At 45.4% G+C, this 72,089-nt stretch overlaps 1 protein-coding gene across 1 annotated transcript; it reads left to right on the forward strand.

Annotated features, from left to right (window-relative positions):
- Positions 1 to 5,692: 5,692 nt before the first annotated feature.
- On the forward strand, positions 5,693 to 12,510 carry LOC117871767 (pyroglutamylated RF-amide peptide receptor-like). Its single transcript, XM_034759532.1, has 3 exons — positions 5,693 to 6,126; positions 9,268 to 9,475; positions 12,492 to 12,510. Exons 1-3 carry the CDS (start codon positions 5,784 to 5,786, stop codon positions 12,508 to 12,510), a joined length of 570 nt encoding a protein of 189 aa, XP_034615423.1. The 5' UTR covers positions 5,693 to 5,783.
- Positions 12,511 to 72,089: the final 59,579 nt, after the last annotated feature.

Consider the following 72,089-nt stretch of genomic DNA (forward strand, 5'->3'; position numbering starts at 1 on the left):
GCCGGCTCTAGGTTTTTTGCCGCCCCAAGCAAAAAATTTTTTGGCTGTCCCCCAGCCCAGCCCTGGGCTCTCACCCCCACCACCAGTGCCCTCCCCCACCCACACCCCCTGCCGCCCCAGTCCTGGGCTCTCTCTCCCCGCCCCACACACCCTGCTGCCTCAGTGCTGGGCTCTCCCCCCCACCCCACCCACACCCCCTGCCGCCCCAGCCCTGGGCTCCCCCCCACCAGTGCTGACTCCACCCGCTCCCCCCTCATCTCCAGCTGGTCGGGGGCTGGCAGGGTCGGGGTAAGCAGCGGGGCTCCCGGACCGTGCCTCAGCCCAGGGTCCCTCCAGCCAGGGCTCCTGCCTCCAGGACTGGCCGGGACCCAGGAGGGCAGAGCCGGGGGACCGCCCCGGCAGGGGGCTGAGGAGCCAGGGCAGGGTAGCCCCAGAGGGAGCAGAGCCCCGGAGAGCGGGACGCGGACCCCGCATGGCAGCACCCCGCCCTCTATGGCCCCGCTGCTGCTGCTGCTTCTGGCCACCCTGCCGCAGTCCCTGGGTGGCTCTGGCCGCTTCGCCCAGCCCCGGCTGCGGTGCTGGGGGGCGGCTGCCCTGCAGCATCTGCAGGCGGCTCCGTGTGCCCCGCAGGGCGGCCCCCAGCCCGAGTGTTCCCTGCTCGGAGCCTGCCCGGCCCAGCCACAAGTTGTGGGCGCTGCTCCCCCACGGCGCGAACTGCAGTGGCCCCAGGGCACCCCCAACGCATGACGCGCTGCTGCTGCCAGGGCCGGCTCTAGGCTTTTGCCGCCCGAAGTAAAAAAAAAGGATGGTGGCCGGAATGCGGAATGCTGCCCCTGAAAATGTGCTGCCCCAAGCACGTGCTTGGTTTGCTGGTGCCTAGAGCCGGCCCTGGTTGGTATGAACATATAAAAGGAGAAGTCATAGGAGGAGCATCTCTGTTCTTGCCGAGGGAACAGCACCCTCATGTGCTGATTGAGCTGGTACCATTGTCGTAAGCATACATGCATTAGTATACTGTAACCACTGAGCTGGGGCACTAGTACTGTGCTTCATCAGCAATAAACTTGGCCAAGTGCCTTCACACCGAACGGAGCCTGTGGTCTTTCTTTATGAACAACACTGAAGTCTGCTGAATCAGCCAGCTGCACTGTCTGCTAGTGCAGCTGACAGCGGAACGCCAAAGACAACAGCACTTCGCATCCTTAACTACACTCTGCAGCACTAACCACAGGCAGCATTTGCCAAAGAAGGGTGGTGGTAAAGGCCAACTGAGAACATGCTGATTCAATGACTCTTGGGACTGACCCACCATTGTGTGACTCCAGTTTAAGAACTAGAGTCACAGCAGTGAATGAGTCTTCTTTTGAACAATCTCTACTTTGGGGCCTGCTATGGAGCTCTAGCCATCCTATAAACCTTGATAGGAGACTGGGAAGTAAGCTGGAGGTGGTATCAGTTTATCCTCTTTGGAGTGAATCCCAGTCTGCTAGGATGAGGGAACCAGACTGGCATGGAGAAGTTTAGTTTACAAGCCTTCCTGTGCTAACTAGTGAAACTGGCCCAAATACTTATTTTCTGAAGGAAAAGTCAACCCTTTATCAACAACAATTCATATTCTAACAGGGCAAGCCCTCCAGAGCATCTCAGTGTGGTCAGAGGTGGTCCTGCAGTACCCCTGCCTTTGATTCTCTTCCGCAGAGCCTTTTATCACACACACACACACACACACACACACACACACACACACACACACACCATAATATTTCTTGTGGTTGCCCCATCCACCCCTGCCTGGGGCCGGTTTAGTAAGTGCAGCAGTTCAAAACTAATTCTCAAAGTCCCACAAATAAAGTCCATCATCATAACACAAAGATTCATACTCAGCTGCGGTGCGCCTCCCAGACACAGAGATATTCTCCTGTCCCAGTTTGCTCTTCGCAAACCACCACTCCCAGCCCTTTTTACTTGGAGGCCAGCCTTCTGACTCCAGCTCCCTTCTCCTGCCTGCATCTCCCCTGTTCAGAGGAAGAAGGAAGCATATACACTGCTCACCTTGGGAGAGCTCCTCCCACTTGGATTCTTTTACATAATGGATCAATAGGGCAGAATGCTTAAGAGAGATTTAAAAGCAGTTTGACAAGCTATAGTAAACCACAGTTCTGTCATATGATTCTTAAATGCTCAAGCTGCCTGTGTTCCCTTTAAGTGTCCGTAATTTTAAGGCGCTGACATGATCAAATTCTCACCTGTGATAGGAGGGTTCAATTCCATTCAATAGAATGTCATTGGCTTACACCAGGTCTGAATTTGATCCATAATGGCCAGAAACTCTGAGCTAAATCTTAGCAGGTGTAAATGAAGCTAATTTAGGGCCTACCTCCTGTACTGCTATGGCTGCCAGTCAAAACAACAACGAAACCCTACCAAAACAAACCACTCCACTGCATACACTATTCTCACCCTGAGGAGAGAACAAACCGTATGACAGATATTAATCACATTGCTTTATGCATGACTGAAAGAAACTCAAATACTACAATGACCAGGGTGGCATTAGAACCTATATAGAACAGATACCTTTTATTCTGAAATCAGAAAAATAATTGAAATATTATTTTAACATAATTTTCAATATTTATTTTTTAAAACTTTTAAAATAATAATCAACACTTGGGGCTTGATTCATTACAGTGTTACCCCAGTTTTACACTGGTATAACTCTACTAAAGTCAGCGGAGATACACCAGTGTAAATCTGGAATGAAATGGTGTAACACAGGCCCTTGATTCAGGGCATCTGAGCAAAATGTTTTGCATTCAGTGTCCCTAGGCTACACGTGAGACTAGCTGATAAAGAGGAGTGAAAGATGGATTTACAAATCAGGCTTTATTGCAGAGCAATAACCAAGCTAATTACCTGAATGATTTGTTGGGGGAAGTCATTAATAAACCTTTAAGCTAAAAACAAAACAAAACAAAATCAATGGCCATGCAGGGATTATTCATGATGCAGCTCAGAAAATATTGTCCCCATTGCCTGTGTGTTAATGGAAGTTGGAGGCTGGAGACTTTATAGAGACTTTTAAGACTTTTAATTTGATGCCCTAAAACTAAGCTGTGCAAGCTTTTGTTAATTCCGGGCTCGGGCCAGAAGTTGCAGTGAACTGTGAGGTCTCCCCCAGGAGTTCTCACAACAAAATTTTTGGTCGCCTCAGAGTGCGACAACCAACTCTTGCTGATGGCCATTATGACAATTTTTCCTAAAATACTTAATTAACTTTAGGTAAAACAAATAAATATGCACATATACATGTCCAAATCATTGTAATTGGGCTATGTAGGGTTGCTTTTTGCAGACTCAATGTCAAGGCTGGATCCCCACTTTGAACTTTAGGGTACAAATGTAGGGGCCTGCATGAAAACTTCTAAGCTTAACTACCAGCTTAGCTCTGGTTCCGCTGCCACCATTAATTTTCCCTCCCTGGGAAGCCTTGAAAAACCTTCACCAATTCCCTGGTGAATACAGATCCAAACCCCTTGGGTTTTAAAACAAGGAGAAATTAACCATTCCCCCTCCTTCCTCCCACCAACTCCTGGTGAATACAGTTCCAACCCCCCTGGGATCTACAACAGGGAGAAATTAACCATCCCCCCTCCTTCCTCCCACCAACTCCTGGTGAATCAAGATCCAAACCCCTTGGATCTTAAAACAAGGAAAAAATCAATCAGGTTCTAAAAAGAAAGCTTTTAATTAAAGAAAAAGGTAAAAATCATTTCTGTAAAATCAGTATGGAAATTAACCTTACAGGGTAATCAAACTTAAAGAGCTCAGAGGACTCCCCTCTAGTCTCAGGTTCAAAGTACAGCAAACAAAGATAAACACTCTAGTAAAAGGTACATTTACAAGTTGAGAAAACAAAGGAAAACTAACACGCCTTGCCTGGCTATTTACTTACAAGTTTGAAATAGGAGAGACTTGTTTAGAAAGATGTGGAGAACCTGGATTGATGTCTGGTCCCTCTCAGTCCCGAGAACGAACACACTCCCAAACAAAGAACACAAACAAAAGCCTTCCCCCCCCAAGATTTGAAAGTATCTTGTCCCCTTATTGGTCCTTTAGGTCAGATGCCAGCCAGGTTACCTGAGCTTCTTAACCCTTTACAAGGAAAAGGATTTTGGAGTCTCTGGCCAGGAGGGATTTTATAGTACTGTACACAGGACAGCTGTTACCCTTCCCTTTATAGTTATGACACTCAATAATAAAAATAACGTACAGTTGTCTCTATTCTTCCTGGACCTAAACAGAATAGAAACACAAATAAGGTGCTTTGAACGTTCTTGTCTTTTAGATAGATAGATAGATAGATAGATAGATAGATAGATAGATAGATAGATAGATAGATAGAAGACAAGAACGTTGTATATTTGCTAGCTATAAGTGAGTCTGCTGTGAAAAGTGATATTTGTATGTTTAATATCACTTTTCACAGCAGACTTACTCAGCCCCAGCAAGCCCAGGACAAATTAAGCCCTGGAGGGGGAGGTGGGTACAGAGGCAGTGGGGACCAAGGGCGATGGTGCACTGGGGGAGGCAGCAGGGCCAGAGGTGATGGGGGGTGAGCTCAAGCCAGAGCCTGGCTCCACACAGCCAGTGAACGGAGCCCAAAGCCGCACACCCAGGGGACAGAGCCTAGGGACAGAACCCAAAACCCCCTGGCTGGAGCCTGCCACCCGCCACCCCAGGGATGAAGCTCAACTCCAGCTCCCCCGGGAAGGTGGGGAACTCACTGGTTGCCTGCTCCTCTGGCTTGTGTGTCTCCAGAGGGGCCCAACCTCTGCTGGTGGCCCCTGGGGAGGGGCTGCTGCTTCCCCCTCTCCCCCAAAAAATCACTGCCCAGGTAGCTGTGGCTGCAAGAAAATCCCTGGTGGCTCCATGTGGCCAAGGTGGCTGCATTGAGGTTAACTGAAAGGAGAGATTATTCTAGCCCTGCTTTCTTTTTCTGACTGGAGTCTAGAGGTCTGCACGTTTAATGAGCCAGGATTGACAGCTGCCTACTCTATCATTTGCCTGTGATCTCCTCTGCCTCAGAGGAAACTCCTGGTGCCACCAACTTGCCAATCAGCCCAGAGCGCATGGAAATACCATGGGAATGTGTCATGCAGCAATTTCTGTTTCAGGATGGGAATGAGGCTTACTCTGTGTCTCCCTATTCCTGGGAGGAAGAGAGAACTGCTCTGCCAGAACTGGAGTGATAAGCCATCACTCACGTCTTCAGATCTCAGAAGCGAGGCTACTAAAGGAGAGAGAGACACAGAGACAGAGAAAAGCAGGCTGCAGAGCACCAAGGCAGTGCTGAGTCCAGCAGCACAACTCCCTAGCAAGCTGCAGCTGCTCAGGAACTCTTCTTCGCCTGACAGGGTGATGATTTTTGCCCAGGGGGCAGTGGCAGGAGGTGCTGTTTCAATCCCAGAGCGCACGCTGGAGCAGAAGGCAGGGCGCTTACAGTTTGGTTCGCTGGCTGCGCGGAGCGCACAGTTCGGCAGCATGGAGTGAAGAGCGAGCTGAGCAGCCAGGGGAGAAGACAGATGCGGGCAGCAGCACCTTGGACAGGGTTGGGACGCGGAGTCACTCCAGAGGTCAGCACCATGGAGAGCGCACCGGTCCTGCGTTAGGCAGCGGGATACAGCCCTGAGCTGAGCGCGCTGGGCGCCTGGATTCAGCACCAAGGACAAAGCTCCGGCGTGAGAGCCCCATGCACCGGGATCCCACCAGGGACCAGCACCATGGAGAGGAGACTGAACGTGACCCCGGAGGCGCTCAACAGGCTCCTGGAGGAGCACAACATGACCAGGGAAGAGTTCATTGCCGCCTACGGCCTCAAACCCCTCGTGTACATCCCAGAGCTGCCTCCCAGTGCCAAGGTTGTCTTCCTGGTGATCTACATCATCATCTTCGCACTGGCTCTTCTGGGCAACAGCCTGGTGGTCTACATCATAATTCGGAGGAAAGCCATGAGAACAGCTACCAATATTTTCATCTGCTCCCTGGCTTGCAGTGACCTGCTGGTCACTTTCTTCTGCATCCCTTTCACTCTCCTGCAGAACGTCTCCTCAGAATGGCTAGGTGGTAAGTCTGTCCAAGTGGGCTCACCCCCACACTTCTCCTTGCTTCTTTCCCCAAGACTTGAGACCTGCCACAGGTTGTCTACTGCCCATTAACCAATCGCCCCTTCCCCTGCCTTATAGCTAAGTTGTAGACCATGTCCATACTTTGCTGTTTCAAAACCAGATGTTCCTTCTCTTTAGCTGAGTAAGCAGAATCATTTTAAAAGTTGTTGGAATAATTCAGTTCCTTCCACACTTAACAAATCATTCCATCAGCCTCTGGGTGTGGGAGGGAGTTGTACTCTGGCAATTGCTTTTGCAAACTCTGTCACAACGCTGTCATATTGCAAATGGCTCAATAAATTGTGGCTATTTCCCGTTTTTAAAAGAAATTATGGTCACATGCAGAAAAATGAACCTTCATAACCTTTAAAAAAAATAAAAATGCAATAAACTCACACAAGACGGTTTTGTGTTTTGCTAACAATTTGGAATTTCCACCTCTTTGTTTTCTGTTATCTTTGTCAGCTTGTAGTTTTCTGAGTCTCTCTTTGTAGTTGCAATTAGGAACCTGTCACTTAGCCTGGGAAAACATGTTATTGGGTCACAAATGACTTATGCAGGGTATGAAAGGTAATGCTAGTATCCACATTTTATCATTTTATCATTTAAATGCGCATGTATGTGACTATGGTGTTGTTATATTATTTATTTGTATTACCAGAGTACCCCTGAGCCCTACCCACATATTAAGACCTCATTGTGTTATATGGTACCTAGTTATACAAAAGAAAATGTGACATGCTCTGACATTCAGAAAGGAGGAGTAAATAATCAGCAGGACACTGGTCAAAGGGTGGTTAATACTCACTGAAATCAAGCTATGTGTATAAGGCATGACAAGAATATGATAACTGAATCAATACATCAAGATACATCACACTGGGGTCTTCACAAATGGGTCTAGAAGTGAAGTTTTCATTAGGCAAGACCAGTCACATTGCTATTGCTCTAAGTGGCATGCCCACAAGTGATAACATTTTCTAGTTGCTGCTTACTGTCAAAAAGTATTTCCCTTTGAAAGCATGAGGGAAAACCAGGGGAAATGCGGCCAATCTGACTGTTAAAATTTGAATGCCCCACTGTTGGACTGAGGAGCAAAAGTGTAGTCATAAAGTTAGATAGATATGTAACTGAATAATCACTACAGGATCAATGAGGAGGACGTCATCACTAAAACCAGACTCCAGGGCATCCTCTTAGATTCATTGGCCTGTTCTACACTACAAAGTTAGGTCAACATATGCCACGCTAGGTTAAGTTAATAATGTGTCTACACTACCGAGTCCTTTCTGCCAACCTAAAGGGCTTGTAAAGTCAACTTCTGTACTCCACCTCCACAAGAGGTGTAGTGCTTTAGTTGACATCCACTCGTCAACATGGGAATAGTGTAGACACTGCGCTATGTTATTCAAAGGAATTGGCCTCCAGGAGGTGTCCCATAGTGCTCTTCTGTGACCGCTCTGGAGAGCACTTTCAACTCCACTGCACTTCTGCCAGGTACACAGGAAACAACTGCCCACCTGTTAAAGCACTGGGAACTTTTGAATTTTCATGTCCTGTTTGATCAGCGTGGAGAGCTCATCAGCACAGCTGACCATGGATACTCAAGGCCGCAAACGTGCTCCAGCATGGAGCACACAGGAGGTGGTGGATCTTATTGCTGTGTGGGGAGAAGAGTCTGTGCAGGCAGAGCTCCGAATCAACAGAAGAAATGCTAATATCTATGCCAAAATCACGCAGGGCATGGGGGAGAAGGGCTATACCAGGGACACACAGCTGTGCCCCATGTAAATAAAGGAGCTTCGGCAAGTGTACCAGAAGACAAGGGAGGTGAACAGTCGCTCTGGTTCTGAGCCACAGACATGCTGCTTCTATGAAGAGCTGTATGCAATTCTAGGTGGCAACCCCGCCACTACCCCAAAACACTCTGTGGATACCTCCCAGGAGCCCCAGGCGACATTGGGCAACAACGAGGAGGACATTGTTGACAAGGAAGAGGAGGAGAATGCGCAGCAGACAAGTGGAGGATCCATTCTCCCTGAAAGCCAAGAACTTTTTTTAAACTCTGGAGCCCATCCCCTCACAGGGCCAGTTGGCGGCAGAGCATGATGCTGGGAAAGGCACCTCTGGTGAGTACACATTTCCAATCAAACTGTAGGGATGAAATGCTATTATTTTAAATGTTGAATCTGATTTTAAAAATTGGGATAGTGGTTATCGGTGGCCATTCCAGCTATGCAGAGGGTGTGCTCCAAAAAAGACTATTTATGTGCCCGGGGATGGCCCGGGAATCTTCCATGGAGATCTCTAGGAAGCTTTCATGGGGGTACTCTGCAATTTTTGCAGAAGGTTTCTGGAAAGGGCTGCCTTATTTCATCCACCACCCTAGGACACTTTCCTGCGCCACTCCAGTATTAACTCTTCTGGCATCATTGCGGCACCCAGCATTGCAGCATAAGGACCAGGTCTGTACCCAGACGCTTGTAGCATCTGCTCCCTTTCTGCCTCTGTTACCCTTAGGAGAGTGATAGCGCATATGGTTACCTAAGAGAAATGGGGGAAGTTTTCAATGCTAACCCTTAAACCGCAAGCAATTTGATAAGTAATCCACCCCTGTTTGGTGAATTCTGGGTCACACAACCACACTTTCCCGAGCGTGCCCTGGTTGTGGTTGGAAGGAATCACTGCGTACTGCAGCCAGCATTTAAAGAAGGGGAGGCAACACTTCCTGTTCGTCTCCCTTCCACCCCAACCCTGTGCTGCTTTTGTAACAATGAAACTATTTGCGGGGCTTTATGCTGGTGCGTGTCCTTAAGCATCATCCAGGTTGCTATGGGAAAGGGGGTTGTGCTGAGGTTGGAACCACTGATCCCAAGGATTTCTTAATAAAAGATGCAGCACAAGACCTCTAGCCAATGCCTCGAGGCCTTACCATGGCTGGAGCAGCAAACCGACTCTTGCAGTAGCCAGCAGTTCTGCTTATGTTGTGGCTTGCAGGGAAGTGCATTGAGGGGTGTTTCTTTTATAAAAAGATTTAACCTTGCACCAGAAACAATGTATGCACTGTCAATGCTACCCTTGTGCTTTGTATTCTTTGCAGCTGAAACCTTGTCCGCCGGTGCATCCTCCAAGCCGGGACAGAGACTTTCCCAGATTAGAAGGTGTAAAAAGAAGACTCAGGAGGACATGTTCAATGAGTTAATGTGCACCTCCGAGAGTGACAAGACGGAGCTCAGCGCATGGAGGATTGCATTGTCTGACAACCTGCACAATGACCACATGGACAGGAGACCATGCAGGGAACACAGGTGTGACATGCAGGATGAGATGGTGTGGATTATGAGGGAGCAAACAGACAAGTTGAGGCATCTGGTTGATGTTCAAGAAAGGAAGCTGGACACTAGAGTCCCACTGCAGCTTATGCTGAACCTGCTTCCCTCATCGCCAAGTTCCACATCCTCCTCTCCCAGACATCCTAGGATGCAGGGGGAGGAGGGGGAGAGTCTGGTATCCCTTGCACTCAACTCCAGCGCTTCAGGGCTGGGGAAAGCTCTTCGCACAGTTCCATGAAAGTGGCCTTGCGCATTCGAAAGTTCTGTAGCCACTGCTCGTCATCCCATATCTGCATAACTAGGCGTTCCCACCAGTCAGTGCTTGTTTCCCAGGCCCAGAAGTGGTGCTCCACCGTGTCAAGGTGATGTGTGACTGTCACCAGCATCTGCAAATTGCTCCACTCCAGGGCTTCCAGCAGGGCTGCTTGCGTGGCATCACTTTATTCTGCACGGTGGCTCCTGCTTCGGCTGAGTAAATACTGCAGGGTAAGGCATGAGGTGTTTGTAATGCTCACAACAACAGTGTACAGCTGAGTGGGGTCCATGCTTGCCGTGCTATGGCATCTGTGCGGGTAACCCAGGCTTAGGGGAAAAGGCGCAAAAAAGGTGTGGTTTGTTTGCTGTTGAGTTCAGGGAGGGAGGGAGGTAAGTGCATCATGGGAGGCTAATGCCATGTTCCCATAACCACCCACACAAATATTTTGGTCCCATGAGGCACTGCAAGCCCAACCCAACATTCCACTTGGCTACTGCTACCCACAGTGCAGCGCTCCGTGAGTCGATGCAAGCCCTACTAGGAGTACATGTATAACACTCTGCCAACACAATGAGCATAGTGGGGACATGCAAAATCGACTTGCTTAAATTGGAGGCTCAATGTCAACTTAAATAAAATGGACATAATTTTGTAGTGCAGACATACCCATATATTCCATTGTGATCATCTAATCTGACCTTCTGTATAGCACAAAGGATAGAAATGCCCTAAAATAATTCCTAGAGCATATTCTTCAGGTTATAAATGTGATCAAGTCATGATCATTTGTACCTAAATTACTGTTGATTTTTGGTTCTATAATCAGTTCCTCTTTATCTGTTAAGACAAGGTCTAATAAAGAGTTCCCCCATGCTGGCTCCACAACTTTTTGAGTTAAGATATGGTCATCTATTAGTATGGCAACACCCATTTTTTCATGTCCTCTGTGTATATATATCTTCCTACTGTATTTTCCACTGCATGCAGCCGATGAAGTGGGTTTTAGCCCACAAAAGCTTATGCTCAAATAAATTTGTTAATCTCTAAAGTGCCACAAGTACTCCTCGTTCTTTTTGCTGATACAGACTAACGCGGCTACCCCTCTGAAACCTGTAGCCAGTGTGTGTTATACATGTACTCCTCTGTATCTGATTCACAGAAGATACGGGCTTTTACAGCCCAGAGCTACAGAGCCTGGCTTTTCAGCTATAGCTGGAGAGGCTAGGGCTGGCAGGCAAACAAGAACTCCATTTGGTGAACAATGCTGAGATTTTGGAATATGTTTTCATGCTGATTCAGAACGAAAACTGAGACCTTTTGAAAGTGATGGAAAAAATGTGAGAGGGGGAAAGAGACTCCAGCAAGCTCACAATAACCCATAGCCTGGTGGTTATGGCATTCACCTAGGATGCGGAAAAAACAGGTTTATGTCCTAGCTCTGCCTGATTTGAAGCAGGAACTTGAAGCAGAATTTTGACATCTCCAATGAAAGCCTTAGCCACTAGGGTAGAAAGTCAGTCTCTCCTATTGGAGCTGTTCCACTTTGTATAAAGAATAAAATATTTATTGGGGCAGACCCAGAGACTGATGTTTAGGGCATTCATACAAGTTGTAAGAGACCCAGGTTCAAGACCCTGCTCCAAATCAGAAAGAGCATGTCTATGGCTAGGGCAACTCCAAATCAGAAAGAGCAGGGACTTGAGTCTCCCCCAACCTGGGTCAATATCTTCACCACTAGGCTATTAACTATTCTAGGGTCCCTCTCCTTCCCCACAGAAATTCCATCCCGGATGTGAAAAACCTTCATCATGAACATTGGTGGAAAGAGATATGTTTCCTCACAATGTTCTTGTTTTGACAAATTGGCATTTTCCAATGGAAAAAAACACACAGTCAAAAATATCCCAGCCACTCCAGTAGATACTCATGTCCATGGTCCCCAGTTCATCCCCACTTTTGGGCCAAGATGCCAGTCATCCCTGAAGAGTGCCTTGACACAATGTTCCCTGTTCATCTCTGCTTAATAGTGACAATGTAAATTGCCTTAAAGGGCCTGATGTACAGGAGTTTACTTCTGCAACGCCACTGATCATAACTGAGCTATTCCTGATTTACTACAGTGCAAATGAGGGAGAACTGGGCCCAAAAAATTGCCTGTGTTGGTTATCTTTCCACTCATTTTGTTTCAGGGATGAATCACAGAGAGAAAAACTGTATTTGTTTCTTTTGTCTAGGCAGTATGGGAAGTGAGAACACATTTTATGTTTATGCATCATTCACTTTCACCTTTCATTTTAAGTAGCAGTCCATGTGAGTTACTCACTACATCTTTTTATTCTATTCTGGGGTTTGATTCATTCAGCAAAGTGATGAATGTATAATTCTGATCTGGTGACATTTTACACCCATGACAAGGCAGGCAAGAATTAGTCTCAGATTCCTGTCCTAGAGTTGCATAGACCTCTATGACTAATTTATATCACTTGTTTGCCAGATCTTCCACTATTTCTAGCAGTTGTTTCAACATGGTCAGGATTTTTGATTTCTCCCTGGGCTTCTTTCTGATCCATGTAATTATTTGGTGTTACTGCTGTTTTATTTTGCTGAAAATAATGTTCCCTCAATATTTCCTTTGGATAAGCCTCCAGGGTTTTCCAGCATTGCAGGTACGGTAACAGATTGGTACCACTTTTCTAGATGCCTATATTCTATTTTTATATTTTCTTTTAATTCCAGATTAAAGATAGATAATTAAGAAAAGTCCAAGATAGTTTGTGGACTTAAGTTAATGGGACTATTTACATGAGTGAGACAACAGAATTTGGCTGCTGATCAACATGAACAGGGAGTCCTCACATGTGGGTCCTTATCATAGTCCTGAATTCAGCAGCCCATCGTTCAGCAAAGAATATAAGCACATTTTGACCCTTTAGCTTAATTGACTTCAATGGGACTTAAGACACATGCTTATACTTAAGACACACACTTTAGTGCTTTGCATCTCTACTTGAAGGGTACCTCTATACTGCAGTCGGGGGGAGACGGGGGACGGTGAATGGCAGCCCATGTCGATGTACCCAGGCCAGCTCACTAACAATAGAAGTGAAGATGCCACACGCTGGCTGAATAAGCCCACCTGGGCCTCCAGGTATGTACTCACTTGTGCAGCCCACATTGATGCCTACACTTCTGCATCCTCACTTCTATTTTTAGCAAGCTAGCACAGGGACTTCTACACCAGCTGCCATTCAGACCCCTGGCTGCAGCGTAAGCATAATACCCTGACTGAGATCCTCACTTTCTCACCCAAGCTATATCAAAAAATTCTGGGTGAAATTCAACCCCGTACAGAAATCTATGCACCACACAAGTCCTTACGCTGGTCTTCTGCACAGGAGTGAATTCCACATTCTCAGTATCATCTCAATAATGCCTTCATTCTCCGGTGTTTCCCGAAGTCCCATCCATCAACTTTAAATGGTTTCTCTTCTTTCCCTCAGTTCTCTGTCGAACGTTTTCTCCATGTTGATCTTAAGCTGGAATGACCTGTGCCAAGGTTTCCTGCTGCAGAGGAAAGACTCAGCTGTTTTCTCTCACTTTTAATATCTTTGATCAATGGTGCAGTAGTTTCAACTGTAATAGTGCTCGGTACTATGATCTCTTCTTTGGCAACTGGCAAAACAGTTTCTCTTGTTTTCATTATCGGTTCTTTAATCCCTTAAGGCACATAGAAATATCATAGAATTCCTTAGGTTTTAATCAGGCCTTTGTAGCCTTGTCTACAAAAGGTATATGGGTGAGATCCCCAGCTAGGGTAAATCAGTGTACTCCAATGAAATCAATAGTATAATGCCAGTTTACGCCAGAGAAGTATCTGGTGTGTATGTGTAGCTAGGCATTTTATTTATATATATATATATATAAAAACCCGTGTATATATACACATACACACACACACACACACACACTTTTCATATTAATCCAGGAGAGGGAAAAAATGGAGATAACCTAACATCAGGAGAACATCTTAAAACATCCATTGTATCCCACACACCGCCTGCTCATCCTCCAGTCCAGAAAGGCCCCAAACACAACTGAACCACTGGGACTCTGCTGCATCCTGGAACAGGATGCTAGGAATCCGTGCTCTGAGTTTCTGCACTCCCTACGCAGTATGAGGGATTGCTCCTTGAAAGGCTCCTTTAAAGGACAGTGCTGGGCTGGAGTTTCTCCTGCCATTGGGGTTCTCTGCTCCTCTCCTCCAATGGAGGGGGCTCTAGGGCTGCAGAGACCTCCCCTTCTCCAAATTTGAGGCTGGAAAGTCTGCAGGTACTTATTTTCTTGTATAATTCGATTCAAATCAGGTTTTTTTCTCCCTATTGCTCTGAGTGCATCATCAGAAAGTAGCTTCCAGCCCATTTGTTCTCTGTTTATTACTAAATGAGGTGATGCATCTCATATGTGGAAGCACAGCTCTCTCCTGTTTAATCATGCAGACCATGTGCATTTTTAGGGTGGTAAATGAGTCTTGGGAGCTGGTGTTTCATCTGAATCATCGTAAGTAACGCTCTAAATGAGCAAATCCTGGAAATCCTCTCTGGTCCTTATATCTAAGAAGAATGACTGAGGATCAATTATATTTCCCACGACTAGGAACTCTTATTCTAGTGCCCTCTGTGGAGCCCAGCTGTAGATTGTGGATTGCAGGGCTGTTCCATCCCATAATTTATCTAGTCTGATTTTCAATCACTCAAGTGTTGGGGTTTCTAGCACTTGAGAAAAGGAAGGGTAGGTAAGGCACAGGACTAGGAGTTCTGTTATTTGCCTAATCACAGACTTCCTGGGCCTGATCCACTTACCCTGCACTTTTGGGGTCATTCGCACAGTGCAAAGTAGCACACTAGCAAATCAGATGGCAGCATTTTAACTGCACAAGGCACAGGGCAATGGTGAAACATGCCCCTTGTGAGGCCAAGTCACATCACCTCTTTCTGCTTCAATTCTCCCCTCTATAAAATGGGATACCACCTCTCTTTCTCACAGCAGTGTCGTGAGGCTAGATTCATCAACATTTGCCAAGTGCTCTCAAATCTCTGCTGCACTGTGCTAGATAACTACAAACCACAAATAATATTATTCCCTTGGAGAAACTATTCCACCCTCTAACAGATCTAGATTCTCTCCCATACCTATTGCAATGATACAAGTTGTTATAAAACTCTTAGCATAGTTGTAATTAGAAGGGAGTCATAAAGGGGATCTAAGAGTTCAAAAGACACCAGTCGTGACAGCCAGAGCATGAAACGTTGGCAGGAGAAGAGGCCAAACCCAATTTTCACTGCCTTGAAGATATGTGGCACAAGACATCTGTTGCAACTAGTTTCCCCAAGCAATAATACCCAGGGCCTAGTTTGTCAGGGTTGCTAAGCACGTCGGCTTCAATGGGAGCTGCAGGCGCGTGCAGGAATTCTGAAAATAGCCTTGCCCCAATTCAGAAGGAACCAATCACCAGCTCTCTCACAGGGAGAAACCGAAGAGGAGAGTAACGTATTCTAGGAGTAAAGGCTGAACCTTTAACCTTGCAAGTTACTCGGATACTACGCTGACAAGTGCCATTGAAAGAGGGAACAGATGTGGCTGTAACAAAGGCCGCGGCTCAGCGATATGAAGCTCAGCTTGTCTTTTGCAGAATGTCAAGTTCAGCATCTCGATCAGTTCTTCAGCTTGAACACACTCTCCGCACTTCCTATCTGCTTCCCCCTCCTGCCCAATCACACATCCAATTATGATGCACACCTGCAGTGCCCTGAGCCTCAGCCCCCTGCACCCTAGGTTTTGCTACAGCACATGCATGTCAGCTACTGTTTGATGAAAGAACTTACTTTTGATTCCTCCATGACCGGTAGATCTTCTCCCGAACTGTAGCTTGTCCCCACTGAGAACAATTTTTTACATCTTTTCTAAAACGCATAAAAATCCACTTAGTCCCCAGGGGAGAGCCATTTTCTTTGGCACTGGTTCACTCGTGCAGTTCGTTTGTTTTCTCTGTGTGCGTGAGAGAGACAGAGAGAATTGTTGTTGGTAAAGTCTGCTTGCAAAACTACTATTTCCCCTTGAGTATGAAGGGAATTGAGACTGTGTCCTTGGGAAACAATCGAGTCCTAGAAGAGTAGCAAAGGCTACCAGAGAGTGCACCTCCTCCAGTATCCCTGGAAGGCATTATTATTTCTCCTGACCTCTTCAGGCTGCCTCCAGCTAGTGTCTCAGGCAACGTATCCCCTTCAGCCTGGCTCTGGAACTAAGTGCCACTCAAGAGCCCTAATTCAATAAATATTATTTCAAGTTTGATTTATTTAATGATTGGGCTGAGCCAGAGATCCAGAGGCTCTGAAATTAATTATTCTTTTATACAAACCCCAGGTATTATATTAAAAGTACACACTATTTTTGTTTGATTGGCCAAATAGACTAGTTTAAAATGTCTAGTGCCTCTGAAATATTCTGTTGAGATTCAGCTGAGCCAGGGGAAATGTCTTTTTAAAGCAGCAGCTGATGTTTTATAGAAATGTGTTGGGGAAAAATGCTTATGCAGGAACAATGCTGCTTTCGGTTATGATATATTTTCTTCTCGGTCTTCATTTTTCTCTTCTCTGTCTTAGAGCTTATTTACATGGGGAAAGTAGTGCAGAATAAGTTAGGATATGAATTTAAAGCACAATAGCTATTCCAAAGTGGACTAAACTAAACCGAACAAATGCACTCAGTGCAGAATAGCGTGTCCACAAGGAGAGGTAATGCAGAATAGCTATTTTGGGCTATCTCCCCATGTAGACAAGCCCTTATTGTTGTATAACTATTCCTCCAGGGGAAGGAGAATAAGCTGAATAAGCTATGCTGGTATAGGGCACTTTTATACAGGTATAAATGCATCCACACTAGTGAATTTACTGGTTTAGCTATATCAGTAAAAAAATCATACCCCTTACTGACATAGTTATACTGGCATAATTTTTCTAGTGTAGACTAGCTCTTAGGCTCAGGAAATCATAGAAATGTAGGGCTGGAAGGACCTCAAGAGATCATCAAGTCCATCTCTCCCCCACACTGAGGCCGAATTAGGGATACCTAGATCAGTGATACTCAGACTGAGGCTCGTGAGCCAGAAGTGGCTCTTGAATGTGTCTCCTGCAGTTCTTTGCAGCACATATTAAAACACTGTGTGATTGAATTATTAACCCAAGTTATTAACCAGTCAGGAGGCTTCTGCTATGTTATTAACCAATGGTACTTGATAAAATACTTGATCAGTCATTTTATTGTGAGAATGAATATATATAGGTAAAGGAAACAATGAATTCACACAACTGTGGCTCTTTTGGGTAATGCTGATTGCTAATTTGGCTCCTGAACCACTGAGGTCTGAGTATCACTTGACCAGTATCAGTCTAACCTGTTCTTAAAAACGTCACACACTCCCAACAAAGCACAGCTTCATCGTTCACAGGATCTCTCCTGTCCTGTTACTTCCATGAGCTAACCTTACCTATATCCCGTCCTCTCACTTAAGATCAGAACTGGTTGACATTTTTTGAAATTTCAAAACTAGTGGTGCGGGGGGAAATCAGGAAAAATACCTATGACAGTTTTGTGATTTCCTCACCCTCTTTTTTTTTTCTACTTAAGATTGTCTGGGTATTTTTTTCTTCACATCGAAGCAAGAAGAAGTTAATACCAACTTTTATCTCCACTTCACATCCAGCTAACTCAAACCCCACAAGCAGGCATCTGCCATCTTCCCTGATGTGCATTTGCAGAGCCCAGCACTGCGTGTAAATGGTGAGCCCTGAACCCCTCCAGCCACCTCCCACACCTTACAGTCAATAGTAGCTACTTCACACAAGTGCCTGGAATTGAATTTACCAAGAGGAGCTGCAAAGATTGCCTGTAAGAGCGCTCTGAACCTTCAGAATGCACTCTTTCAGGGTAGGTCACTAAGGTCCAGGTTAGGGGCCATCAGGTCACATGTATTGCTGCTGACGTTGGATTAGTTTATTTCCTCTCTGTGTGTTCGCCTTGCCTTTGTGTCACTCTGGCTGGTGATATTATAAGGGATGCAACAGTGAGAATAGTTTTGCAGTCTGTGACCTCACATACGCTTAAAATTTAGACCGATCTAGCTACGTTGCTCAGGGGTGTGAAAAATTCTCAGCCCCAAGACACATAATTAAGGGGACCTAAGCTCCAGTGTAGACAGCGCTAGGCTGATGGAAGAATTATAGCTACCGCCTCTGGAGGGGGTGGATTTACTACAACGATGGAAAAAACCTCCCGTCGCTGAAGCAAGCGTCTAGGCTGTGTAGGTGCAGCTGTGCCACTGTATTGTAGACGCAGCCTGGGTCTATTTTAGGTAGCTTGCCCCTGCTTGTAACTAAGGTTAGTGAGAGATACACATTCCAGTATTAGGCCATTTATACATTGGTTTAAAAGTCTGAGGATCTCAACGACATTTAAAAGTGGAAATCAATAAAAATAAATAAGCCAACTGATCTTTGCCAATAGAATATTTTTGTTTCCCTGGAGGCACCAGCGGTTGCAAAAATCTATATTGGCAACAGTAACTTCACTTTATCTGAACCTTTCCCAGCTTGAGGAGAGCATCAGTTAAAATGTTTGGATTGGTCTCAGGAGGAGGGTCGTGAGTAAAATGCAGGGGGGTAGTAGCTCCGAGCTGTTGAAGCCGATTAGCACTTTTGAACTGGGAGCAGCACGTTTTTATCCAGCATTTTGATCCTCTTTGAACCAGAATCGCTCAGCAATTTGGAAAAAAAATATTGTCAGAAAATTGCTTTGCTGGCCAAGGTATCTCCAGCCATGAAATCCAATTTCGGGGGAGTATTAGAGACTTTGAAAGATCAGATAAATTGTGACTGGGCCCTTTCTCTGGAGGAGTAACCAAGTGGACTCTTGATATAACAGATTACAGTCTGAGTAAGGACATACAGCACAAGTGGTCTCTAACTCTCTGTTCAGTGGCAGATTTAACTCAACCTTTGCGGTAAAGGATCAATCCACTTTTGTTTCCAAAGCTCCCATTTAAAACATCGCCTTACTGGACTGGGAAAATGCATTAACTACATCATTTGATATAATGAGGTTAAACATGATTTTGCCCTTTGTGTGAACAAGGATAGTTGCGTTTCAGTGTGGTTAACTCCAGAGACCCACAACCAGCCAAAACATTTTTAAACACAACAGATCCCTGCCTACACTAAGAGTATGTCTACACTGGAAATAAAATCCCACAGTGCCTCAGAGCCTGGGGCAATTGATCCGGGTCACGGGGCTAAAATTAGCAGTGTAGATGTTTCAGATGAAGCCCAGTCTCTGAAACCCAGCGAGTGAGCATCTATTCCCAGCTTGGCCACTGGCCTGCTGGGTGGCCTTGACAAGTCACTGCCCCACTCCATGCCTCAGTTTCCCCACTCTGTACCTCAGTTTCCCCATCTGACAAATGGGATAATGACGTTAACCTCCTTTATAAATTACTTCGAGCCCTATTGATGAAAAGTGCTATTTAAGAGCTAGGGATTATTATAACATTAAGCACAGATGTAGTAACAGTAAAGTCAATGATACTGCTCATGTGCTTAACGTTAAGTATGTGCTACAAGGCTTTGCTGGATTGCGGGGGAGAGCAGGAGGGTCATGAGCCAGATTTTGAAAAGTATTTAGGTGCCTAAAGAAGCAGAAGGGCACCTAATGGAATTTTCAAAAGTTCTTAAGACCATCCATGGGGAGTTAGGTACCTAACCTCCTCTGATGCTTAGGAAAATCCCTCTAGGTGCCTCTCTGCATCTTCAGGCACCTAAATATCTTTGGAAATCTGGCCCCATATGACCAAGGATAAGTTATTTAACTGCTCTGTGCCTCTGGAAGATTCTACATCACAGAGGTGTTGTGAAACTTAGTTAACTGCCTATCATGCTGGCCACTATTGTCTTGATTCCTTGTAGTCCCCCATCTGTCTGCACCCATCTGTCTCTTGTCTTGTACTGAGGTTGTAAGCTCTTTGGATCAGGGAAGGTCTTCTGTTTTATATAGTACCTAGCACAATAGAGTCCCGATCCATGACTCAGGCTATGATAATACCATTAATTGTTTGCAAAACACTCAGAGATAGGTAAGGAAAGGTGCCAGAGACATACGGGTTATTATGAATTTATAATTACAATATTATCTGTATTCATATTTCTCCACTCTGTTCAAGATTTTTTTCCCCTTGTACGCTGACAATGTGTTTTTATTTCATCTTTTAATTTTTTCCCCCTCAAATACGAAAAGGAACAAAAGAAGCAAAACCATAAATAGCACAAAGGCAAAAAACTGCCTGAGACTAGGAGATGGAAGATAAGAGTGCAATTCAAGTTTCCAGTGCATAGTTAGAACAAATGACGTACACCGAGGACAGCTCTAGAGCAAAAGTTCCCTAACTTTTTTCAACGTTGCCCCTTGGACACCCATGCCCATGCATGCTCTGCCGCACCCCCAGCCTGGCCCCACCCAATCCCCAACGTTCCACCCCCTCCTGCAGCCTCAGCCAGTTTCCCCTGCCTTGCAGCCAAGCCCCATCAGACTGCACCCGCTGCCCCCAGCATTCAGGGTGGGGTGCAGGGCAGAGGGGCAAGAACAGCAACAGGCAACCATGGGGACTGGCCTGCTCCCCAACGACTCCCCGCTGGATACCCCTGGCCAGCATCAGGCCATCAACAGGGCTGACTTGTTCCCTAGCCACTCTGCTGGATGCGGTTCCCCAGAAAGCAGCAAGGATGCGGAAATGCTCCATCCCATGCTTGAGCCCTGTCAGCCCAAGTCTCTTTACCCGGGCTGGGAGCTTCACGCCCAGCTGCAGTGCAGACACTCATATAAGCCCACATCCAGCAAAAGTTCTGCACGTGCTTTCCTCTAAGCCATTATTAATATATTACTATAATGCCCGGAGACCAACTAAAAACTGGGTCCTATTGTGCTAGGCATTGTAAAAACATACTCATAGACAGTCCCTGACACAAAGAGCTTATGATCTAACTAGACAAGGGGTCAGGGAAAGGGGGGAATACCATGAGTAATCCCACTGATTTCAATCAGATTTCAAGTTAAGCATGTGGCCTGAGTCTTTGCAGGTGTGAGACCCAAGTGCCTAACAGTAGGTATAAGAATGTGGGACTGATGACATCCTGAAGTTAAACATAGGGTTAAATGCTTTTCTGGGTCAGGACCATGCTTTCTGTAACCCATGCTTTGAAACAATTGTCTCTTAAAGGCATCAGCACTATTAGCATATAACAAAAGCTGATTCTGCTCCAGTCATCTGGCAAGATAATGTAGGGACAATTTTCTATTGGGCACACATAATCTATCATAGACCTTAGTTCCTCCTGCACAGCTGACACATCAGGCCGTCCAGTTCCTCCACTGATTACGATTGCTCACTACTTGTGATACTTCTTCCCAGGTAATGCCAGAGCATTCACTATCCTCTGTCACTGTCTACTGCCAGTTCTGCCTTGGCCTTCCTCGCTTTTTCATTCCTCCCTTAGGCATCCAATTCAATGCTTGCTTAGCATGTCTCCCATTTCCATAGAGTACATATCCCTCCCCCCTGAGCCATCTTTCTTTGATGATGTTTTCTAACATGGCCTGCTCCGCCAGCTCCCTCACCTCTCGCATTTGTTATTTCGTCCTTCCATGAAAGGTATTCTATCTTCCTTGACCCTATGTGGCAGGCAGCTTCCAACTTCTTTTTGTCACTGGCCTAGTTTCTGCTTTGGCCAGTAGCATGCTCAGTACAATTGTACTGTATAATCAGATCTTCAGTTTGGTGTGGAGACCTCTGTTTCACCAGATGATGTTCATCTCTCCAATGATGATGCTTGCTTTTCCTGATCTCACATGAACATCTTTATGGCAGCCACCTTCAAATGTCATCACACTCCACAGGTATTACCATTCCTATAAATTGTACCCTGTCTTCCCTGCCAAGTTCATGAAAAATTAACCCCAAGATCCTGTTTTTATCCTTTCCCCTCCTTCACCTTTTCTTACCCTTAGTCTACTCTGTCCATTATGACAGACCAGCTACATTTGCTAAAGTGCATTCTTTGAGCAGATCTTTATCCAGGTTTATAAAAGGGTTTAGCATGGAAACACACATTGCAACAAAACCCACATGGCTGAGAAGCTGGATGACTTTCAACTCAGTTAGTTTAAAACACACACACACACACACACACACACACACACACACACACACACACACACTCTGAGGTGCTGTGTTGTGAGCTGCTAGCACAAAGTTTGTTCCAGCTAGAAAGCTGTTTTTTTTTTTAATTAGCTGATTTAAGACAGAGAACACGAGACCCTACTCATCAAGACCCTCAGCAGGTACAAATTGGCATAGCTCAGCTGAGCCTATTGGAACTATACTGATTTATACAAGCAGAGAATCTGGCTCTAAAGTGTTTTGGAGAAGCTCGGTGAAAATTCAAAATGTGATTCACTCTTCTTCTTCCTCCCTTGTTACTACTAAAAGTGAAGAACAGGTGCTGCATTAAGTGTTTGAGGCTAGGGATTAAGGGCTGGATTCTGATCTCAGTTACTCTGATGCAACTGCAGAGTCAGTGGGATGATTCTGGGTTTACACTGTGCTCAGGATCCAGTCCCTGCATCTGCAGCATTTGCCCTGTTTCTTTGGAGTCTCGGCTAATTGTACATGATCTCCTGCCTTGAGAAAAGAACCTGTAAGGTACAGAAGTACGCAGTGAGGGCTCTGAGTTTTATGGAGAACTCCGAGGTTAATAACCTTATCTCTAGTGCTGCTTCCCCGCCCTGAATGTCACACACTGGGTTGAAAGTATCTATTTACACGGTGTTTAGGGAAATAGATATTTGCTACCTGCTGAAACTTGGTCAACAAGATTCTCTGCTAGTAACACTGATTGTTATTTTGGCGGCAAGAGTACGTGGCCATGTCATTGGGGTGCCTGGCCCACTGCCCTGCTCAGAACAATGCACAGAGTAATACTTCTGTTCATCCCGGTTCCATGTACTTGTCACAGTTATTAACGTTAGCTGTACAATGCACATGGCCCTAGGGAGCTCCCGAACAGCCGTGGCAAGAATCCAACAAACAGCCTTGGCAATAGAGCTTTGCTAAGCCAGGAGTCTCCACACTTACAACGTTTGCTTTCATTCCAAAGCAGAATAAGACATCAACATTTGGCGCCTCCCACAAGATGAAACCTTCCAAGCGATCGCTTTTGGGGTCAGCTGAATCATTTTGTTTTGACATCAGCAAAACATTTTGCTTCAATGGAGACTTTTTATAGTACATTATAAAGAGGATATAAATGATCATACAAATATTAAAGTCGATGCTAAAAAATCATTTTGAAATGGAAAAAAGTCTAAAATGAAACATTACAGGGTTTTTTTTCCCTAAATGAAATGTCAGTAGAATTGACACATTCCCACAGAATATTTAATGTAATTGAATCAGCGTTTTCCCATGGAAAATTTTCAGCCAGCTCTACCTACTAGCAGATGATTGAGAGGCACTTCCAAAAGAACCCTTAACTTGGGACAGATTGCACCCAGCCTCCATGAAAACGGGGTGGAGTCTTCATGCACCTGCCCTATTTCAATCTCTGTACTCCCCCAAGTACAAGGACAGCTCTGCAAAAGGGGTGGGACCACGATGGCCACCTCCACTACACGCTTGCCAAGAGAGCAGGGCACACTTCAGCCTTCTAAGTCCCATGGTGCCCCAGCTACATGATTATTTTTAGTACACGAGCTTGCTGAGAGCTAGTACGAGTCTGTCTATGTGAGCTGGGAATCCCAGTCCTACCTCATAGTGTAGATGTAACCCATGAGCTGGTACAGCAGGCATGCTCCCCTAGAGCTCAAAGAGTCTCTAGGAGGTGTTCAGCTTGCTGGTGGCATCATCTCTCCTGAAGCTCACCCTGGGGCAGTACAGCTTCATGCCACCCACAGGGAGGGGCTGTGTATGAATGTCACAAGTAGGTCCTTAAAGAGCTTCTTTGGCTATCCCTTGATGCAAGGATGATGTCTGCCAAGGGGGTTCACTGGTGAGTTTTTAAGTGGCTGAAGAGCCCAATTCTTGCCCTGCAGATTTTCCCAAAGAAGTGCCAGGTGTGATCTTGGAGGAGACATAGTTATCGTCTGGAGTGTTGTGCCTTTTTCTTTCCTCCTTTGTTGCTTCTCTGTCTCATGAGCACGTCTGTTCTCCTCAAAGTGAGCTGTGGCTTGGTGTCTGGTGTGGCATCACCATATTCTGTTCTGCGCTGAGTCCTCCCAGTTTGTTGGGTTGATGCCTCCCTTTTTAAGATGTACTTTCAGTATGTCTTTGAAACACTTCCACTGCCCTCCGCAAGCCCTTCTCCCCTTACTTAACTGAGAGAAGAGTACTTGCTTCGGGAGGTGAGTGTCAGGCATACGTACACAGTGGCCAGCCCAGCAGAGTTGGTATTTCATGACCTGCACTTCTATACTGTTGGTGTTGGCTGCAGAGAGAACACTGATGTTAGTGTGTCGTCTTCCCAGCTGATCCTGAGAATCCTCCTGAGGCAGTGCTGCTGGAACAACTCCAGCTGTTTGAGATGTCGTCTGTAGGTTACCCGGGTCCCACATCCATAGAGAAGGGTGGGGATGACAACTGCCTTGTAAACCAAGATCTTGGTACCTGTTTGTAGATCCCTATCATTGAGTAGTCTTCCATAGGATGTGCTGGCACAGAGGATCCTGTGTTCAATTTCTGTGTCAATGCTGGCTGTTTGGGAGAGGTGGCTGACAAGGTACGGAAAATGATCCACATTTTCCAGGGGTTCTCCACTGATGGTGATTTGTGGAGTATGAAGAGTAGTTTGTGCAGGTGAGGGCTGGTAGAGTACCTTGGTTTTCCTGATGTTGAGAGAAAGACCCAGGCTGTGATAAGCATCTGCAAAAAGATTTAGGGTGCTTTGCAGGTCGGCCTCTGCATGTGCAAGAATGACACAATCATCTGCATACTGAAGGTCAGTGATGCCAGTTCTCATGATCTTAGATTTTGTTTGGAGATGTCCAAGATTGAGGAGATGGCCATCCATACAATACTCAATCCTGATTCTGTCGGGAAGGCAGTCACAGATGAGAATCAGGGTCACGGTAAGGTAAATGGAGAAGTGTGTTGGGGCAATGACACAGCCCTGCTTGACAAAGGTGCAAATGGTGAATGATTCGGTCTCTGAGGCGTTGCACAAAGTGGTTGCAGTCATCCCATCATGCAGTAGTCTGATGATGGAAATGAATTTCTATGGACAGACAAACCTACACAGCACCTTCCATAGGGCATCACAATTGATAGAGTCAAAGGCCTTGGTTAGGTCAATGAATGCCATAAACGGTTCCTGGTGTTGCTGCTCTCTGCACTTCTCTTGAATCTGTCGTGCCACAAAGATCATGTGCCACAGGATGGCCTGAAGCCACACTGTGATTCGGGGAGAAGTTCCTTGGCCAGGGGGAGGAGGCGGTTTAGTAGGATCCGGGCAAGAATCTTCCCTGTGATGGAGAGGAGAGCAATACCTCTGTAGTTCCCGCACAAAGTCTGTCTTTCTTGAATATTGTAACTATGTTGGTGTTCTTAAAGTCAGGTGGAATTTCTTTGCAGATCCGGATTTTGTCAAGGAGTTAGCAAAGTTTGTGTTGGAGCATTGTTCCACCAGCTTTAAAAATCTCAGCTTAAAGAGTACATGGACAGCTAAGGCAAGTGTAAGCAAAGAGCGTTCCCATTCTTCTCCTAGCACAGCACATACACACTCTATTAACCTATCACCTAAGCTTTCATCAATGCTTGACTGTTCCTCGAAAGTTTCCCATGCAGGACCTCCTCTATCCTTGTCCCTTTCTCCTTCTGCTTTGGAAAGAGAAACTGTTTTATATACCCAAGTTGGATCTAATAGGACCTACCTGTTCTGACTGCTAGGGTAAATCAGCAGAGTACCAAGTCCTACTGGTTACATTACAGGCCCCACTCAGCCTGAGTCCCATTGTGCTTTGCACTGAATACACATGTAAGAGGCAGCCCTGTCTTCAAAGAGTTTAGATGTCACAGTGAACTGGCTGAATAGCTCCACAGCTCCCAGGAAGGTCCAGGTATTTAAAAGGCTGTTAGAGCAAATTATAGCTGCCCACTGGTAGCAAGTAAAATAATTAATCCATTTAGACACATTTTATGCTATGCTCCTTTGACTCACACACACAGTTTTTGAGTTACAATAGAAAGCGAATGTGGCCTGAAACTATGTTGGACTTAATGCAATAATCACATTAAACCAGTTAAGCAGCCAAACAATTTTCACTGAACAAAGCCTCCCCATTAAAGGACTGTATCAAAATACTTCTAATTACAGATCCAAAATGCACAGAGCTTGCTTAATTTATGACAGTGTGTCCTGGGAATGCTGGATGATACTCGGCACTACAGGACTGATTATGCCCACTCTAGGGTGACCAGATAGCAAGTGTGAAAAATCGGGACCGAGTGTGTGTGTGTGTGGGGGGGGAAATTAAAAAAAAGGCCCAAATATCTGGACTGTCCCTATAAAAATCAGGACATCTGGTCACCCTAGCCCACTCCCTGTTTGTGAGGCCAGTGATTAGCAGCTCGAAGTACAAAGTCATTAATTTTAGACGAACCCAGTTCCAATGGTTCTCTCACATTAGTCTCACAACAGTGTAAGTCTACCCTCTTCAGTGGTACGACGGTAGCAAAGACAGTCAGGGGCTGTATCTCCAAAGGCTCTGTTTTATTTTAATGTGGACTTTTCTCCAAAGTCTGGGGGTATTTGGAGCCACCTCTAATTGTCATAAAAGCGGCCAGTAGAAATATCCCCCAAGTCAATGGGGGCTAGGTACCTAACCTGCTTTGGCACGTGTGAAATCCCCCAAGGTATCTCTCTGCCTCTTTAGGTATCCCACTAAGCATCTCTCTGTATCTTTAGGTGCCTAAATACCTTGGTCAATCTGGCCCTACAGCTTTTCTTGACCGTGGATTGAACTTAGTAAAGCTAACAGAATTTTCCCACTTCCACCTACTCTGATCTGGTACTGTCAGAGGTCTCTGGCACATCCTAATGTGACTGTCACTGGTACGATTACATAGGGAACCTGTACTGCCACACATGGTTTTGATCCTTAGCTGGTGTCGATCAGCATAGTTCTATTGACTTCAGTGAGGTGAGGTTAAAACAGGGCCAGAATTGTCACACAAGTTTGGGATGCATTTAATCTGTAACTTCCAGAAAAACAGAAAGAAAGAAGCCACTCTCTGCTTCTTTGGCAATCTAGTTCCCCAGGGCTGAAGATTAAGCTTGGTTTTATAGCCACCAGAGTTCAGATCCACTCTCGGCAACCTTGCTGCAGTCTCATTTAAATTTAAACGTAAGGAACGCGGCTCTCCAAAAGAAAAAGAAGAAGTGCCTGTATAGCTTCTAAATGTGCTTGTTCTAGTACTATACAGTTGCCACTTCATCAAAGGCTTTAAAAATGGTTTATGGCCATTTCTTTTTTCTCATTAAGTGCACTGGTTGCCATTAAAAAAAGAAGCATTATACTTCTGCTGTGGTAGAAATAGAGGCTATCCCATACTGCAGTGTTTGCAATGATTTCCCCTGTTTGTGTTTCAGGAAAACTGTATCAAAGCCATCAGCCTTATGTCAAATACATAAGATATGGGAAAGGGAGGGGCGCTGAGAAATAGCAAGGAGTTGACTGGACGGGTGGTCTTGTAGTTAAGGCACTATACTAGGACTAAGGAATTATGGGTTTAATTGCTTTTTTAGTTCCATGCGGATATGTGCAAAGTCATGCACAATGGAAAACATAATCCCAACTATACGGACAAAATGATGTGGTTTAAATTAGCTATTAGTGCTCAAGAAAGAGAGCTTGGAGAGTTCTCTGGAAGCATCTGCTCAATGTGCAGCAGCAGTCAAAAAAGCAAACAGAATATTAGGAACCATTAGGAAAGAGAGAGAATACAACAAAAAATATCATAATGTCACTATACAAATCCACGGTACGCCCACACCTTGAATACCGCAGGCGGTTCTGATCGCCCCATCTCCAAAAAGATACATTAGAATTGGAAAAAGTACAATGAATGTCAACAAAAATGATTAGGGGGATGGAACAGCTTCCATATGTGCAGAGATTAAAAGACTGGTATTGTTCATCTTGGAAAAGAGAGGACTCAGAGTGGATATGATCGAGATCTATAAAATCATGAATGGTGTGGAGAAAATGCATAGGGAAGTGTTATTTACCCCTCCACATAACACACAAACCAGGGGGTCACACAATGCACAGTCAACCTGTGGAACTAGATGCCAGGGGATGTTGTGATGGTCAAAAGTATAAATGGGTTTTAAAAAGAATTAGATCAGTTTATGAAGGTTAGGTCTATCAATAGCTATTGGCCAAGATGGTCAGGGACACAATCCCATGCTCCAAGCATCCCTAAACGTGTGACTCTCAAAAGCTGGGACTGGACAACAGGGGATGAATCACTTGACAATTGCACTGTTCTGTTTATTCCCTCTGAAGCATCTGGCACTGGCCACTGTGGAAAGCCGGGATACTGGGCTAGATGAACCATTGGTCTGATCCACTATGGCCATTCTTATGTTCCTGGCTCTGCCACAGACTTCCTGTATGACCTTGGGTAATGTACTTAATCTACTGTGTGCCTCAGTTTCCCCATCTGTAAAATGCAGATGATCAACTTCCGTTCTTCCACTTTTTGTCTATGTAGATTGTAGGCTCTTTAGGGGCAGGGACTGCCTCTTACTGTGTGTATGTACAGCCTCTAGCACAATGATGCTAGTGTAATGAAAATAATAAATAATTAATAGTCTGATACCCCCAAGCCGCTGAATACTAAGTTCACTTCTGGTGGTGAGAAGCTAAATCTGTTTCTTTGGCTTCTCTGCCAAGCATTATTGCCAGGTTTGGTTGTGGTCATTTTAACCGCTTGGACCTCTCTCCATTGCAAATTGGATTGAGACCACAGGTCACTAAACAGCTACCCGATAATGGTAAATTCCAGTCACTGCAGACTGGGGCCCTGTACTAGATTCAGATCAGAATTTAGGAATGAAAATTTTTACCTTCCATTGCCAATTCATGGAGCTACCCAGTCTTCCCTGTGATTTATTTAATCAGTGTTTATTTCCACAAGCCAGGAATTTTATGTATATTATATAAATTGAAATGAAAAATACAAGAGAATTTTTACAGGCATTTCAATCAGCTGATCCCAGTGCTGACCCAAGCCAAACAGCATGAGAATAGCCAGCTGTTACATCCTTTTGTCTGGGTACAGTCCCAAGAATAATAAAGCATTACAAAAAGTTTGCAGAAGAGACTTGGGATTTCAGGTGTCCCATACAAGACACTGTAGAAGGGCTTGTTTTTCAGAAAGTGCTGAGTACCCACCTCTCTGAAAATTAGGCTCCTCAAGGTGGGGACGTGAAAACGGAGGGCACCCCAAGTCGCTAGGCACTTTTCTTGTACATATTCCAGTAGCTTTAGCACTCAAAATAATGTAACCCAATACAGGGGAGTGTAGTTCATAAGGACAGCATAGGATATAGAGTGATCTGTGATCATAGGTGGTTGCTAGCCCCAGTTCTGTAAATCATTGAAGAAAGGCTAACTACATTGCATGTGCCCAGATTCCCACTTCTGCTACTTGGATAGTGGCTTTGTCTAGTGCAGGCCTGCACAACATGCGGCCCGGGGGCCGCATGTGGCCCGCGTGGGTTCACTGTGTGGCCCGCGGGGGTTGAGTAGATGGGCTCATTGTGCGGCCCCCGGTGGGGGGTTGAGTAGGCAAGCAGCAGGTGAGGGTGGGGGGCTGAGTAGGCGAGCGGGCGGGCAGTGGCGGGGAATGAGTAGGCGAGCCGGGTGGATGGAGGGCTGAGGAGGCGAGTGGGCGGGCAATGGCGGGGGGGACAGGTGAACCGGCGAGCCGGAGGGGTGGGGCGCCGAGGAGGCAAGCGAGCAGGCAGTGGCGGGGGGTGAGTAGGCTTGCCGGGTGAGGGGAGCTGAGGAGGCGAGTGGTGAGTCGGTGGCTGACCTGTTCTACTGATCTGGTCTGGCTCCCATCCCCTCTCCCAGGGCCGGCACCAGCAAAACAAGCAGGTGCTTGGGGTGGCACATTTCTAGGGGCGGCATTCTGGCGCCGGCCATTATAGGTGCCGGCTCCAGGGCATGGGGAAAAAGTGCCCTCACCGCCCCAGCTCGCCTCTGCTCTGCCTCCGCCTGCTCCCGAGCACACTGCCGCCGCTTCGCTTCCCCCCCTCCCCCCCCCCCCCAGGCTTGCCACGTGTGAAACCGCTATTTCGCGCAGCAAGGCTGGGAGGGAGGAGAAGCTGAGCGGTGGGCGCTCGGGGGACGTGGTGGTGGAGCGGAGGTGAGCTGGAGCGGGGAGCGGTTCCTCTACCCCCCCATTACTTCCTGCGCCCCCCCCACCGTAGCTCACCTTTGCTCTGCCTGCTCCCCTCAACGTGACGCAGCTCCGCTTCTCCCTCCTCCCTCGCCTGAGAGGGAGGGGGGAGAAGCAGAGCGGCGGCACACCCGGGGGAGCAGGCAGAGCGGAGGTGAGCTAGGGTGGGAGGTCACAGGGGGCCCGCAGGAAGCAATGGGGGTGGGGAGAAATGCGGTACGCTGGGGTAGGAGGCGGTGCTGGGGATTTGGGGAAGGGGTGCAGTTGGAGTGGGGCCGGGGGCAGAAGGGCACGAAAAAGAAAGGGGAGGCAGCCAAAAATTTTTTTGCTTGGGGCGGCAAAAATCCTAGAGCCGGCCCTGTCCTCTCCAAGGGTTGCAGCTGTCTGGAGGTGCCTGCCTTCCTCATTCACACCTCATTCATTCACAGGGCAATTGATTACAAAGTGGGGGGAAGATCTTATTCTACTTCTAGCAAAAAGACATTTTTCTTTTACCTTAATTATACTACCTTAGGGGCCTGCTATAACATATTACCGAGTTTCAATACTGCTGTTTCGGTGGGGCGGCGCTGAGGAAGGAGGGTTTGTTTCCGCGGGGCAGGTGGCGCGCCCGGGGGAGGGGGGGAAGGGATGTGTTTCGGCGGCGCTGGGGGGTAATTTCCATGGGGCGGGTGGTGCTGGGGGTGTGTGTGTTGTGTTTGGGGGGGGCTGGGTGACGCTGGGGGGGGGGAGTTGGCGACGCTCGGGGGGTTTCGGCCCTCAGCTGTTTTCTTTGGAGTAATATGGCCCTTGCCATTTTACGAGTTGTGCAGGCCTGGTCTAGTGGTAAGATGTGAAAACAGAAAACTTGGGTTCTAATCCCATCTCTGCCATTAACTTGTTATGGGACCTTGGGCAAGTTGCTTATAGACAAGAAAACCAGCTGCTTATAAGTGCTTCATTTTCCTGCGCAACTTTAAGGTGGACACCCAAAAAAACAGGCATCAGAATCGATAGCCACTTCTGACAATGTGCGCCTGCCTCTCTCTCTGTCACATGGGGATGGTCCCTAGTTTCCAGGGCCGGAAGGGTGCACTGTGATCATCCAGTCCTGGATAAGACAGGCCATGGAGCTTCCCCCATTTTGTCACTCATTCAAGGACTTTGGACGAAAGCCATTATAGGTGTGCAAAGTATGTCACTGAGCTACTAACGGGCACCAGGAAACGCATCATCAGGTGACGAAAACCACAACTACTTCCTACTACTGATTACTGTGCTGTACTATTACAGAATGGAGGAAAATACCTTCCCACACTACTCAAATTCGTCTTCAAAAAGAGAAACAAGCTGTCCTTTCAAGAACGGGTGTCAGCTTGAGCTGTCTAACATTAAGGCTAACATTCCCAAAGAGTTCCTTCAAATCCTGACATGGTGCCATCAAAGCAATCTGACATCCGCGAATCCAGGCCTTAAGTTGTCACAGAGGCGGACAAGATAATTCTAAACGAGCCAATGCCTCCCCAAACTGTACCCCAGGTCTGCAATGGGAACATCTGCCCTGGCTGGAGTCATCAATCAAGGTCCCTGCATCCACATTGCACTGATTGTCTATAAGTTCTTTGGGGCATCTCTTTCTCTGTTTGTTCAGGGCCTAGTGCAATAAGGGACCTGTTCTCAACGGGTGCCTAGGCACTGTCATCACATATAATTTTGTGTTTCATGTTGACCTTTAAAAATCTGATTCTGACCTAGCTGCCCTGGTGCAGTGACTCCACTGGAATTAGACCTGGGTAAGTGGGAATATAGCAAGACCCACAGATTGTAAATGTTGAACAAGCTTCTCTTGTCCTGTCTTGCCAATGATTTCTTAGTAAGAGAAAAGTGCTAAAAAACTCACTTGGCAAATGCTTTCTGTCTCCATTCCATTGGACGAGTTAAAGATCCAGTCTCCTAGAGGCAATAAATAAATAAATAAATACATATTTTTATCACATTTCCAAGCTGTAATCTGCAGATGACTAAAACCTTTGCCACCCATCTCCTTTGATAATAAGCTGTCACAGTGATTTTTCCTACACACAGTTCCAATTCTCTTTTCCAGCCTGACAGGCACTGACCTAAGTTTTAAACCTGGATTTGTACAGAAAGTTTGGTTTCCCGTGACAGTTCTCTACATCTGTGATGTGCAGCCTTTCCGAGCTGGTTTGTCGCTGCTCTGCTCCACTAACTCTCTCATGGTTGAATGAACTGAATCTGTCCCATCCATTGCTGAAATAAATATTGCCTTGTTTTCCATTTGCTTAAGGGGAATGCTGTTCAACTGAGGCAGCTAGGTACTGCATGCACCTACTGGCTTCATTGGTAGTTCTCCTGATTTCATAGAATCACATAACGTAGGGCTGGAAGGGACCTCAACAAGTCATCAAGTCCAGCCTCCTGTGCTGAGGCAGGGCCAGGTCCCTGATGGGTGTTTGTCCAATCTGTTCTTAAAAACCTCCACTGATAGGAATTCCACAACCTCCCTTGTTATTACAGTGTGTAATCATTCTCCCATTTATACCAGTGCAAATTTGCAGATGACACCTCAGCTATAGTACTGCATCCAATTCTGGGCTCCACACTTTAAGAACGGTGGACAAATTGGAGAGAGTCCAGCTGAGGTCTCACCAGTGCTAAGTAGAGTGAGACAGCTACCTCCTGTGTCTTACATACAGCACTCCTGTTAATATACCCCAGGATATTAGCCTTTTGCACAACTGCATCGCACTGCTGACTCATATTTAATTTGTGATCCACTATCTACCCCGGATCCTTTTCAGCAGTACTGCCACCTAGCCAGTGATTCTGCATTTTGTAGCTGTGCATTTGATTTTTCCTTCCTAAGGGTATGTCTACACACGAAATTAGGTCCAATTTATAGAAGACGGTTTTATACAGTCGATTGTGTGTGTCCCCACATAAAATGCTCTAAGTGCATGAAGCCGGCAGACTGCGTCCACAGTACCGAGGCTAGCATTGACTTCCGGAGCGTTGCACTGTGGGTAGCTATCCCACCGTTCCCGCAGTCTCCGCCGCCCATTGGAATTCTGGGTTGAGATCCCAATGCCTGAATGATGCAAAACAGTGTCGCGGGGGGTTCTGGGTACATGTCGTCAGGCACCTCCCCCTCCGTCAGAGCAACGGCAGACAATCGATTCGCGCCTTTTTACATGGGTTACCTGTGCAGACAACATACCACGCCAAGCATGGAGCCCGCTCAGCTCAGCTCACCGTCACCATATGTCATCTGGGTGCCAGCAGACATGGTACTGCATTGCTGCACAGCAGCAACTAATTGCCTTTTAGCAGTAGATGGTGCAGTATGACTGGTAGCCTTCATCGGCTATCTGGGTGCTAGCAGATGTGGGGCTGCATTGCTACACAGCAGCAGCCCCTTGCCTTTTGGCAGTAGATCGTGTACTAAGATTGATATCCGTCATCATTGTATTCCAGTTCAATCAGAGGGACCTGGGCAGACATGCTTTGTCTCCTGGAGACTCAGTCCTGCCGGCAGTCCTATTGAACCGTCTTGACGATGATTGCTAGCAATCGTAGTACAGTATCTTCTGCCAAGCACCCAGAAGATGCCGAGGGCTATCAGTCATGCTGCACCACCTGCTGCCAGCTTAAGATGTAAAAAATAGATGTATTCATTTGCTTCCCCCTCCCTCCGTGAAATCAACGGCCTGCTAAACCCAGGGTTTTGAGTTCAATCTTTGGGGGGGCCATTCTGTGTGACAGTTGTTTGTGTTTTTCCCTGATGCACAGCCTCCATTGTTGATTTTAATTCCCTGTACCTGTATGCCATGTTGTCAATCACCCCTCCCTCCCTCCGTCAGTTTCGCACCTTTTTTCAGACCAGACACCATAGCACTGGGATCATGGAGCCCGCTCAGATCACCGCAACAATTATGAGCACTATGAACACCACGTGCATTGTCCTGGAGTATATGCAGAGTCAGGACATGCCAAAGCAAAACCAGGACCAGCCAATGAGGCGATTGCAGCGTGGCGACGAGAGTGATGAGGAAATTGACATGGACACAGCCCTCACACAAGGGCCCCAGCATTGTGCAAATCATGGTGTTACTGGGGCAGGTTCATGCTGTGGAACGCCGATTCTGGGCCCAGGAAACAAGCACAGACTGGTGGGACCGAATTGTGTGACAGGTGTGGGACGATTCCCAGTGGCTGTGAAACTTTCGCATGCATAAGGGCACTTTCATGGAACTTTGTGACTTGCTTTCCCCTGCCCTGAAGTGCCAGAATACCAGGATGAGAGCAGCCCTCACAGTTGAGAAGCGAGTGGCGATAGCCCTGTGGAAGCTTGCAACGCCAGACAGCTACCGGTCAGTCGGGAATCAATTTGGAGTGGGCAAATCTACTGTGGGGGCTGCTGTGATCCAAGTTGCCAGGGCAATCAAAGACCTGCTGATATCAAGGGTAGTGATTCTGGGAAACGTGCAGACCATAGTGGATGGCTTTGCTGCAATGGGATTCCCAAACTGTGGTGGGGCCATAGACGGAACCCATATCCCTATCTTGTCACCGGAGCACCAAGCCACCAAGTACATAAACTACAAGGGGTACTTTTCAATGCTGCTGCAAGCCCTGGTGGATCACAAGGGACGTTTCACCAACATCAACGTGGGATGGCCGGGAAAGGTACATGATGCTCGCGTCTTCAGGCACTCTGGTCTGTTTCAAAAGCTGGAGGAAGGGACTTTCTTCCCGGACCAGAAAATAACCGTTGTGGATGTTGAAATGCCTATCGTGATCCTTGGGGACCCAACCTACCCCTTAATGCCATGGCTCATGAAGCCATACACAGGCAGCCTGGACAGTAGTCAGGACCTGTTCAACTACAGGCTGAGCAAGTGCCGAATTGTGGTGGAATGTGCATTTGGATGTTTAAAAGCGCGCTGGTGCAGCTTACTGACTCGCTCAGACCTCAGCGAAAAGAATATCCCCATTGTTATTGCTGCTTGCTGTGTGCTCCACAATATCTGTGAGAGTAAGGGAGAGACATTTATGGCGGGGTGGGAGGTTGAGGCAAATCGCCTGGCCGCTGATTATGCACAGCCAGACAGCAGGGCGGTTAGAAGAGTACAGCAGGGCGCGGCACGCATCAGAGAAGCTTTGAAAACCAGTTTTGTGACTGGCCAGGCTACGGTGTGAAACTTCTGTTTGTTTCTCCTTGATGAACCCTCCGCCCCCCCAACCCAGTTCACTCTACTTCCCTGTAAACCAACCACCCAACCCTTCCCTCCCCACTTCGAGCACTGCTTGCAGAGGCAATAAAGTCATTGTTACTTCACATTCATGCATTCTTTACTAATTCATCACAAAACTAGGGGGATAATTGCCAAGGTAGCCCGAGAGGGGTGGGGGAGAAGGGAAGGAAAAGGACACACTGCAGTTTAAAACTTTAAAACTTTAACACTTATTGAAGGCCAGCCTTCCGATGCTCGGGCAATCATCTGGGGTGGAGTGACTGGGTGGCCGGAGGCCCCCCAACCGTGTTCTTGGGCATCTGGGTGAGGAGGCAATGGGACTTGGGGAGGAGGGCTGTTGATTACACAGGGGCTGTAGCGGCGGTCTCTGCTCCTGCTGCCTTTCCTGCAGCTCAACCATACGCTGGAGCATATCAGTTTGATGCTCCAGCAGCTGGAGCATCGACTCTTGCCTTCTGTCTGCAAGCTGACGCCACCTATCATCTTCAGCCTGCCACTTGCTCTGTTCAGCCCGCGATTCAGCCCGCCACCTCTCCTCTCGTTCATATTGTGCTTTTCTGTAGTCTCATATTGACTGCCTCCACGCATTCTGCTGTGCTCTTTCAGCGTGGGAGGACATCTGGAGCTCCGTGAACATATCATCCCGAGTCCGCCGTTTTCTCCTTCTAATCTTTGCTAGCCTCTGTGAAGGAGAAACATTTGCAGCTGGTGGAGAACAAGGGAGAGGTGGTTAAAAAAGACACATTTTAGAGAACAATGGGTACACTCTTTCACGTTGAATTTTGCTGTTCACATTACACAGCACATGTGCTTTCGTTACAAGGTCGCATTTTTCCTCTTATATTGAGGGCCTGCCAGTTTGGTGAGAAAGATCACTCACGCGGTGCCAGGCAACAGAATTCGGCTTGCAGGCAGCCATGGTAAGCCACAGTCTTTTGGCTTTTTTAACCCTCATAACATGTGGGAATGGCTTCAAACAGTAGTGCCCTCATTTCCCATACCAAGCACCCCTTGGGTTGGCCATTTAAAATGGGCTTGCAATGTAAAAGGAGGGGCTGGGGTTTCCAGGTTAACATGCAGCACAAACCCAACTACCCCCCCCCCCCACACTCACACACCCAATTCTCTGGGATGATCCCTTCGCGCCCCCCCCCCGACCGCATGGCTAACAGCGGGGAACATTTCTGTTCAGCCGAGCAGGAACGGGCACCTCTGAATGCCCCCTTAATAAAATCACCCCATTTCAACCAGGTGACCGTGAATGATATCACTCTCCTGAGGATAACAAAGAGAGATAAGGAATGGATGTTGTCTGCATGCCAGCAAACACCGGGACCATACGCTGCCATGCTTTGTTATGCAATGATTCCAGACTACGTGCTACTGGCCTGGCGTGGTAAAGTGTCCTACCATGGTGGACGGGATAAGGCAGCCCTCCCCAGAAACCTTTTGCAAAGGCTTTGGGAGTACATGAAGGAGAACTTTCTGGAGATGTCCGTGGAGGATTTCCGCTCCATCCCCATACACATTAACAGACTTTTCCAGGAGCTGTACTGGCCGTGATTGTCAGGGCAAATTAATCATTAATCATTAAACACGCTTGCTTTTAAACCAGGTGTGATATTTACAAAGGTACACTCACCAGAGGTCCCTTGTGTGCCCTCAGGCTCTGGGAGCAAGCCTTGGGTGAGTTCGGGGGTTACTGGTTCCAGGTCCAGGGTGATAAACATATCCTGGCTGTTGGGGAAACCGGTTTCTCCGCTTCCTTGCTGTGAGCTATCTTCATTGTCTTCATCATCATCATCATCATCTTCCGCGTACCCTGAACCCACTTCCCTGTTGCGTGATTCTCCATTGATGGAGTCAAAGCACATGGTTGGGGTAGTGGTGGCTGCACCCCCTAGAACGGCATGCAGCTCCGCATAGAAGCGGCATGTTTGCGGCTCTGCCCCAGACCTTCCATTCGCCTCTCTGGCTTTGTGGTAGGCTTGCCGTAGCTCCTTAATTTTCACGCGGCACTGCTGCGCGTCCCTGTTATGGCCTCTGTCCTTCATGGCCTTTGAGACCTTTTCTAATATTTTGCCATTTCGTTTACTGCTACGGAGTTCAGCTAGCACTGATTCGTCTCCCCATATGGCGAGCAGATCCCGTACCTCCCATTCTGTCCATGCTGGAGATCTTTTGCGATCCTGGGACTCCATCATGGTTACTTGTGCTGATGAGCTCTGCGTGGTCACCTGTGCTCTCCACGCTGGGCAAACAGGAAATGAAATTCAAAAGTTCGCGGGGCTTTTCCTGTCTACCTGGTCAGAGCATCTGAGTTGAGAGTGCTGTCCAGACCGGTCACAATGAAGCACTGTGGGATAGCTCCTGGAGGCCAATAACATCGAATTCCATCCACACTACCCCAAATCCAACCCGCAAAGGCTGATTTTAGCGCTAATCCCCTCGTCAGAGGTGGAGTAAAGAAACCGGTTTAAAGGTCCCTTTAAGTCGAAAGAAAGGGCTTCGTCGTGTGGACGTGTCCAGGCTTAATTCGATTTAACCCTGCTAAAGTCGACCTAAACTCTTAGTGTAGACCAGGGCTAAGTGCAGTACTTTGCACTTGAATTTCATCTTGTTTATTTCATATCAACTCTCCAATTCATCACAGTCGTTTTGAATTCTTATCCTGTCCTCCAAGTCCTTGCAACCCCTCCCAGCTTGGTGTCATCTGCAAATTTGCACTGGTGTAAATGTGAGACTGATTACACGTTGTAATACCAAAGTATCTCTAATTACTTTCAAACAGTAGATGTGGCTATTTTTAACAGTAACCACTGCATGGAACATTGTGCCTGCTCTACTTAATGTGTGCGTCGCCTTCTTTCTACATGCGAGTGTGTGACTGGAAAGCATAATTGGGAGTGCAGGGCTGCAAGAACCATTCTCAGCTTATGGGGAGTTTATAGAGAGAGAGAGAGACAGAGGATGAAATTCCTCTGACACATATCACAGGGCTATTCACATGAAGTCCAGGGTGTAGTAGAGAAGGAGCCTGGAGCATGGGGCCTGGTGCAAGGCCTGAAGCCTGAACCAGAAGCTGTGAACCAAAGTCAGGCCACATATTAAAGCAGATGCTTACAAGTTCACTGTCCGATACATGACCTTGGCGAAAGTCCTGCTAGTGTTGCTAAAACACAGGCATTCCTAAGAAGCAACAGACCCTGCATACGTGTCTGAATACACTCAAAAAGATTAGCCCAGGTATATCCTGACCTACCACCAGATAAGAGGGGTTTACAGAAGTGATGAATTGGGAAGTTTTTGCCTGAGACATTTGGAGCAAGGTACAAGGGGAGGTAACAAGCAGATGTCATGAAACACACAAGGTGGTACATAAGTTGTTTGTCCTATTTTATACCTCACCCTAACTCTTTATCCAGCCTAGGGGGCAGCGGAAAGTCCCACTGCTGACTGAGCTGAGTCCAATGTCACAGACATACACATGTTAGTGTGCAGCACGTATAGGGCACTGGGACCGTGTTTTGTTGACAATAAACCTGGCCGAGCGCCCTTGCCACTGAACCTTGTCTGTGATCTTTCTGGGTGATACTACCAAGGTGTGCTGAGCCAGCTACCTGCCCAGAGCTGGGACAGCACACTGAGGGAATGCACACACTCCAAATGACAACATTGCTTCCTCTCATTTACATGGTCTAAACCCAGAGTAACTCCACTGCAGTCAACTATGCATGAATTTTCTCCCTGGTATTTAAAACACAATAAAGTACGATTCTCTTTCATATCTTTCAGACGCACCAGACAGCTCATAACCCAGAAAAGAGAACCGAGTTATTATAATCAGCACTGATGTGTTTTCTTTAGCAGAAGTAAACCAAAGATCCATAAAGGAGGATGTTTGAAATACTAAACTCAAATCAGAGAAGACAGATTTTTATTAGAAACGGGGAAAAGTCACAAAGGAGATTCAGCAGCCTTGAAGAATTTTTAAGAATCTGAATCTCTGCATATATGAAAACTGATTGTGCAGAATCATTCTGCGGGGCCTTCAGCACAAATCAGTCATCAGCATACAGCTGACATAGCTACCAGTGTAAAGAAAACTTTTAAAGTACCAATTAAGTGCATGAGACGTGTTAAATGAGGCTGGCGAGACAGAATTACTCACTAGAGGATACTAGTGTTCTGCAGCTTAATTCAAAAATGCTTGTAAAGTGCTTGGAGAACTTCCATGGGAAGGAGCCATAAAAGTGCCTAGTGTTTACATAGTTCCACCCTTTTGCATTTTTTAGGGCCTTGTCTATAGTAGAAAACTTCACCGGCATCAATAAATTGATTTAAAAATAAGGTTTTTTAAACATTACAGGTTGCTTAACGAGATCAGTGCATAGGCTCAGATTTCTAGTACAGGTAAGGTGAAAGGGCTGATCTACACTAGCGTCTTGCAACCTGACCTGAAGCCAACTACAAGTGTCGGGTTTGAGTCTGGTCTGAAAACAAACCAGACCTCTCAGGTTTGGGTCAGGTCATCTCTGATCACCTCTTCCCGCAACTGTGAGTGCTGCAGAGCATGTGCTGATGAGTCGCACCTTTCCTATGTGCACTGTGAATTCTCCTCCTTTGTAAATATATATATATATTTGTAAGAAAATATCCAGTTATTAGAAAACATTGCAAGTGGAACAAAACATTTTGTTCAACCCAAAACAAAACACTTTGTTTCGTTTTCAAGCTTTATCATTTTGGGATTTAAAAAAAAAAAAAAAGATAAAATTGAAGTACATTTCTGAATCAAAAAGTCATCTTGAATTGAAAATGTTCATGTTTAGAATTTTTTCTGAAGGTTTTTTCCCCCGACTGAAACAATTAGATGAATCTGATATGAATTCACTAAGTATTTTGATTGATTCACATCTGCATTTTCAGCTACAAAGGTTTTGGTCCAGCTCTACAGAAAAGACTGAGCCCAGGAGCTGTACTTCTTGGGCAAGAGAATAAGGAAACTGAACAGATGACAGCACAGGAATAGCCATTGAAACTGGAATCAATCAGGAGAATACAGTTCATTTAGAAAAGGTCAGCTACATGCTCAGAGCAATGCTGCTGTGATAAATTTATGGCATGGCCACATCACAATACGGCTGCCACAATAATACATTTAGATAATCCACCCGAGCAGTGTTGGTGTCAAAAGCAAGCTGCCCTGACACGTCATTACAGCAGTGCCAAGGGAATACAGCAGCAGGGCAGGGGATTGTTTCTGATCTCCTGGGTGATTCTGTTTGGATGAATTCTACATTAATGCGCCATGGGTTTGAAGACATTGGTAATGCTGAGCCAGTCAAATCACTGCAATTAGATGGGGAATAGCAGTGATGGTGACTGAACTCTACAAACCCCTGTGAGTTTTGTGCAAAGCTGGGCAGTTAACTCTTTATTGGGATGCTACAGTTTAACATTTGACTCCAGCCCTCTGAGACCCATGACTCTAGCATCAGCAGGGACCTGAAAGTGGTCAGAAATAGCCCCCTGAGAATAGACCCTGTATAGAACTGGTGTCAAGATTCTACCACTGGCTCTGCTCCCAGTCCCCAGCATAAGGGGTGAGACTAGAGTGCACTACAACACAGTCAGTCTGTTTCTCAGGGGGTGCTGGGAAGCAAAGCATAACTTAGAGTAGCCACAAGGCTGCTCTAATTTGCACAAGGAGCCAGGCAGGGCATGGTCCCAGAGTACCGAGAGCACAAAGGTGGCTTAAAGCCACCTTCACCTCAACCCCCTCCATCTCTGCCCCCACACAGGTGATGCATAAGTGATGCCTTGTCTACACTACAAATGCAGAGTTATCTAACGTAGATGCAGCTGATGCGAATAGACGGTTTTTCTGTCCTCATTACAACACCCCTTCCCTGAAGGATATTAGCTGTGCCGAGAGAAGCATTCCACCGTCACCATAACTATGTCTACATTGGAAGTTTTGCTGGCATAGCTGTCAGCTAGGGACTGAGCGGGGTTTTCACACCCCTGATTGACATGCTACACTGACAAATCTTTTTAGCATAGATCTGGCCTGAGAAAGGGCTACCCCACCAAGCAAACACTGTCCAGGTAACTGTGGGAGCTGTATTTGTGAATGTCCCCTGCTGTACAAAAGCATTCGGGCCTGGTCTACACTAGCTGGGTCACTCAGAGCTGTGAAAAATTTCTCTCCCTGTGCAATGCAGTTCAGTCTAATCCCCGGAATAGACACAGCTAGTTTGATGGAAGAATTCTTCTGTCGACTAGCTCGGAGAGGTGGATTAACTATATCAATGGGAAAAAACCCTTCCGTTAACATAGGAAGTGTCTACACTATGGTGCGATAGGAGCCCAGCTGCAGCACCATAGCTGTGCCTCTGTAGTGTAGACATGCCCTCAGTCTCTGCTAAGGGCTCCAAGTTTGCAACTGAGCATTTGTGCTCTGAATTATACGGACTAAGGTCTGATCAGGGACTATCCGTTAATTCTCTTAAAAGATGACTAGTAACCTCACACTTGAATAAGGTTTTTAAGGTGAGGCTTGACAAAGCCCTGACTGGGATGATTTAGATGGGGATTGGTCCTGCTTTGAGCAGGGGGTTGGACTAGATGACCTCCTGAGGTCCCTTCCAACCCTGATATTCTATGATTCTGCATGGCATTAATCAATTCAATCCTTGAAGGGGCCATTTAGGGAACTGAGGTAAAAATCTGTCTGGGGATTGGACTGCTTTGAGCAGGGGGTGGGACTAGATGACCTCCAGAGGTCCCTTCCAGCCCTGATATTTTATGATTCTATGATTCTAAGTATTTTGGTCGTTTCTACATTGCTGTGCTATGAAAAATCAGAGAAAGAGTGGGTTCTTTATTTCTTTGCAGTTGTAACAGTCTGAGCTGTCTGTGTCACATAGATTTTAACGCAACATTAATCAGCTGGGAGTCATTTATACTGTAATAACAGGACACACGTTCTATAGCAAACGTGCTTCTAAATTTGCCAGCGATCCGGGTCCAAAATAACCCCCTGGGGAACGTTCAGGTGCAATGATTCCAGTCCAACACAGATGCAAACTTCACAATTATGTCTTTAGTTGCTGGAAGCTAAACATTAGTTGCTGTTAAACATCATCTTTGCTAAGAATGGATTTGCAGTTGCTGGACTCCAGCTGATATGCAAAACCATAGGTATTGCTAAAATGCCTGCATTTCTGGTTAGGCCCAGCACAGACTTGAATCTCCTGCATGCTCAAGCCTAGCACCTTTCATAAGCAATAAAACAGGCTTGGAAATATTTAGAGGGAAAAAAAACAAATATCCGATGTTTTTCTAGACTCACTTTAATAAGGTATCCAAGAGAGTGAAAGCAAAGTAAAGCCTTAGGGTTGACATTGTATGTTTTGGTCTTGCTGTAGGAAGAACCTGTTCCCGGTCTTTAGAAATGCAATCCAGTGTGGGCGGGTGCTATAAATGAATAGACTCCAATTTGTTCTACTGCAAAATCATTGTACCTCTGTGGGTAAAATGGTCCCCCCCATTGGAACTATAATGGCATCACTGTAATCTGCCCCGTGTTATTTATTTATTTTTACTCCGTACATTACTGAACGGTTTCAGAGAGTCGACAAATTGCAACCTGCAAATAGCACGCATGTGCCCTCCGGCTTCTCTCTCCTCCTCTAGGATTATTGCCAAATAGCATAATGATTAGAATTCCACAACTGCCAATAGGTGGCTGTTGCTAATGTTTCGCAGCATTTGGAGGATTCATAATTTGAGCTGGAGGAGATGACAGAACGTTAGAATTCCCTGGTTTGTTTTCCTCTCTCACAGAGCCTTGATGCTTGCCAGAGAACAGCATGTTTTCCTGCCCAGTAAATGGCTGTGGTTGTTTTCTCCCATGTCAGTCAGCCCCATCTCTATGCCATTTTTCAACTAATTTGGTTTTAACTCCGAGAAGACGCGAGGGGAGAAAAGACATCTCATCAAAGCACTGAAGTGTCTGATTCTAAATTCCAGGGTGTCAAAGCAAGCATTCAGAATATTATCATTTTGAGAGAGACAAAGTGGGTGAGCTAGTATCTTTTATTGGAACAGCTGCAGGGACCAATACGGCTACAATAACAGTGCAAACATCATTTTGAGAGTCTTTTCTATGGTCTGCTTTAAAGATCAATCAAAAGGCTTTTTTAACCTTCAAAGACCAGAGATCAGGGCTCTGTGTTTCCCATGAAACAGGTAACAAGGAGACGAACTGCACTGCAGTGGGAGGGCAGATTCCCAATTATGCTGAGGGTAGGTTTACACTGCCGTCACTGATGTGATTGCAGCTTGTGTAATACGTCTCTGAGCTAGCTAGACCAAAGCGAGGATGGGTTTTGAAGCAGTGAAGTCACGGCACCATGGGCTCCCCCAGCACAGATGTACAAGTCTGCCTGGAACTTTGGGTAATTACTTGAGTGACTAACCTGCATTGCAATCCATGCTAGCTAGATTAAAGCTAGCTCAGGTATGTCTACATCAGTGGTAAGCAACCTATGGCACGCATGCCGAAGGCAGCACGCGAGCTGATTTTCAGTGGCACTCACACTGCCCGGGTCCAGGCCACCGGTCCGGGGGGGCTCTGCATTTTAATTTAATTTTAAATGAACCTTCTTAAATATTTTATAAACCTTATTTACTTTACATACAACAATAGTTTAGTTATATGTTATAGACTTCTAGAAAGAGACCTTCTAAAAACGGTAAAATGTATTACCGGCATGCGAAACCTTAAATTAGAGTGAATAAATGAAGACTCGGCACACCGCTTCTGAAAGGTTGCTGACCCCTGGTCTACATGAACTGCAATGGTGAAGGCATTACAGACAAAACACATTAAAAACACTAAAAGAACCTCCCCACATCCTAATAAGTGGACTAGAGATCACCACCCTCACCCCTATCTGCACAAAGGCGGTGACTGGCATCATTTCCCCCAACCTTTCGCTTAGGATTGGGCCATCACTTTGGACAGAAGGTCCTGTCCATTTGCTAGCTCAGAACAAAGGCCAGCAATCATTTTAATCTCAGACTATGTATCCAAAAGTCCTTTCTTTGTCTGCTGGTCTCTGGAGAATCCAGTTTGAATCAGTACATGGGAGCCTCTGTGGGTGGTGGTACCTCTTTGGAGGAGTTACTACTGGAGTGAATTTATCTAATCACCACTCACTGCTTTTAGCTCTTGCCCACAACGATACATAAACTTAATGCACTCAGCTCTCCCAAAGATATTGCAGGAAATTGCCATATGTGTCACAGGTATCCTTTACAGGCTCTGAGGAAGAGCAACTAATTACTGCAGTTCTTTCCAGATGTAATTATCTGTGTGTACATCATCTGCGCTCTCATCCTTCGAAAGTACACTCCAGTCTGCACAGTAATTTGAAGGTTGTGAGGCACTTGAACAAGGGCTCTCTTGTTCACTCTAGAAACCTTATCATTTGACACCGAACAATAGTGGCCCCTTTATGTATGAGCACTGGTTAATATAAAGGCTGCCAATGTTTCCCCAACATTATTGATTTCCTGTGTCAAATATGCCTAGAAAGGCCTGTAGAATAGGAAGGCTGTTAAAAAAAAAAAAAAAAAAAAAAAAAAAAAAGACGCTGCTTGTAACAACAGCATGGGAGTGATCTAACATTTTTCAAAGGATTAAAACAACGTTTAATTCAGTGGTGCAGATTCAGACCTGGTATAAGCACATGCACCTGTATTGAATTACAACAACATTTGGCCCAAGGTCTTTGGCCTGGTCCATAAGCAAATTTTATTCTGGTATAACTATTGCGATTAGGGGGTGATTTTTTTTTTAAACCAAAATAGCTATAACAGTACAACCCCTAGTGTATACAGAGTTACACTGGTATAAAGGTGCTTATTCTGCTTCCTGTATGGAGTTGAATACTGTTTTATAGTTAAAGCAGTACAACTTTTGAGTGTAGACAAGACCTTTGGCCCACTGTTTTCAGAGCACAGGCATACACTTATTATTTGTATCACTCTTCTGTGGCATCATATTGGAGGGGATGGCCTACAGACTAGGTGTTAGGTTAGGGCAGGGGTAGTCAATAGGCAGCCCGCAGCCCAAATCTGGACCGCCAGAGGCTTTTCAGCGGACCGCAGAATGTGCCCGGATTCGGGGCTTCAGCCCTGTGGGAAGCAAGCCGGGACTGAAGACACACACACACACACACACACACACACCCCTGAAGCTGTGAATTCCGGTGCACCTCAGATGGGGCTGAAGCTGTAAGTCCCGGTGGGGATGAAGCCCCGAGGGTGTGCCTCCTGTGGGGCTTCAGCGTATTAGGACACGGGGCTTCAGCACCACAGAGACTCGCAGCAGGACGCGGGGCTTCAGCTTTGGGGGACTGGGGGGGGGGGTGTCTTCAGTCCTAGTGCACCTCCTGTGGGGCTGAAACTCCGCATCCTGGTGCATCCCGCAGTCTGCTGAAAAGCCTCTGGCAGTCTGGATTTGGACCATGGGCTGCCTATTGATTACCCTGCATATAGGACTATAAACATGAATTACAAGATTTGTGAGAGCACGTGGGGGTGGGTAGGGGCAGAGAATTATTTTTCAATTGATGCAATGGGGGGAAACAACAACAAATGTATCGGGGGGAGTTTTGGCGGGGGGAGGGGAAGAGGAGTTGTTTTTTGGAGCACTGATGCAGAATACATGGATTTTAATTAAAGACAGAATAATGAAAATCTTCAGTAGAAACACCACGACCAAAATAATTAAAATATCATCAAGATATGTTTGCTGGAGCTGAGCAAAATTCAAAATTTTCATCTCACAGGTCATTGCAATGTTGCAATATTTGTTTTCATCCCAAATCAGGACAAAAAGTTGAAATTTCCAAAACGGTCATGGAATGGAAACAGGACAGTGATTTTATGGCTCATTACAGTCATTTGTAACACACCCTCTGCCTGTTACCCTTAGTTTCGGTCCCTTTATACATAACAATCGGAGCCCCCATTTGCTCTCTTCATTTCAGAGTGATCACCTCCCACGTGTGTTACCTGTTCTGCTCAATAATCTGCCCCAATTAGTATTTAGTCCAATGCTCTGCTTCCTTCCCCAGACCTGAAGAAGAGCTCTATGTAGCTCGAAACCGTGGACCTTCCACTATGAGAAATTGGTCCAGTAAAATATATTACCTCACCTACGTTGCCTGTCTGAATTTTACCTTCTTTCAAATGATAATATTAACCATCAGGAATTAGACTGTTCAACTTTTAGTCATGCTTGGGTGCAATTCATCCATGTGCAAAGGGTCAATGCTAGGTCTATGTGCTACTTAAGCCTACCTGGATTAGGCCCTAATTGTTTCAAATATTTCCCGCCTAATAAAATATAACAAAAGTCCATAAGCTGCTTGAAAAAGGCATTGGAAAAGAAGTTGAATCTGCCTGATCTGCTCTTCCTTTGCTTTGTTCTCTCCGAGCAGCATTATTGTTTCAAGCATATTAGGAGTCATAGCTGCTGTTAGCATCACTTTGCTTCTTATTCAAATAAAGTGTTGCTAATTATCTCTACCTATTAATATCATGTTGTGTACGTTACTGTCATCTGAGTGCTAAAGCAATCTGTGGGGGGAACCAGCCATTAGCTAATTGCTATGCAGTTTCACTGTAATATTTCTCTCATTTTTTTAACTGAACAATGTAACATGCTCCAGTAATAGCACAGAGCTCTGTTATTTGTGTTACAAAAACAAACAAAAAAAGAACTTGCTGAAATTCACTCCCGTGTAATGCCATGGGACTTCTAGAATGCCTAGATCTCATGCTGGCTCCACTATACAGGGGTGAATCTCATTTTATGATGAGATAACTGGCTCTGTGGATGAGGGGAAAGCAGTGGATGTGTTATTTCTTGACTTTAGCAAAGCTTTTGATACGGTCTCCCACAGTATTCTTGCCGCCAAGTTAAAGAAGTATGGGCTGGATGAATGGACTGTAAGGTGGATAGAAAGCTGGCTAGATCGTCGGGCTCAACGGGTAGTGATCAATGGCTCCATGTCTAGTTGGCAGCCGGTTTCAAGCGGAGTGCCCCAAGGGTCGGTCCTGGGGCCGGTTTTGTTTAATATCTTTATTAATGATCTGGAGGATGGTGTGGACTGCACTCTCAGCAAGTTTGCAGATGACACTAAACTAGGAGGCGTGGTAGATACACTAGAGGGTAGGGATCGGATACAGAGGGACCTAGACAAATTAGAGGATTGGGCCGAAAAAAACCTGATGAGGTTCAACAAGGACAAGTGCAGAGTCCTGCACTTAGGACGGAAGAATCCCATGCACTGCTACAGACTAGGGACCGAATGGCTAGGTAGCAGTTCTGCAGAAAAGGACCTAGGGGTCACAATGGACGAGAAGCTGGATATGAGTCAACAGTGTGCTCTTGTTGCCAAGAAGGCTAACGGCATTTTGGGCTGTATAAGTAGGGGCATTGCCAGCAGATCGAGGGACGTGATCGTTCCCCTTTATTCGACATTGGTGAGGCCTCATCTGGAATACTGTGTCCAGTTTTGGGCCCCACACTACAAGAAGGATGTGGAAAAATTGGAAAGAGTCCAGCGGACGGCAACAAAAATGATTAGGGGTCTGGAGCACATGACTTATGAGGAGAGGCTGAGGGAACTGGGATTGTTTAGTCTCCAGAAGAGAAGAATGAGGGGGGATTTGATAGCAGCCTTCAACTACCTGAAGGGGGGTTCCAAAGAGGATGGAGCTCGGCTGTTCTCAGTGGTGGCAGATGACAGAACAAGGAGCAATGGTCTCAAGTTGCAGTGGGGGAGGTCCAGGTTGGATATCAGGAAAAACTATTTCACTAGGAGGGTGGTGAAACACTGGAATGCGTTACCTAGGGAGGTGGTGGAGTCTCCTTCCTTGGAGGTTTTTAAGGCCCGGCTTGACAAAGCCCTGGCTGGGATGATTTAGCTGGGAATTGGTCCTGCTTTGAGCAGGGGGTTGGACTAGATGACCTCTTGAGGTCCCTTCCAACTCTGAGATTCTATGATTCTATGATTCATGCTAATGTCTCCAGACTGAGAGATCTGCTGACTAAAGACTTCTGTTTATGCATAGAGTGGATGCAGCATAAGCCTCTCCCTAAATTCTCGACTATTTCCTAAGGAGCAAAGGGCATTTCAATTTCATTAGAATTAGTATTCAAAATGACCTGGACAAACTGGAGAACTGCTCTGAATTCAGCAAAATGATATTCAAGACAGACAAGTGCAAAGTTCTTCACTTAGGAAGGAAAAATCAAATGCACAACTATAAAATGGTGAATAACTGGCTAGGTGGCAATACTGTTGAAAAGAATCTGGTGGTTACAGTGGATCACAAATTGAATCTGAGTCAACAGTGTGATGCAGTTGTGAAAAACCTAATTATGGGGTGTATTAACAGGAGTGTTGTATGTGAAACATGGGAAAGAATTGTCCCTCTCTGCTTGCACTGGGTGAGGTTTCAACTACAGTATTTGGTCCAATTTCTGGGCACCACACTTTAGGAAAGATGTGGACAAATTGGAGAGAGTCCAGAGAAGAGCAACAAAACCGACAAAAGTTTTAGAAAACCTGATCTGTGAGGAAAGGTTAAAAAAAACCTGAAAAAAGATGCCTGAGAGGGGGCCTAAATGAGAGGGAACCTGATAAAAGTCTTCAAATATGTTAAGGGCTGTTATAAAGAAGACTGTGATCAATTGCTTTCCATGTCCACTGAAGGTTGGTCAAGAAGCAATGGGCTTCGTCTGCAGCAAGGGTGATTGAGGTTAGACATTTTTTCCTAATATCTAACTGTAAGGAGAGATAGACACTGGACCAGGCTTCCAAGGGAGGTGGCGGAATCCCCATCATCGGGGTTTTAAGAACAGGTTGGACAAACACCTGTCAGGAATCGTCTAGATTTACCTGGTTCTGCCTCAGCGCAGGGACCTGGACTTGATGACCTCTTGAGGGCTCTTCCAGCCCTACATGTCTATGATACCTCATTCAGTTCTTAGCACCTCTGTTGAGGCTGCCAACAGGCATGATGGGAAGATGGGGACCAATTATGATCTAGACAGAAAGGGCCAACTCCTTTCACACAGGACACTAGATAGCCATTGGTAACTCTCTGTCACTAATAACCTCAGGCTGATTCAGCCCAGCAGCCTAGAGGCTAACAGCACTGTGTGTTACCAACAATCCCCCGAGCCACCCAGTCCCCCTGTGCAGCACTGGTGTATAAAGAAAACTGAAACTTGAGCCTAATCTTGCATTATGCTGCACCAACAAACCAAATGCTCCTAACTGCATCCTACATATAAATGAGAATACAGACGTTGACTGGCAATACACATTGGAGGCCCAGGCTGAGATTGATCAAAGCTACCAAAGGGCTGTGGCTGTCAAATTTTCAATGGGAAATAAGTGCCCAACCCCCCCAGAGTCAGCTTTGAAAATCCCGCCCAAGATTTTTAAAAGCTAATCTCCCTTTTTGCACCCACAAATTGAAAATACAGTGATCAGCAACACCACTCACCTGTTGTGTTCTCTTCTGTTAACGCTGCTGTGCTGAAGCGACTGCATAACACGCTAACCGACATTTCCTCATTGTTTCCTTATCCTCCCCGTCTGCCTACATCTACCTGTTGTCTCTTCTCTTATACTTCAGCTGTAAGCTCTTTGTGGCGAGACCATCTTTCTGTTTGTACAGAGGCTAGCACAATGGGCTCCTGGTCCATGACTGGGGCTTCTAGGCGTTACTATAATACAAATAAAGGTTATTATACCACCTTCATCGCTGTAATATCTGAGCACCTTCCAGTAGGTCATGAAGTGCTATGACCAAAACCTGGCTGTTCATCTTTCATGTTATGTTGATTGAACACAGTGAGCCAAAAGCACCCCTGACCTAACCTGGCATATTCCAAACACCGTGGCCAATGGGGAGAGATTTCCTATTGCAGGACCAATGAAGTCCCATGCTCAGCCACAAACATGGATACTAGGGAGTTCTCAGAAGTGACCACCAATGTCTAAAAGGCTTCACTTTAGCTTAAAGTTATTTTCTTGGGATAAGGCACTATTATAGATCACTTTATAATTAGGGGAAAATTTTCAACATGCTTCCTTAGCTATGCCTTCAATATTTGGAAGTGCATTCCCCGACCCTGCCCTCCCCCTCCCCTTTTTTTTTGCATGCAACAATGTTGCACTTGCCCATTTTGCAGGTGTAATTAAAGCAGCCTGCTGAAAATCCAGCCTGTAAAGTTATGGGACCTGATCCTGCAAGCTCTCACAGATTCAAGAAAGCTTTACTCAAAATACTGCTGTGAACAGTCACATGTACTCACATAAAAATAGGCTTACAGGACTGATGGAACACTGCATTCTTTTGAAGCTAGTTTCCCTCTCTTCTTGGCTTCAAAGCTGCCCCAGTTTCAGACAGCACAGCCTGAGACAGGCTCTGAAACACCAGTTCCTTTGGTCAGCAACAGCAACAGAAAAGCAAATGTGTTGCTGCTAATTAACAGAAGGATTGGCACAGATTCATGCCTTTTCTTCAATCTGTCCTATTGAAGATCTACATGCTAATGAGTATTAGCTAAGCACGTTAGAATTCATTCGGACCCTGATCTTTTAATTTTCTGCTTTATTTCTGATGCAAATGAGAAAGAACACAAACTGCTGTTACATAAATACACAGGGGCTGATGCTCACCTGCTATAAATCAGCAGAGCTCTGTTGAAGTCCATGGAGCTACCCTGATTTACACTGGCTGAAGATCTGGCCCTTAGTGCACACACTGACAAGTAAGGCAGAGGTGTGACTAAATGTGTGTGTCTCTCCGGAGATTTCTAAAACATCTCTTTATGTCTAGCGGAGCCCTGGGGCTTAAAATTCTTTACAGTCTATTCATGGCAAATTGGCTCTTGTGATGATGGTCTTTGGTGTCTGCATGGTGCCTGATGCATTAAAAGCTAGACTGGACAAAACACTACCCAAAATACAATCAGAAATAACCCGGCACTGGTTCTTGCCTCTCTAGTCTCTATGGGCTCAATCCTGCTCACACTGAAGTCAATGGGATCTTTGCTCTTTGCGGCATCAGGCTATATGCTTCTGTAATCTGCCTGCCATTGTAAGCATGGTGCAGAAGTCATTGGTGCTGTAGGGTTTAAGGTTATAGTAGATCACCTGCATGACTTTCCTCTTTGTAGAAGTCTTTCCACCACAGCAAGAATGTCACTCACAACATTACTTGTGGCACCTTAGAGACTAACAAATTTACTCCTGTTCTTTCTGCGGATACAGATTAACATGGCTGCTACTCTGAAACCACTCACAACATTGACTCTCTCCTCTGCCTGGACAACCCCTTCTCCCCCCAAAAAGAAAGCAATTAATTAAAAACAAAAACCTGTAGCAACTAAACAAATCAACTAACCCCCCGCCCACAAAAAAAAAAAAAAAAAAAAAAAAAAAAAACCAAAAAAAAAAAAACAAAACAACCAACCCCCCCCCCCCAAAAAAAAAAAAAAAAAAGGTAAAGAAACAAGCCAAAAAAGAAATACTCCAAAGCAGAGGTTTTTATCCTAAAAAGGGAGACGTGCCAGAGATTCCACTCAGGTCTTCACTAGTGTTATTGATTTTAAGGTGCTCAGATGGATGGCAATATCAAACTCTAAGACAGATAGAACAGCTGTTCCATTTACATCACTCAAGGGAAACTTTGGTCCAGCAAAAAAACCACAAAAATTTGTGGGGGGGGTTGTTTTTATTTTTTTGTGAATCAGGGTGGCTAAGTGGACAGAGTGCTCTACTGGGATACATGAAAACTGGATTTTGTTCTATGTTAATATAATTCCTTTTCAATTAATAACACAGCATCCATACATCATTTGAAATGTTCAAAACGCTTTACAAATATTAACCCTCCAACCCCTCTGTGAGGTAGGTATTATCCCAAATTTTCAGATGGGAAACTGAGGCAGAGAGCAATGAAGAGACTGGCCCACAGACAAATGGTGGCAGAGCTGGGAAGAGAATCCAAATGTTTTGATTCTCATTCCCGTGCTTAATCTGGTAGGCCGTTGGGCCTCTCAAAATACAAATATGTAGCTGCTAGATGTGTCCCCAAAGCATCTAACTTCTGTAAATCTCTCTGGAGTTCCTCTTTCTAAACCACCATGGCAGGAAGACTTGAATGTCAGCACTTGCTTTTCAGCTGATTTAAATCTGCCAACAAAGTTTTGTTAGGCTGAGTGAAGATTCTTATCACACATGGAAGTTTCTTATCAGTAACTACAGAACTTCAAACAAATGCAAGGAAATAATTTCAATTCCTGGACTCAGGCAAACTTTCCTCACTCTTCCTTGCTTTAAGCAGATTTCTGATTTCTTCAGTCATCTGCCATCCCTGACCAAGCAGGAGTCCAGGATGATCTGTCAGATTTCAACTCAGTGTGACACCCAAGAATGCACCTTGATTGAAGTGTTCACTCTGAATAACTGTAAGAGCTTTCCCTGTGATCCTTGCAAGTATCCCTGTACTTGCTCTGTAATTGACCTAGTTTCTAAAAGTCTTATGAACCCACCACGGACTCTTTTTCTCACTGTGATAACAGCGAGAGGGCAAACTAGAGCAATCATTAATTCAAAGCATTTCCAAAACATTCTCAAGGTTTCATGGAATATGATTAAACTTTTAAGGCTACCGGAGAAAAAAACAAAAAGACCAAGATGACTAGAAATGGATGCCTAGTCAGACACCTAGGTCCACATGGCTCCTGATTTTCAAAACAGCTGAGCACCGTGGAGCTCCCATTTACATAGGAGCCTCAAGTTAAGCAGCCCACAAAAGTGTCTTGACCTAAGTGTATTCAGAGTGATTCATATGGTGGTAAGCTTTGAGGACCTAATCTTGTCCCTAGATGTGTTGACACATGTCACCCACATGCTTGTTTCATGTACCTCCAAGTTCCAGACAGGTTGCCACAGTGCTGGTGGGTGGTTGCATATAGGTTGTGTCACAGGGGGTGCTGACATTACTGAGGAAAACATCAAGGGCCTGAAGTGCTGAGCACCTAATTAGAGGATTCATCCCTGATTATGTATCTCAGATACTTCTACAACTCCCATCCCCACACGGAGCCCTGCGGTGTTCAGTGCATTTATCTTCAAAACTCCAATGGGAGGTAGGAGAATGTTATTAGCCTCATTTTACAGAAGGGGAACAGAGAGATTAAGGTTTCCAGGGAGAAGGATAGCTCAGTGGTTTGAGCATTGGCCTGCTGAACCAGAGTTGTGAGCTCAATCCTTGAGGGGGCCACTTAGGGATCTGGGGCAAAAATCAGTACTTGGTCCTGCTAGTGAAGGCAGGGGGCTGGATTTGATGACCCTTCAGGGTCCCTTTCAGTTCTAGGAGATAGGTATATCTCCATATATATTTAAAAAAAGCCAAGAGTTTCAAAAGTCATTAATGATTTTGGGTGCTCAGATTTGGACACCCAATTTGAGACACCTGAAAGGGGCCTGATTTTAAGAAAGTCTGGCTTTGTATAAAATGCATCAATTGCCCCTGGCCAGGTAGGTGGTAAGAATGACTCTATAGCATGGTGGTTGTGGAGAAAGACAAAAACCTGTTTTCAAATGCCTATTCCAGAGCAGGGATTCAAACCTGGGTCTCCCCCAGCCTAGCTGAGTGCCCCAACTGGTGGAGTATTGGGTGAATGGTGCCTAAATCAGTAGTGAATGATTTGTTGAAACATTTCAGATTTTTTTTTTCCTTTCTGGTTTGGACCAAAACAATTTGCCCAAACTGACATGAATTCACAAAATGTTTTGGTCGACCCAAATCTGTATTTTTAGATGGTTGGTTTTTTTTAAAGCTGTAACTGAAAAATTTCACTCAGCTCTACCTATGGGGCTTAATCCTGCTCCACTGAAGGCAATAGGGAGTTTTGTTGCTGGCTTCAATGGCAGAAAGATTTGGCCTGCAGGAAGGTCTGATGGCTACCACATTTCTTCCCTCCCCTCCCTCTCTGCACAGCCTGGCTTGGAAATGACAAAGGAAAATATTTATTTTTTTGGTGCTGCTTCTTCAACTGATGCCTTAGAGCTCAGAAGGCCCTTTGGCAGAATAGCAGGGGGAAAACCCTACAAGTGAATATACCGCATTGTGTGCTGCTTTGTAGAAGCACAGAACCATTGGACGATAAAGATAAGAAGCACTGTGATCTGCAAATCAGTATTTAGGGGGAAATAAGCAGCAGCCTAGTGCAGGGGAGATAACAGGCTTGGCACACAACCCTCCAACTGAACAAAAATCTGTGACATACTGGAAGATACAGTACTAGTTTGGGATGCAACAGGAGGGGTTAAATATTAGGTCACCCGCAACCCCCTCCGAAATTAATCATAGATTCATAGAATATCAGTGTTGGAAGGGACCTCAGGAGGTATCTAGTCCAACCCCCTGCTCAAAGCAGGACCAATCCCCAACTAAATCATCCCAGCCAGGGCTTTGTCAAGCCGGCCCTTAAAAACCTCCAAGGAAGGAGATTCCACCACCTCCCTAGGTAACCCATTCCAGCATTCATGAGCTGTTCTGTGATACAGCTTTTGTTCTAAGTTGCTGGAGATAGAATCTTTGGTGAGAAGTGATTTAGGGGCCTTATAACCAGAGGAAACAATTATTTATATTTCTTTAGATTTGAAAGAAAGAAAGAAAGAAAGAAAGAAAGATGCTTATACCAGAGTTCTAAGCACCCTGACACTAGTTTAAATCTAGAGCATAATACACCCAAGCAGCTTTAAAAAACAAGCATTCATTCAAATAGGAATAAATAACTCAGCCAGCCAACTAGTTACAAAATAATTCCTTTTCACCCCCTCCCTCCCTCATTCCTGGAACACACCCTCAGTGCACCTTCAAACTCCTGCCAAAGAAATGGCTTTTGCATCATGTTTGGAAGGTCATCAAGCTCAGGTTATTTCAGGCCCAATTGGGGTGGAACTAGCTTCAGATTTCTGGGTCACTCAGAGAAAACACCCTGCGAGCAGCCCACTCTGTTTTATAACAAGAGGGTGTCAGAGATCCACAGGATCGGTGCTATGCCCCCAGCTTTGGCACAGTCTCTGGGAAGAACCCCTTCAATGTGCCAGACCCCAAAGGGTCTCACTCATCCTCAGGGTAGGTCACATGGCCACAGTACCTCCTGAGACTGAACCTCTGGGACTTCAGCTCTCCTACTTCACACTGTGAGCTCTGACCAGTGAGTCCAGCTGAAACACTCCTGGCAGAGACTTGTCCACTCTTCAGGGATGAACGCACCTCACCAAGTATTCACAGTGACACCAGGGACCCTTTTCAAAACAGCAGGGTTTATTAGTTAGCTGGAGCACAGCATAGGCCGTCCTTAGGTTAGCACAGAGGAATACAAATTAAAGCACAATCCATTCTGGTCAGCCCAGAGCCCCAGCCAAGCTTGGTGAACTCCAGGTCAGGCTCTGTCTATCTCTCATTCTGACCTCCTTCGTCAGTTCCTAGATAAGAGCTCCCAAGCTTCTTCCATATTCTGGTCCTTGTTCTCAAGCTTTGGGGGCTCTGCTCTGCTTCCATGCTGAGAAGCAGTGAAATCCATGAGTCATCGGCGCTTCCATTGTCTCTCTGGCCCCCTTATTGATCTGGGTTGGTTTCAACCATCTCCTTAATGACTCTTCATTCCACCTAGACAGGGAGGTGACCACCAACCTATGTCTCTTAGTCTGTCCTGAGAGCAAACTTAGTCCTTTTCCCCCCAACTGGGTAGCCATGCAACATAGGGGAAACTGAGGTACACAGAGGCTTTGTAAAAAATATTACAAAAAATTCCCACTTCATCACTGTCAAGTGCTTTTGACGACTGCAGCTGCTCTCTGTACTTAGGGCAGAACTCCCTTTGAGACTTCAGCAGGAGATTTCCCTGAGTAAGTAAATCAGGACGTTGCCCCGGCTCATGAAATTACCCAGTCCTCTTGATTTTAAGGCCAGAAGGGACCACTGTAATCTTCTAGTCTGGCCTCCTGCGTGACACAGGCCAGAGAGTTTCATCCTGTGATTCCAGCTGTGGACAGAGTCATTCTTGCCTCCTGCATAACTGAGCTCAATCATTAGTAATTACCACGACATTCCACCTCATTTCACAGACTCCTAGTCATGATGCCTTTCAATCCAAAGCAAGAGCCATTCCATTGATGGACAATCTCTGGGTTAAATTGTTTCTAAAGACTCGTAAAGCCCTTTTCAATGGGAGCTTAAGAAATCCAGCTGAGGGCAGCCCTAGCACATATTTAACATCTCCAGTCAAACATTTGATGGTATTATGCTCAGACATATAGCACTAAGAACAAAGAGGAACATTGTTTTTGAGTGGAAAATTAAAATGAACTGCTAGCAAAAATGTTGAATATACTGCATGGCTTGCTCCTGTGTCACAGCAAGTCCTTGAGAGGCTAATGGATAACATCCGGGCAACGGTTTACCAACAGCTAACAGAGCATCTTTTGTTCAGGGTTAAAACTTTGCAGACATTCATCAGAGCTGACAGAATTTTATGTAGCTCAGTTCATGCCCAGTGGCTCACCCTGTTGCAGCATTTTAGGTATAAATCGTGTCTGAGGGCTTGTCAGCACTTGAAAACGCTACAGTGGCACAGCTGCACCACTTAAGCGCTTCAGTGTAGACACAACCTACAAAAATATAGGTGGGGCTCTCCCATGCTCATAGTTAATCCACCGCCCCAAGAGGTAGTACTAGGTCCACAGAATTCTTCTGATGACTTAGTGGTATCTACAACAGGGGTTATTTCAACATGACTACATCTCTCTGGGGTGTGTATTTTTCACGCTTCTGGAGCCATGTCTCCACTACCAAATTGAGTCAACCTAACTTACATCAGCATCCAGCCACCGGAGTAGTCACATCATTTGTGCACGTCTACACTTTGCTCCTTGTGTCAGCGGTGTGCATCCTCACCAGTGCTTGTACTGTCAGTGTGGGGCGTCGTGGGATGGCTCCTGAAAGCCAGTAACAGTCAACGTAAGCAATGCTGTGTCTAGATTGATGCTGTGTCGACCTAAGTATGTTAACCTTGACTCTACACTGCTCATAGAGGTGGAGTTATTAAGTCAGCGTAGAGGGGAAGTTACATCAGTGGGATTCAAATTTAAGTGTAGATCTTTCCATCGTTAGGTCGACATAAGCTGCCTTGTGTCAAACTTAAATCTGTAGGGTAGACCAGGCCTCAGAGATGTAGCTATGTTGATGCCTTAAACATGGATCTCAGCCTTAAAAAATGGATCTCAGAGAGCTTCTAGTTAGCCTTAGGATGGCAGCCAAGCAAGTGTTCCTATTCATACATAAAACTTCTTTTATTCTCTGAGGCCCTGCTCTCATTGAAGTTAGTGGCAGACTCTCACAGGCTTGACTGATGCAGGATAAGGCGCTTAGTAGAGTCCACATTTGGTTTAATTCTTCCCACAAGGTCCCTGGGCTTGACTCAAATCTCCTGTTCCTCCAACAAGGGTGCTCCATTGACTTCGTAGATTTACTCCTGTTTTACATCAGTGCATGTGAGAAGAGAAACAGGCCCAAACAGTTCTTGTCTATTAATATTCCCTTGCTCTTATACAGGGTTTTTCAGCAGTTGAGCTTAAAGTGCTTTATAGAGGCAGGCAGTGTCATTATCCACATTTCACAGATGGTGAAACTGAGGCACATAGAGGTGAAATGACTTGTGCAGGGTCACCTAGCAGGACAGTGGTCAAGCTGGGACTAGAACCCAGGTCTTCTGAGTCCTTTATCTGTTAGCTTGCGTCTCGACCGACATATCCAATATCAAGATGGTTATTCCATTTACAATATATGTTACGTTGAGTACTTAGCTGCTCCTATAACCATCACATCTAAGCACCTCACATCCATTAATATATTTATCTACAGAAGAACCCATTTTACAGCAGGGAACCTGAGGCACAGAAAGGCTAAGTGACTTTCTCAAGGTCACACAGGAAGTCTGAGGCACAGGAAGGAATTGAAACCAGACTTCTGAATCCCAGCTCCTGTGTCTTAATCACAAGGCTGCCCTTTGCTCTCTGATTTTATATTCTTGGGGGCAAATTCACCACTACAATAAACAGATGTCACTGAATAGTGGTTATGTTCCTGAGCGCCCCCCAGTGCCAGATGGCATGTAGCAGTGAGCCTAGCTGGCCTGAGCAGCTCACTGCACCTCACACACTCTTGCCATGATATTTATTCAAAAGGTGGCATATAACATATCCTTGGAAAATAATAACTCATTGATCATTAATCCTCTCGCATGAAGTATGTACAGTTATCCTATAGATAATCATATGGCCGTGCTGGAAATATGTGACTACAATGCGTTTAAAGCAGGCACGTCAGCGGGAGTTGGGACACTGGTTTTCTCCAGTCAAAGGAAAGGTGTCGACAGCTCAAGTCAGGCGTGGCCAGGGATGGTGGGCTATTCGTTTCATAGGTGCCAACTTCTACTGTGGTGCTGGTGAGTGTTTGACCCCCCTGCCCCGCCCCGACTCCACCCCTGCCCTGCCCCCTCCCGCCCCCATTCCAACCCCTTCCCCAAAGTCCCCCCCCTAACTCCACCGCCTCCCTGCCCCTATTCCGACTCCTTCCCCAAATCCCCGCCCTGACCCCGCCTCTTCCCTGCCTCCACCCCTTAGTGCACCACATTCCCGCTCCTCTCCCCTCCCTCCCGGAGCTTGCTACAGCTGTTTGGCGGTGGCAAGCGCTGGGAGGTAGGCGAAGGAAAGGGGACTGGGAGCGCTCAGGGGAGGAGGCAGAGGAGGAGGTGAGGTGAGGCGAGGCAGGGCAGGAACCTGCTGCTGGTGGGTGCAGAGCACCCACTAATTTTTCCCATGGGTGCTCCAGCCCTGGAGCACCCACAGAGTCAACACCTATGATTTGTTTGTACTGGTGATTGCAGGAAGATCATTTGCATTGTAAAAATCACAAGTGGAGGATAAGCCAGCCTGGCATCTACACGATAACATGGGGTCTACTGCCAGAAGGGGAAAGGAACTTTATCTGGGGAGACATGTCAGAAGAATACATTTCAAAGGTTTCCTGGACTCTAAAGAGAGGACGGAACCCTGAAGTTATCCTTCACCTGAGGAGACAGAGAAAACTAAGCATTTTGGGCTCTGTGATTGGATCCTGGCTAAGGCCTAGACAGCTATGCAGGAAAAATGGCTAGGGGGAGAAAGCTTAGAACAAAAATCTCTAGTTTGTTAAGTTGAATTTTAGTCTTAGTAGCATGTTTTCACTTCATTGTTCACTTGTAACCATTTCTATCCCTATTACTTCTACCTGGTATCACTTAAATATGTACCATTTTGTTAATAAACTTGTTTCACTATAAACCAGCTCAGCGCAGTGATTGAAGGGAAAGCGGTGATAACCCCAGTTAGACTAAAAGGCTGCTACCTACTGCCCCTAAATAAACAGCAAACTTGATACGCTTTGGTGAAAGTGGCTGTGCCCTGCAGAAAGATGTTTTCTGGGGGAGAACTCAGGGCGGGAAGAGGCTGTTGCAAAGAGTAACTGAGCAGAGAAGCTAGGGTTGGCAACTTGGTAATATTTAAAAACTGACACTCCAGCAGGAGTGCCGGAACCTCCCCTTCCCCCTGAGGCCCCATCCCTGCCCTGCCTATTCCCCCAAAGCTCCGCCCCTGCCCCACCTCTTCCCCCAAGCCCCTGCCCCTCCTCTTCCCCTGAGGCCCTGCTCCCATCCACTCCTCTCCCCTCCCCAACCCAACCCAACCCCCATCACTCGCTGATTTTCCCCTCCCACCCCCTGCCACCCGGGTCAGGAGGGACTTGCCTGCAGAACCAGGGCTGGGAGCTGCAGCCACCCGACTAAGGTAGGAGGTGGCCCCAGCTGAGTAGGGGCTGGAGTGGGCGATGACCCAGCACCTCCCCATCTCCCTTGCTCGCAGTAACCGGACTTTGGGTGTCCGGTCAGTAGATCTGACTGAACATGGTCAGGTCCCCTTTTCTACCAGACTTTCTAGTCGAATATCGGGCACCTGGCCACCCTAGGGGAAGCCCAGACGAGAGCTATGCTTGTAGGCTGGCTGTTGATTTCAGGGCTGCAAGCCACAGTGGCATGACATTCTAGGCACTCAGAGTTGCAAAAGCAGGTGGTGACTGAGTCCCTTATGCCAGGGTGAACCCCAAAGTGTCCCAGCTGTTCCAATGATTAGTTACCCTCCCTTTAAAAATGCCTGCCTTATTTCCAGTCTGAATTTATCTAGCTTCAACTTCCTTTCATTGGACCTTGTTATATCCTTGTCTGCTAAACTGAAGAGCACATTATCACATTTTGTTCCCCATGTAGGCAATTATAAGCTCTGATCAAGTCATCCTTTGTATAGTTAAGTGGACAGATTGAATCTAGCTGAAAGTGTTTTAATGTCATATACATGAGAAGTGACAAGGTGCACAGTACCTATTATTAAGCTTGCCTGATGCCATTAAAAGACCCTAGTTTTAATCACTCATAACGTTACCAAACTGCCAGTATTTGGGTTGAAATTTTACATTGCAGGTGTCTGCCTCAGGTTGCATTTTTGGGGGGGAAATGTTATTTCTACATAGAAAGAAAGGGTTAGATGTTTTGCTCCCTGAACCCTGGAAGATTATGACTGTTTTTGCTAATTGTGAAGTAATGAAGCACTAGCAGTTAAGGAAGAACAAAGTTATCAGAATAAGATGTGTGGGAGTATAGAGAAGGCCTGAAGGACTTGTAAAAGCCATGTAGTCTACCAAGTGGGTAGTATGCTATAAATGATTAAGCCAGAAATATTTCTTCCCATAGGTCAGCAAAATAATGCGCCTTTTGGCTGCCGTTCTGTTCCCCTATTGCAGAACAAGAATGAAGTCTACATGAATAGTCTACACTGCTTTCTTTAGCTTAAGAGCAGAATGTTTGTACCGAAACCAGAATGGGATACAATTTGTCATCACTTTTTTGAGGGAACAAAAAATGGCCTTCTTCTAAACTTTCACACACAAAAGAAGTCAAAATATCATACATTTGACATTTGGAAATGTTTTGGACGTCAACAAAAAACTGGAAATGTAGGAAAAAATAGTTTTTTGTGCTGTGAGTTTAGAAAAAAGGCCATTTTTTGTCCCAAAAAAAAATTGGATGAAAAATTTTATCCTTTTCTGGTCCCAACTCAGCATTCTGCTCTTAAGCTCCATTGCCAGTTTACACCAGCTGAGGATCTTTTCCACTTTCATTTGAAGCTTCCATGAGATTGGGCCAGATATTAATCTGCTGTAGATCAGGGCAGCTACATTGAAATCAGAGTCACATTTGGGTTCCAAGAACATAGACTGCTGTATCCAATATGGCTGGTGTTGGGGAGATGCCCAGCGAATCCAAGCCATTGAATATCAAGAAGGAATGTTGTGACAAAGTGGGAATTTTCTGTAATATTTTTATGAGTCCTACATGTGCCTCAATTTCCCCACTATAATTTGCACTGTTACCCAGTGAGGGGAAAACGTTTAAGTTTGCTCTCAGGGTGGACTAAGAGATATAGCTGTGTGGGTGTCACCTCCCTGTCTGGGTAGGGTGAATTGAGTTGTTAAGGAACTGATTGAAACTGACTCAGACTACAGAGGTAGGAAATGCAGAGAGGAAATGCAAGTTCCAATGACTCAGGAACTGACATGCAACAGCGGAAAGCTCCATGCAGGGGGGCTGTGAACTCAGCATGGCCCTGCCTGGAGAACAAAGGACCGACGTGTCCAGTGGAGAATATGTCTCTCTCTGCGCTAACCTAAGGACTTCCAGTGCTGTGTTCCAGTTGACTAATAAACCCTACTGTTTCGAAAAGGCTGCCTGGTGTCACTGCAAATACTTACTGACGGGCATTAGTCCCTGAAGAGTGGACAAGTCTCTACCAGCCATCCATTTCAGCTGGACCCAGAGAGCAAAGAGCACAGAGAGAAGAAGCAGGAATGCTGAAGCCCCAGCTGCATGGCCTCCCCTGAAGGAAGAGTGAGACCTGTTGGGGTCTGGCACATTGAAGGGGGGTCCCTCCAACAGTCTGTTCAAAAGCTGGGGCACAGCACCATTCTGGTGGGTCCGTGACAGACATCTAGAGCCCCAATCCTCCGACAAACAATGGAAGTTAGGAGTCTAGATATCTTTGAGGATCTGGGCCTATGTGCCTAACCCCCTCCTCCATCTTCATTACCCTGGATGAAATTCCTCTAGCCCCAGAGAGCAGCTCTCTGATGGGCAAGAAGGGGGCAGGGCTCCTTCGGTCCCAGAGGGCAGAGGAAGCACAAATTGGCTCACTGTAAGCCTACAGAGTAAGTGTGAAGAAAAGTCAACTCATCCCTCAGAACAAAGTGTTCCTGGTAACATGAGTGATAAGATACAGGAAGGCTCTGATCTGCTTCTGTTGCTCAGCAACACTTAAGGGCACACTGGAATTTCATGCAGAGACCAGGCTGATAGGAATCAGCTTTTAATATCTTGCTTGCATTCCAGACGCCACCATAATTGTTGCTTTCTCTTTGCTAATGCCCTCTCGGGTAGTTTGATGCATAGACCCCACTCTGCTACATCTTTCACTGTGCATGGAACATGCTGTATTATCCCATCCCAGCAGGGCATTAGGATGGACTGATGAAAAAAAAATACTGATGAAGATAAGAGAGAGATCCAGGGGAATTCAGCATCCCTAAGGCCATATCCACACTAAAGAGCTTAGCGGGGTGCTTCTGCTGGCATAGTGACACCTCCATGAATAACATTAGCTATGCCGACAAAAGCACTCGTCTGTCTGCAGTTGCATCCACACCGACATAGTTGCTGTGGGTTTTGTCGGCATCACTATGTTGAACATAAGAACATAAAAACAGCCATACAGGGTCAGACCAAAGGTCCATGTAGCCCAGTATCTTGTCTTCCAGCAGTGGCCAATGCCAGGTGCCGCAGAGGGAATGAACAGAACAGGTAATTATCAAGTGATCCATCCCATCACCCATTCTCAGCTTCTGGCAAACAGAGGCTAGGGACACCATCCCTGCCCATCCTGGCTAATAGCCATTGATGTACCTATGTTCCATGAACTTATCTAGTTTTTTTTTTTGAAGAACTAGATGTTGGCTACGGGGTGTGATTTTTTTCACATTCCTAGCTGACACAATTAGGTCAGCACAACTTTGTAGAGTAGACCAGGCCTAGGTTAAAAAAAAAAAGTCAAAAAACCTATGATGAGGAGTGTTCTGGTCCCCTCCTTTCCCTTGGGTTTAAATTAAACACACCCAGGAACCTCAATCCCAACCGAGAGTGCTGCTATAAATCACAGCCGTCACAAACAAACTTTTTTTTTTTTTGACAAAAAACTCATCTTGACATAAAATGGCAAGAAATGGAACAGATGAGGCATTTTCAAAAATTGAATGATAGTCGTGGTGGTGAATGGGGCTGGAATCGACAAGAATGAATGAAGTCATCCGGTTACAGCCCTGATTCACCACTGCCTTCTACTGTGTATAATCATTCTCACTTATGCCACATGCAAAACGTTACCAGATCAGAATGGTAGCAGTATCGCCAACCCCAGTTGTTCAAAATTCATGAGTTCGACCCAAGAAAAATCATGAGATGTTTTAAAAGCATAATATTGGGGTTCTTTTTATTTGTCTTCAGGTGTCGTCATCTTTAGCGATCACATTTTCAAGCTTCTCCCCACAGAAGTGTGGGCTAGAAACTTACTTTATTTTAAAATGAAAGCTGATAGTCTCACCTAATAACAGGGCTCCAGGAGCTGGATCTTCAGGAAAAGCACCAAATATCAGGTGAAAATCACAAGAATTGGCAACACGGTGGTAGTTCTTGGCAGTCTCTTTGCACAAGTGTGAATGATGATGCAAGCTTCAGGGCAGAAGAGAACTTTGATTCTGCCCTCTCTTTTAACCTACATATCCTAACTGTATCCAAGTCTTGTCACTTTTTCCTTTGCCACATTTCCAAGATCAGACCTTTTCCCTTCCCATTCTGCTAAAATGCTTGTCTAAGCCCTTCAATCTATTTGCTGCACACACTTTTTGCATTTTGTCTTAACCTAAGCTATAGGTGCGGAAAATCAGGAGAAAGGTGATGAGGTTTTAGACCCAAATCTCCTTTTCTTTCTCAGGCTAGCTAGATGCTGCATATCTCTTTTCTCCTCCTCCATATTTACTTTGCTACCATCTGGTTCTTTCAGGACTGTTTTCTATGCAGAATAAATCAGCCCCCACAAATGGGTTGCTACACAATGCACTACAAAGCCTCTTGCAATTGGGGTCACCTCTCTATATTTCTCATCTATGATGCTTCCAGTCTCTGCAGTGCTGCATAATAAGTCAAGTTGGCACCCAGTTCAAGAGCATTATCCTTGAACAGCGCCAGAAGCAGATCCCATGTGCATCTCATCCTAAAAAGAAGCCTTGATTATTCCCTTGGCTTTCACTGTACATCACGAATCACCGTGGAATCTCTTGGTGACACACAGCCCAACCTTGTAGTCCTCCTTCAGTCAGAACTCCCACAGAAGTCAGGGCTAGTCTAAAATGCTGCATTGACCTACACCTAATGCAAACCCACTTATTTCACTGGAATCACATGGAATATGGATCAGCCCAGAATTTGACCTCAGAGTTTTGACTGTGTGTTAATACAGACTCCTAAAAACAACTAGGCAAGAAAGAGAGGAGTATTTTGCTTTTAATGGATGGTTTAGTGGTTAAGGCATTAGTCTGATCTATAGGAGAACTGGGTTTGACTCCCAGTCCAACTACAAGCTCCCTATGTCACCTTGGGCAAGCTGCTATTTCTCTGCAGTTTTGAGATGTTCAATTTTATGAACACTTCCACTTCCATTTAGTTTATGAAATAGGGGGTCTACTGTAGACAGACATGAGGGAAGGATTTGGCCATTTTTCAGCTATACAGTATTCACCACAGTAACACATATGATTTAGGGGATTTTAAATAACTAGACATTTTAGCAGACTCAGCATGGGTAGGAGATGAAAAGTTAAGGCTATTATCTCTTCTACAGACGTTAATATTTTGTTAGATTTTCAGCAAGTAATACAATCCATAGAGAAAGAGTGTACAATGCCCCTCAGTGATACAACGCAAGACCATTATTAATTCATATAGAGTGCTAATCACCAGGCAATAAATACAGCTGAAATTTGAAATACAGTCTTCTATCATTTCTCCTAAATCCAATATTTTACTGAAACTTATGGCAGAAACTTGAGTAAGGACAAACATTGAATGGAAATGTCATTAGATTTTGTATCTGTATTCGTTATGCAAATGTTTCATTTTCATTCTGAGAAGCTGTCATGGCCGGCAATAAACTTTATTGTCCCAGAAGAAAACCTCACATGATAAGAAGCAAAGGCGGGGAATGAGGAAGATAATGAAATTCTTCCTTATATGAAAAAGCAAAACTGCAGTGAAGCGTCTAAAGCAAAGCAAACTGCAAAGGGCTGGTCCAGAGTCAAGAGCATAAACACTTGGGAAGACACAAGCGGGATTAGATGCTAGCTCCATTGATGTCATGGAACTCCACTGAATTCAATGGACCTATGCCAGCGTATCCCCACTGGGGATTTGAGCTGCAATTCCCAAACAAAAAGAAAAGGCAATGCTTGCACACGTTAAAGTTCAAAGAATTTTGAGACACTGATTTCTAGAGCCTTTACATTTAACAATCACTGTAGGGATCAGCAAAGTTTGCCTCTCACTAAGTGCTTATCCAACAAACCCAGGTCCTGATTTTTGTCTCAGGTACACTGGCATAAATCAAAAATAACTTCCGTAAAGTCCATGAAGTTACACTAGTATAAAACCAATGTGTGAAGAGAATCAGATCCCTAGTTTGTCTAAGAGTTATACAGATATATATTTAAATAGAAATCAATAATGCTCAGATTTCTACAGAACTTTAATCCAACTTTCAAACAAAAGAAACTTCCCAATTGTTTCCGCTAAAAGATAAGCAATAGGGTTTTAAATTACAGGGCCCAATTCTCTTCTCCTTCAAACTGGTCTGATGCCAGAGTAGCTCCACTGATTTCAATTACGTAAATCAGGAGTAACTCCACTGAGGTCAGTTGTATCAGTGTCAATGAAAAGAGAATCAGATCCTAATACTGCTAAGTGTTAAGACTTTTAGTAATTCTACTCAAATCAATGGGTTTACTCTGTATTCACACTAGAGTTGGCACATTTTGGTTCTGTGGTTTCTTCCCTAACTTACTTTAATGTTTTCTTCTTCTTCCCAACTCAGTATAATATTGAGCAAAGTCACTCTGACCGTCTGGAATTTTGGTGCATCTGTAAACTGTGGGCTGTAATTAAATCATTAAGTGTTTCCTGTATTAATCCAGTGCCACCTAATGCAAAAGAGCCACATTAGTTACAGAAAGGAGCGATGTGACTAGGTTCCATTATAAAGAGTGTTATTAGCGGCATAAGTTCACTTTAGAGTCAGCTGGTAATTGACTCATCTAATGAAGACAAAAGAAATCTTACACTCTACAAAATGATACGGGTCGTTATGAAGTCCAATAGCAAAATAAAAAAATTGCTCAGGGCTATTTATAATGAATCACTGATTGTATATTGTAATATGTAACAGCTCAAAGCAGCTTTCCAGAGAGGCTGATTAATTATCAGTAATATGAGAATTAGAAGTAAGAGGCCTGGTTTTAACGTCACCTACTGCAGCATAAATCAAGAATAATTCCAATGAAGTCAAAGGAATTACACAGGTGTACGTGAGATTAGAATCATGTCTGATGTCCTGCTAGGTTTTTCATCATATGCCTGGACTGCTTTGTAATGTTGGCGCCATTTATACTCCTTGAAACATATAAATTAAAATCAAAATCAGACTCAGAACATCATTAGAGTTATTCTTCAGATAGGCCCTTTTGTCATGGAAGTTTGGGTGGTGACATGGATTAAATAGATGGAGTTGACTTACATGTGATCTCCCTCTTGTCTGGGACTGTGGTTTGAGTCTGAAAGTCATTTCCAGGAATGAATTAGGCTAATCACTGATTATTAATATAGCTCCCACTGGCACAACCCAGCCACCTATTTACATCTGAATCCAAAGAGCCCAAACCTGCGAATGTCCCACACTTCCTGATCTATAGAGGAGGTAATCTGTTACCACTCCCAGCAAAGAGACTTTGGCCCCTGCAAACTCCAGTGAGGATGTATCATATAAAAGCCCTAGAGAGGGTGGATGCACGGGTGAGAAATTAAGAGAAGTTCAGAAGATCCCCTGACACCAAAGGGAGTTAGGCACTTAATTACCTTTGAGGAGCTGGGCCTAAGTCCTTTAACTGAGACCACTGCCTATCATGCCAACCAATATTATCTCATTGTTTCCTTACATTGCCCCTGTCTGTCTGTCTGTCCCCATCTGTTGTCTCTTGTCTTATACTGAGGTTGTAAGCTGCTGCTCCTTTGAAGTCCATGGGAAAATGGCATTTTACACCAGCTCATGATCTGATCCAAAATCTGTTTTACAGAGGACAAACATGTCTCTAGATTACATGGATGTACATCATTGCATCATGCTAGGTCTAGAACAACAATTTTCTATTTGTAAACAAAATGAGGAGTATTTATGACTCCATTCCTATCACTGAAACTTATTGCGATGGCCTGCATTACGGGAAGAACATGTTCTCTGGGCAGTACTCCAAGACAACCGTAAAGACATTGGGTAATGGGGTATATATCAGTGCATATTTGACCTTGATTTCATAAACGGGAAAAGGACGCCCATGTAAAGTACAATGCACCCATTAGTTATGATGTAATATCTATATTTGCCTAGCAACATGAGCTTCCATGCACAGGACACATGCAATACAAATCAATCTTCCGCCTATGAATTACCACATCAGTTTCAACTGGATACTGCACTTCTTTAATCATAAAAAAGTGATACACTCTTGCAATATGTTATTGAACAGTTGCAATATTCCACCCTAGAGGAACCCTGGCCTCCACCACATACATTCCTTTGTATCTTGTTTGTATATTTGTGGGTGGGGGGCAAGGAGCGGGGGAGGGGAGGTGGATGCTGCATAAATGCAGTATCTCAGCAATCTAATCCCTATCCATTTGCAAGCCTTGAACTTCTCTTAATTTCCTTCCCATGTGTCCAGCCTCTCTAGGGCTTTTTATATAATAAATCCTCACTGGAGTTTGCAGCTCCTCCGATTTTGGTATTGTTAGTTATAAGCTGGAATGGCCCTTTAAAGGAGGTGAATTTAGCCTCACCTATGACTAATTAGCTGCCTCCCCATAGTGGGATTTGGTGCAGATAAAAGGGAGTCAGCTCCCTTGAGTTGAGGGAAGGACAGTGAGACCTGCAGGGAGCAGACAGGCTTCTTCAGGAGATGCAGTGTCAGGAGTTTTTCACATCAACCAGATAGAAAGGCCTGGCTGAAGCTACCTGCAGTGAAGGGCAGGGGCAGAAGCCTTAAAGAAGAAAAGGATTGAGGAAGCATTGGGCAGCAGGAGCTGGGTCTGGGGGAAAACTGTTGGAATTGTAGAGTGGGACAAAGATTTGCTCGGGTTTAAGTTAGTTGTTGAATTGTGATGTTATCGCTTACAACCAGAGTCCAACGTAAGAGGGTGCAGTTTTTGAGAACTTCAAGAAAAGAAAACTGAGGAGGGGCAGGGTATGAAAACAGATTGGGTCTGACCCTGTTCCAAGTAACCTCCATTAATAGCTGTTAATTCATCTGCCATTCAGAATTTCACTGCAGTTGTTAAATAAGACCAAACCTACCACAAACCTTTGCAGTTCTCCACTAGATAGATGTATACACTGGCTTTTGTTTAAGAGGGTAGTGTGATCCAGTGGACACAGCACTACCCTAGGATTCAGGAGACCTACGTTCAATTTGCAGCTATGCTACTGATGGGCCGGGCAAGTCACGTAACCGCTCTGTGCCTCAGTTTCCCCATCTGTACAATGGGGATAATGATACTTGCCCTCCCTTGCAATGTGCTTTGCAATCTAGAAAAGAAATTGCTATGTAAGAGCTAATTATTATGGATTGCAGCCAGTTTTCTGTCCAAAAGGGAATGGGCCAAATCCTTGGCTGATGTAAATTAGCATAGCTCCTTTGAATTTATGCTAATTTGCACCTGCCAAATTCTCAGGTTATTTTATCAAAGTAAATTTTAATTATAGTTTTGCAAGAAAAAATACATCAGTTGTTCAAATGTTTTACTAAACCCCAAATATATTATGTCTACTGCTTCCCCTGTACCCATTAATTTTGTAAATCCATCAAATGTGTCTAGGGTGACCAGACAGCAAGTGTGAAAAATCGGGACGGGGGAGGATAGGGGGCATAATAGGTGCCTATATAAGAAAAATTCCCCCAAATCAGGACCGTCCCTATAAAATTGGGACATGTGGTCACCCTAGATGTGTCTGGCAAGATTAGTACCTTGGAAATTAATTCTGTTTATTGCTCACAGTTCTTTTATGCTCAAGGAATTTTAAGAGGGTATTTTTTTCCTGCCTCCTAATATTTTAGATTTGACAGACGCTTATCAAATATTCCATGCCTGAAGGGTCATTCAGAACTCATCATCTTAAGTGAATTAGGCATGGCATTCTACAGTATTTCCACCTGCATTTTAACAAATGTGAGTTCAGTTTCAAGTGCTAAGTTCAGCACATTGGTAGGAAATGAGTTTATTAAATTACTCATCATTTTCCATTCCATTTGATCCACCCAGCCTATGAGGGGGTGGAAAGTCACTGTGTCTGAATAAAGAATGCAATGGAAAAGGTTGAGATGGAATGCATAAAAATCCATTTGATGTATCTCTCTCTTGTTGAGCAGGAGACAAGAAATATCCCATTGCGTTTGAGTTAAGAAATTAGCCACGAGAGTAAAAAGTCCATTCCTCTTTCACAAACAGTTCCCCACTTTATTTAAACGAATAATACTTAGCTCCTGTCATAGATCCAGTCCCCTACTGGTCACCCACTGCACTGCTGTGACCCTCTATTCAGATCAGAGGAGGAAATATCTTTTCCCATCTTGAGCGCACCCATTTAACAGCTCTATTGTCCATTTAAAGCACCATGGTTAATATTGACAGGTTTCAGAGTAGCAGCTGTGTTAGTCTGTATCCGCAAAAAGAACAGGAGTACTTGTGGCACCTTAGAGACTAACAAATTTATTAGAGCATAAGCTTTCGTGGGCTACAGCCCACTTCTTCGGATGCATATAGAGTGGAACATATATTGAGGAGATATATATATATACACATACAGAGAGCATGAACAGGTGGGAGTTGTCTTACCAACTCTGAGAGGCCAATTAAGTAAGAGAAAAAAACTTTTGAAGTGATAATCAAGATAGCCCAGTACAGATAGTTTGATAAGAAGTGTGAGAATACTTACAAGGGGAGATAGATTCAATGTTTGTAATGGCTCAGCCATTCCCAGTCCTTATTCAATCCTGAGTTGATCGTATCTAGTTTGCATATCAATTCCAGCTCAGCAGTCTCTCGTTGGAGTCTGTTTTGAAGTTTTTCTGTTGTAAGATAGCCACCCGCAGGTCTGTCAGTGAATGGCCAGACAGGTTAAAGTGTTCTCCCACTGGTTTTTGAGTATTATGATTCCTGATGTCAGATTTGTGTCCATTAATTCTTTTGCGTAGAGACTGTCCGGTTTGGCCAATGTACATGGCAGAGGGGCATTGCTGGCACATGATGGCATATATCACATTGGTAGATGTGCAGGTGAACGAGCCCCTGATGGTATGGCTGATGTGATTAGGTCCTATGATGATGTCACTTGAATAGATATGTGGACAGAGTTGGCATTGGGCTTTGTTACAAGGATAGGTTCCTGTGTCAGTGTTTTTGTTCAGTGATGTGTGGTTGCTGGTGAGTATTTGCTTTAGGCTGGGGGGTTGTCTGTAAGCGAGGACAGGTCTGTCTCCCAAGATCTGTGAGAGTAAAGGATCATCTTTCAGGATAGGTTGTAGATCTCTGATGATGCGCTGGAGAGGTTTTAGTTGGGGGCTGAAGGTGACAGCTAGTGGTGTTCTGTTATTTTCTTTGTTGGGCCTGTCTTGTAGGAGGTGACTTCTGGGTACTCGTCTGGCTCTGTCAATCTGTTTTTTCACTTCAGCAGGTGGGTATTGTAGTTTTAAGAATGCTTGATAGAGATCTTGTAGGTGCTTGTCTTTATCTGAGGGATTGGAGCAAATGTGGTTATATCTTAGAGCTTGGCTGTAGACAATGGATCGTGTGGTGTGTCCTGGATGGAAGCTGGAGGCATGTAG

This window comes from Trachemys scripta, chromosome 2 (assembly GCF_013100865.1).
Source record: "Trachemys scripta elegans isolate TJP31775 chromosome 2, CAS_Tse_1.0, whole genome shotgun sequence".
Taxonomy (NCBI): Eukaryota; Metazoa; Chordata; order Testudines; family Emydidae; genus Trachemys; species Trachemys scripta.

Coding starts and splice junctions, on each gene's coding strand:
- LOC117871767 (XM_034759532.1), top strand. CDS start 5,784: ATGGAGAGGAGACTGAACGTGACCCCGGAGGCGCTCAACAGGCTCCTG. Junction 6,127..9,267: donor CTCCTCAGAATGGCTAGGTG/GTAAGTCTGTCC, acceptor TATTCTTTGCAG/CTGAAACCTTGTCCGCCGGT.